Raw genomic sequence first — 72,089 nt, 5'->3', positions numbered from 1 at the left:
ATTTTTCATTGTTCTTTTTAATATGCTTAGGTTGTGAATTAAAAGCAAGAAATAATCTATTTTCCATTTTTCTTTTTAATATACTCAGGTTGCGAGTTTAAAAAAGATAAAATTTATATTTTCAAAAACTAATTTACTTACAACTCATAAGAATTAAACATTCACATTAATAACAAGTTAAAATCTTAATAAATTTGAATTTAAATAACAAAAACTACAAATTTAATTTGACTCCAAATCCTAAACCCTAAACCCTAAGCCCTAAACATGAAACCCAAACCCTCAAATCTTAAAACCTAACCCCAAATCTTGAACCCTAAACCCAAACCCCCAAAACTTGAACCCTAAACCCTAAACCCAAATCCCCAAACCCTAAACCCTAAACCCTAACCCTCGAACCTTAAAACCCCAAAACCCTAAACCCTAAACCCAAACCTTTAAACCCTAAATCCTAAACCCTAAACCCAAACCTCAAAACCCTAAACCCTAAACCCAAACCCCCAAACCCTATACCCTAACCCCCAAATCCTAAACCCTAATCCCTAAACCCTGAATCCCAAAACCTAAACCCTAAACCCTAGCCCCCAAATACTAACGCCCTAAACACTAACCCCAAACCCTAAACCATAAACCCCTAACCCCTAAACCTAAACCCTCATCCCCAAACCTTAAACCCAAACCCCCAAAGGCTTTTTTAATTCAAATTAATTTAACTTAAAACTAATAAGAATTTAAAATTCACAATCATAAGAAGTTTAAACTTTGATACAGTAAATTCTTATTAATTTGAAATCACAAATTTTGAAATATAAATAAATTCAATTTAACTTAAAGTTTATGAAAAAATAATGTAAATTTAAGAAAATAAGACTTAAAATTTTGAAATCACAAAATTTGAAATATAAATAAATTCAAATTAACTTAAAGTTTATGAAAAAATAACGTAAAATTAAGAAAATAAGTCTTAAAATTAAAATTTTAATATTTACATAGAAGAATATATTAATTCTCCCTAAAAAGAAATAAATTAAAGTAATAATAACGAATGTAAGTTAAACTACTTTTAAAATTTTAAAAAATGTAATAAAATTAAAATTATACTTTCTATATTCCAAAACAAATGCATTTTTGTAAACTATATTTCAGAAAATTTAATTGAGAAATTAAACAAGTAAATTGAAAATGGAAGTGAAACTCATTTTAAACTTTTTAAAAAAGGAAATTTTAAAATTCAAGTTTCCACAAGTTTTCCTTTTCGCACACGTTTGTCTTTTCATACTTTTCAAGTTTCCACACGTTTGTCTTTTCAAACACAAGGTTGTCTTTTATCACAAATTTTAAGTTTCCACACATTTATCTTTTCAAACACAAGGATTCATAGTTTAAAAAAAAGCGAGAAATTTGAAATTCAAGTTTCCACACATTTCTTTTTTCAAACACTAAGGTTTATAGTTTTGTTTGTTTAAGTTTCGACTAAATCACACACCAATCTCCTCTAATATGCCTCATTGATCGTAGCTCCCAAATTCTTCCATCAAAACATCTCTCCTTTATCTCTCCTTGATCATTGCCCACTCATTTCTCCTCCTCATTGGTAAGATTTTCTATCTCTGATCATACTTTCTCTTGTGCCCTCCCTCTCTAAATTTTCATCTCTCGTCCATCTCTCATCAATCTCTCTCATCTCCTCTCTTCTTCTTCTCTCTCTCTCTCATGCTAGTACGCTTCTCTCTTCTTCTTGTCTCTCTCTCTCTCACTCTAGTACGCTTCTCTCTCTCTCTCGTCTCTCCTCTCCCTCTCTTTTTCTCTTCTCTCTCTCTCTCTTTCCTCTCCTTTTTATTTCCTCTCCCCTCTAGTCTACGTTTCCTCTCATCTTTATTTACTCTCTCCCCTCCTCTTCATTTTCCCTCTCTCTCTCTCTCTCTCTCTCTCTCTCTCTCTCTCTCTCTCTCTCTTTCTCTCTCTCTCTCTCTCACTTGCGCGCTGCGCCTCTCTCTCTTCTCTCTCGCTCTCCTACTCTCTCCCACTCTATCTTTCTCTACTCTCTCTCCCATTCCCCTCTCTCTCTCTCTCTCTCGCGCTGTCGCGACAGCGCGCCCCTCTCTCTCCCTCCCACTCTCTCTCGCTCTCCTACTCTTTCTCTCCTCTCTCTCCCACTCCCTCTCTTGCAGTGCCCATGCCCCTCTCTCTCTCTCTCTCTCTCTCTCTCTCTCTCTCTCTCTCTCTCTCTCTCTCTCTCTCTCGTGCCCCTCTCTCCCTCCCTCTCTCTCCCTCCCCCCCCTCGCGCTGCGCCTCCCCCCCTCTCTCTCTTGTGCGCTGCCGTGGTAGTGCGCCCCTCTCTCCCTCCCCCTCTCTCTCTCCCTCCCCTCGTGCTGTGCCTCCCCCCCTCTCTCTCTCTCCCCACTCTCTCTCTCCCCCCCTCTCTCTCTCGTGTGTTGTTGTGTTAGCGCACCCCTCTCTCCCTCCCCACTCTCTCCCTCCTCCCCCTCGCGTTGTGCCTCCCCCCCCTCTCTCTCTCCCCACTCTCTCTCTCCCCCCTCTCTCTCTTGTGCTGTCACGGCAGTCGCAGTGCGCCCCTCTCTCCCTCCCCCTCTCTCTCTCTCCCCCCCTCGCGCTACACCTCCACCTCGCTCTCTCTCCCCACTGTCTCTCCCCCCTCTCTCTCTCGTGTGCTGTCGTGGCGGCACGCCCCTCTCCATCCCCCTCTCTCTCTTCCCCCCCTCGCACTGTGCCTCCCCCCCTCTCTCTCTCTCTCCCCACTCTCTCTCTCCTCCCCCTCTCTCTCTCGTGACGTGCACTGCCGTGGCAACGCCCCTCTCCCTCCCCTCTCTCCCTCCCCCCCCTCACGCTGCGCCTCCCCCCCTCTCTCTCTCTCCCCACTCTCTCTCTCCCCCCTCTCTCTCGCGTGCTACTGCGACAGCGCGGCAGCACCCCCTCTCTCTCTTCCCCCCCTCGCGATGTGCCTCCCCCTCTCTCTCTCTCTCCCCACTCTCTCTCTCCCCCCTCTCTCTCTCTCTCATTGCCGCGGCAGCGCGCCCCTCTCCCTCCCTCTCTCTCTCCCTCCCCACACTCTCTCTCCCCCCCCTCGTGTTGCGCCTCCCCCCCTCTCTCTCTCTCTCTCTCTCCCCCCTCTCTGTCACGTGCTGCTGTGACAGCGTGCCCCTCTCTCCCTCCCTCTCTCTCTCCCTCCCCCCCCTCGCGCTGTGCCTCCCCCCTCTCTCTCTCCCCCCTCTTTCCCTCCCCCCCTCGCGCTGCGCCTCCCCCCCTCTCTCTCTCTCTCTCCCCACTCTCTCTCTCTCCCCCCTCTCTCTCTCGCGCGCTGCCGTGGTAGCGCGACAGCGCGCCCCTCTCTCCCTCCCCTCTCTCTCTCCCCCTCGCGCTGCACCTCCCCCCCTCTCTCTCTCTCCCCACTCTCTCTCTCCCTCCCTCTCTCTCCCTCCCCCCCTCGTGCTGCGCCTCCCTCGCTCTCTCTCTCTCTCTCCCCACTCTCTCTCTCTCCTCCCTCTCTCTCCCTCCCCACTCTCTCTCTCCCCCCCCTCGCGCTTCACCTCCCCCCCTCTCTCTCTCTCTCCCCACTCTCTCTCTCCCCCCCTCTCTCTCTCGCGCACTGCCGGGCTCACTCTCTCCCTCCCCACTCTCTCTCTGTCTCTCCCCTTCGCGTTGCGCCTCCCCCCTCTCTCTCTCCCCCTCTCTCTCTCGCGGTCTCTCTCTCTCCCTCTTGGTACTCCTTTCTCTCTCTCTCCCCCTCCCTCTCTCGCGCTCTCTCTCCTTTCCCTCTCTCCCTTTCTCTCTCTCGCCTCTCTCTCCCTCTCGTCTCTCCCATCTCCCTCATCCCTCTACCGCTCTCTCTCCCTCTATCTCTCTCTCACATCTCTCTCCTCTCGTGCGGTCTCTCTCTCTCTCTCTCTGTCTCGCGAATCTCTCCCTCTCTCTCTCTCTCTCTCTCTCTCCCCTCTTGTGGCTCCTCTCTCTCTCTCTCCTCTCGCGCGGCCCTCCCCTCTCTCTCTCTTTTACCTCTCACTCTCTCTCTAAACATCTCTCCTCTTTCTTTCTCTCTCTCTTTGTCTAAAAGTCTCTCCTCTCTCTCCCTCTCTCTTTCTCCCTCTCTCTCTCTTTTGCTACCGAGGCAGCAAGACTCTCTCTCTCTTATAATCTCTCTCTAAAAGTCTTTCCTTCACTTTTCTCTCTCTCTATAATTAAATTTCAAAGAATACAAATTTAAAAAAAAGTACCTGGAAAAAAGTTGAGATCTATGCTTGTGCTTGCTTTTGCTCTTCCTCCTCTTTTTGCTTCTCCTCTTGCTCTTCCTTGTTGAAATGAGAGAAACAATGAGAGAAGGAGAGTATATATAAGAAAAACTAGGGTTTTAAGTGCTTCTCTCTCATTGGTCTTTTTATATCATTATCTCCTCTCCCATTGGCCTCTCCATTAGATTATCTTCTCTCCCTCTCCCACCCACTCCCATCCTCCCATCCCATTCCCAGTCCCACCTCTATCCTCCCACCCCACCTCCCCCATTCCCACTCCCTCTCCCACTCTCATGCCCACGCCCATTCTCCCACCTTCCCCATTCCCACTCCCATCCTCCCACCCCACCCCTCCCACTCCCACTCCCATCCTCCCACCCTCACCCCACCCCCACCTCCCCCATTCCCACTCCCTCTCCCACTCCCACTCCCATTCTCCCACCCACTCCCATCCTCCCACCTCCACCTCTCACTTCCACTCCCATCCTCCCACCCCCACCCCTCCCCCCCCCATTCCCAGTCCCATTCCCACTCCCACTCCCATTCTCCCACCCCTATCCTCCCACCCGACCCCTCCCACTCCCATCCTCCCACTCCCTCTCCCACTCCCACGCCCATTTTCCCACCCCCACCTCCCCCATTCCCACTCCCTCTCCCACTCCCATCCTCCCACATCACCCCTCCCACTCCCACCCCCACCTCCCCCATTCCCACTCCCTCTCCCACTCCCATCCTCCCACTCCCACTCCCCACCCTTCCCACTCCCACTCCCTACCCCTCCCACTCTCACCCCACCCCCACCTCCCCCATTCCCACTCCCTCTCCCACTCCCACCCCCATCTCCCCCATTCCCACTCCCTCTCCCACTCCCACTCCCATCCTCCCACCCCCACCCCCACCGCCCCCATTCCCACTCCCTCTCCCACTCTCCCTTTCTCCTACTACCACACTCCCACACTCCCTTTCTCCACACTCCCACTCTCCCTTTCTCCCACTACCACCTTCCCAACTCCCACTCAAACCACATTCCTACTATCAATTCCACTACTACTTATGAATTCTAATTAAAACTATTACTTAAATAAATGATATTACTGAAAACACTCATAGGATTTAAGGTTTAGGATTTGGTGGTTTGGGTTTAGGGTTTGGGCTTTGGTGAGTTAGGGTTTAGGGTTTGTGAGTTAGGATTCAGGGTTTGTGAGATAGGGTTAGGGTTTAGGGTTTGTGAGATAGGGTTTAGGGTTTGGTGGTTTGGATTTAGGGTTTGTTGGGGGGTAGGGTTTAAGGTTTGGGAGTTATGGTTTCGGGTTTAGGGTTTGAGGGTTAGGGTTTGGGGGTTACAATTTAAACTTATTATAAAAAAGAGGACTCAAGTAGAAATCCCCTACCTTCAGAAGGTAGGGTTTAAGGTTTGGGAGTTATGGTTTCGGGTTTAGGGTTTGAGGGTTAGGGTTTGGGGGTTACAATTTAAACTTATTATAAAAAAGAGGACTCAAGTAGAAATCCCCTACCTTCAGAAGGAAGATGGTTCCTATGCAATGTTAGACGAAGAGAACATGGAGATCATCTTTGGTCATTTTCAAGATATGCCTAGTATTGTGGACACAATTGATGGATAGGTTATGGAATCTAGGAATAGATGTCAGCAAGTAAGGCATACAATGGTGTCAAATCTAGATAGACTGCAGTTGGAAAATGACTTTTCCCTTCAAGAGCTCAAGAAGGTAGTTTTCCCCATGTCAGATGGCAAGACCCCAAGAGAGGATGGATTCCCTATAGAATTTTGAAAAACTTTATGGGACACTATAGGGCCTTCCTTATTGGAAGTGTGGCAAGAAAGCTCTAACTTGGGTTATCTTCCCCTTCACATGAATGTAAGTATCATTAAGCTTATCCCTAAGGTGACAGATCTGTGTTAAAAAATTGGAGACCTCTAACTATGCTCAATTGTCCCTATAAATTTTTTGCTAAAGGCCTTGCTCTTAGAATGAGGAACAAGATGGACAATTGGATTCTCCAGGAACAAAAAGGTTTCATTAAGGGCATGCATCTTTTGGAGCAATCATAAACCTCTGGGAGGGATGTACCCATGCCGACGATACTCATCAAGATGTTTGATTTATTAAAATTGAGTTTCACAAGGCACATGACAGGTTACATTGGGATTTTTTGCTCCAATCCCTTAAAGACCTAGGATTAGGTGAAAAATTCACTTCATTTGTAGCCTTTCTTCTCTCGAATGCCTTAGCTAGAGTTTGTGTTAATGGGGATATGAGTCAAACTTTTGAACTAAAAGAGATCTATAAGGCAAGGTTGTCCTTTGGCCCCTTTGCTCTTTGCCATTGCAGCAGATTCTTTTGGATGGCTTAATAAAAAATCAGGTCTCTAAGAACTCAATTATGGGAATTGAACTCCCTTCAAGTAATCATCCAGTCAACCAATAGTTTGCAGATGATACCAACTTAACCATTATGAACTCTGATAAGAGTGCATTCAAAATGCCATGGAATGTCTGGATCAATTCTTCCTTCACTCAAGGTCCAATATAAACCATACCAAAAAAGGGTATGCCTTACTCTCATGAAGGAAGCACGGGCACTTAGACCAGTTGTGCTGTAAACAAATTCAACATGGGAAAATTTTCAGATTTTTGGGAATTCCTATGGGCTTTAAAGTAAGTATGAAGGACAGATGGGAATGGTTTTTAAACAAGTTTAAAAACAAGTTGGATAGATTAAGAGGTTTCCATGAAAATTTGGTAGGTAGAAGGGTTGTTCTTAATCATTGTATCTACCCAATCTCTATATTATACCTCTCCTATTGGTGTCCCTCTAAATTGGGGTCAGCAAGATTTATTAGAATCTGCAAATATTTCCTTTGGGGTGGAGGTGACACTAGAAGGAGGATCTCAAAGGTCAGATGGTCCTATTGTACCATGCCCAAAAGTGAAGGGGGACCAGGAGTAGTCAATGTTCAGTTGGCTACTTTCAAGCTTGTTGCTACTTGGATTAAAAGAGAGTTCATCAGTCTGGCCAATATTGACCAAGAACTTGTCATGAGCAGACTACAACTTTGGAATGGTGTGTTACCTTGGAAAGGGGAAAGAATTTGAAATTACTCTAGAGAATTTAGTTAAGGTTGGAAACCCCACTTTCTTGCCCATACCCATCCCAACAGAAAGTATAGAAGAGGTAGTTGTGACTCTCAACACTAGATGGAAGCTTTCTGACAATAAGAAAAAGTGGAAAACAAGGTTATGGTGATTTGGGACAAAAATGTTCCAGAAAAAATGTCTACACTTCTATGGTTAATCCTTCACAAAGCTATGTGGAGTAACTACAAGAGTACGAGCATTGGTAAAGGGGATGGAATGTGCAACATGTCCTAGGACAAATAAGGATATCTTCCACCTTTTCATCACATGCCCTAGATCTAGGAAAGTGTGGAAGTTAGATCAAGATAGGAGAACCTGTTAATTGGAAGTCTCCACTTTTGGGAGACACACTAAAGATTCCTTATGCCTTGTGGATTATTATAAGAGAACATGCACTGTGGTTTATATGGATTGCCAGAAATGCCTTTCAGTTTAATGATGAATGCCTAATTGCTGAATAGCTATTCACAAATTGGTATGATAGAAATGCTCATTTCTTTACTATAATTGACTCCTCTCTGTTTTGGCCCCCAGCTCCATCTGGACCAAGATATTCATAACTATAATGATCAGCTTGCTCAGTTACAGATGGATGTTGAGTAACATCTTAGAGCTTTTGCTAGCTACACCAACTCCCCTAAGGATTGATAGACTTTGTCTATCCCTTATCTCTTTCCTATTAAGGAAGAGCCAGTTGACTGAACCTGTTCAGTTAAATTTGAGGAGCATCTCTGAGCCCATACTAGCTATACCAGTTCCTCACAAGCTCCCAGTAGGATTTGTAGACCTTCTCTATCCCTTCTCTCTCTCCTAGAAAAGAAGGACCAGTGGACTGAAGTGATTTGGTTGTACAGATCTTATCATTATAATATAAACATCAACGTTTTTTTGGTCCCAAAAAAAAAGGTTGACATTTTGTGTTGATGTGGAGAAGTATTGGCAATTGGCAATCTTAAGGGCTATGTTGATAATATACTTCATAGGATCGAGGTAATTAACTTGATATGTAAAGGCACCATTCAAAGTGCAATGGATAGTAGTTCACACTTACAAGTTCATAACATTATCACATGGGGTATAGCTTTCTTAAAATCACCTTTGCATAAATGTTTTTCCTTCAATGTGATGGAAGATCCAAAAAATGTATTACCACGATAATGAAGGATGAAAAAAGGACACTTGATCTAAGAATTCTAGATTACAAAGGCAAGGGGTTGGTGGAAAAGTGATGCACTAATAGGTATTGCTGATATTAGTGACATTAGCCATGAAGACTTTACTAGGATTGAGGATATAGTTGCCATTTGTGGGATAAGTGATGCATTAGTTTAGGGATTGATGATGAATTTAGTGGCATTGGCCATGACATTCTTATTGGGAGGATATACATGCTGTTTGTGGGATGAGCAATCACACTAACATGGATTGATGATATATTTAGTGACATTGGCCATGAAGTTCTTACTGGAATTGAGGATGTAGGTGTCATTTGTGGATAATAATAGTGATTGATGATATTAATGATAGTGTTCATGAAGTTCTTACTATAGTGGAGGGCATAGATGAAACATGAATCCCTGCTACACGTTCATAGATTTGTGGTATGAACCAAAAAATTTGAACATTTTTCCAAGAAAAGAACGATGAAACAACTTTATGAGGGTTGTTTGCCAAAGAAACATGAGTGACCTTCATTACCAATAGAGTAAGACTCCACTCCAATGCAACTCAAAATACTACAAACACAAGGGAGAAGAATAGGTTTCATACATATAAGAGGAGGAGTGGAAGCTCCAAGACTACTCATAGAGAGAGAATAAACTAGAGAGAGATGGACTCAAGAGTCTTCATAATAGAATATCTACAAGAGGGAGAGAAGGCTCATGGAAGAGGCTTGAAGAGACTAGAGCTACAATAACATGAGGCCTAATGGTGGAAGAGATGATGAACAAGGGAGAGGAGGGCTCCTTTTATAGAGATTTTGTCACCCTCCTTCACCCTCACCCATTTACAATTGCTGCCTATAGATTCCTTTCCCCATCAATCACATAAGCCTGTATGTAACCATCCATGTCCTTTTTGGCTACTCTTGCCATGTGTCCCATCAAAAGATGCTCAAGACTCTTAAAATATTGAGAAAGTCAAGAGTCTCCCCACATGGAGCCCATAGGGACCCTCCCTTTTCCATATGTCCACATCCTCCTTATTCCACATAGGAATTCTAGAAGGATTCCTCTTGACTCTACACTCCTCCACATGCCTTCCACATGCTTGGCATGTGATCTCTCTTATATTATTGTTGGAACACATGGACATGAGCCCACCTCTTTATATGACTCACTCTTCCTATTTTCAAAAAACCCCATAATATCCCATATACAAATAACTCTCGCCCCATACTAAGGTATTTATCATTCATAGACATGGTATTTACAGTGATCCATTCCACTCATCCTCTCAATCCCATACAATATCTTAGAAAATAGAAATAAGTGAGAGTTGCTAGGCTATCACTTGATACTCAAACTCTTATTAAACATAGAAGAAAACAATACCAATGCCAAATAAAAAATATCAATTTTTGGCATCACATCTTTCCCCCCCCAGCAGATCCTCTCTAGTGATGACAGAGAGGGTCTGCTGGCCCTCAAGGTGGTCGAGCATAGAAGAATTTAAGGTGATACTCATTGGTGCGTCCGGGTATCACCATGCCATCAACATCCTCAAGCCCATAGGTTCCATTCGTGAAATTCTTTTTAACTCGATATGGTCCCTCCCATCGGTCGATAAACTTTTTGTCTCGTCGCTTGTCCAAATGTCTATCAAATCTCATGACCAAATCTCCTTCTGCAATATCTTTCTTCTTGTGTAATTTGGTGTCAAAACAGGCCTTGCGCCTTTTTTGAGGAGCTTCCAAGTTTTGTAAGGCCTATAATCTGCATTCATCAAAGGCTTCTAGATGTACCAAGCATTGAGCATAGGCATCCTCCTGTCCTTCTATTCTTGCAACAATAGTGTGAAGACTATGTATCTCTAATTCAATGGGCAAAATGGCTTCTATTCCATACACTAGTTGGAATGGTGTAAACCCAATAGCTGGCTTGTGTGTGGTTCTATAAGCCCATAAAACTTCTGCCAAGTGCCTATCCCAATGCCTTTTCTTAGTGTCTACAAGCTTTTTCATTGAATTGCACAACAATCCATTTGTTTTCTCAGCTAAGCCATTACATTGGGGATACTATGGCATGGACATGCTATGATTTATCTTTAGCTTATGCACCACATCTTCAATTAGTTCATTTCTAAAAGAGGTTCCTCTATCAGTGAGAATTTCCAAAGGACAACCAAAGTGTGAACAAATTTGATAAAAGAGAAATTTTGCAACTATGCTTGCCTTGCTATTGATTGTGGCCTTGGCCTTTGCCCACCGAGTTGCATAATTTGTGGCCACCAATAAATAATGCTCGCCCTGAGATGAGTGAGGGAGTGGTCCCACAAAATCCCAACCCCCACCTCTCAAATGGCCCATATGCTAGAATAGGCTTCAAGGGCCCAGGAATCAACTGTTGCCTTCCAAACTTTTGGCATACTTTACAACTTCGACACCATTCATATACATCCTTATGGAGGCATGGCCAAAGGTAACATGCATTAAGAAATTCTCCTAGCTGTGCTCATTGAAGCAAAATGGGGAAAATTTTATTGTGAGCTTTTTAATGCAAGCTTTTTTGGAAATTTATCAAAGTTTGTGAGCTTTTTTAGAGTTCCATAAAAAAAGACCTACTAATCAAAAAATAACAAAGTAATTACTTATCCTGTATCTATGGATTTATCCTAGGAAATACCAAAGCAATTAGCAATTCTATGGACTAAAAAAGACAAAGCTATTAATCCAAGTAATTTATATTGCAAGTCAGTAATAAATGATATCATATATAAAAATGAGCCATCACAATACCAGCAAATATGTATTATGCATTCAAGTCTATGGATTGTTGCTAAGGCAACAAAGGTTTAATGAAACTTCAAGTAAGCATATGCCAATTTTCATGTAGTTCTATTATTTGAAAAGGCTAAAGCAATTAGTAAAATGTTCCACATTAAGAACATTGTGTTGACTCAACACAACAAATTTTGAGCAAAAAAAAGTGTCACATCAAAAAGTGGGCTATCATAACACCAACCAAGTTTATATTTTGCATTCAAGTCTATGGATTGATCCTAGGTCGACTAAGCACTGATGAAACATCCATAGTGGAAAGGGTTGGTTGATGAATAAGCATGTGTTGATTTGGATCCAATCCCAATACACGGATGAAGATGTAATAGATATGTTTGCATGCCAGGTAAGGTTTTTGACCCGACTCTCTTTTTTGAAAATCTGGACATGTACACATGGGTTCAGTCTTGATGTGCACATCGTAAGACATCCGAGCCTTGTCAGACCCTGTTGTTCTCAAATGGAAAATACTATGATGAAGAAGCTCCACTGTCATTTCTCCCATGACAACAGCGTGCATAGATTGAGCACTAGCTATTCTTTTTGCAGCCTCCTTAGATATGCCATGCCTCCATTTTGTGGTTCTTACCAATGTGTGTTGAGCTAAATTCCTTGGTATGGATGCCGACCCTCCATGTGCATCACAAAAATTAGTTGGCATCGGTGCTAATCCTTGAGGTACATTTGGTGTCCTCCAATTTACATGGGGTTGATCCACTATTTGCAGTCTAAATCCAGCCTTGATGAGATTGCCTATCTCCTCACTTGTGATGTTTGTTTCCACATCCACCTTCCACACAGATGGACGTTTAGGAACATGCATGATATTATGATCTAGTTGCCATGCATGAGTTATATCATCATTACAAAACCACATCCATTGTGCTTTTGGTCCTCCTAGCCCTGGATGCCACCGTTCAGAGTAGAAACAGGGTGCTACCACTCCTTGTGAACTGCTTTGTATATATCGATTACACTTAACCTTTCCATCTATGAATCCAAGACACTTCACTTTAGAGTTTTTGGAGGTCCTTCGAATTGCCCAAAAGGTACGATGGATAGGCACCTCAACAATAGAGAGGCCACTAGGAAGGCCTCCTTGTCTCATAGGTGGAGCCGTTGGGGCTTGTTCTCTTGTGGGCATGGTCTCATTCTGAGCTCCTTCAGCTTCCCCTACATTGCCATGTTTTTCCTATGATGTTTTCGTAGACTCCCCTTGAACTCCATCTTGCTCCATTGTGGAAGCCTCAACATCCACTGGTTGGGTATTACCTTGTGGTTTTATTGAATGCCAATCTCCACCTTCTGTCTCGAACCTAATTTTTCTCGGCCGCCCTCTTTGCTTACGATCTCTGGTCTCCATCACATATCCTGGCTTGTGTGAGGTGTTTTCTAAATGTATACTTGATGACTTGCTTCTCTTTCTTTGGACTGTTACCTTATCCCCATGTAATGGTCTTGGTTCTTCAAACATTGGTGTCCCTACAACTGTTTCATGCACCATTTGTGCAACTTGTGCTGGTGAAGGTGTACTCCTTGAGGCCACTCTTTGCATCAAGGCTTCCAAGTTAGGACCATCCCCAACATGCCTTCCAATCATATATGCATATTGTTTGGCACTTTGTAATAGGGCATTTGCCATGTCCGAGATGCAACCATCATATAATTGTATCTTTGTCTTAAACCCTTCTCCTGCTAGCCAACTACCATGCATGCTTTCAGCTAGATTTGACCTTGGAGTGTGTGCCTCCTCCAAGGAACTCTTTGTTACCTGTGGTAAAAAGGGAGGTAATTAGATTGGCTTATTACATTTATTTAGCTTACTACATTTATCTACAAAATACATACCGCGCTCATGAGATTCCCCCAATGGGCAATTCGCACATCCCACCAACTAAACCATATGTCCATTGAAGGAATGTCGGCCACACGGACGTGTCTCGCATGCCACCACTTCCGAATGAGCTTTGCTTGGTTGGTAGCTTCTTGCTTTGTCTTACATAATCTCCAATTCTCACACATGGTGATATGCTCGTTCCTCATATCCTCTTTGATGAATTTCCTTGTGTGCTTATGCAAGCTTTGTTCCCAATGGAAGAGACATGAGCACTCTCTCCCAACAATTATGTTGTTTGGACCCCCATTGAAAATAGTTCTCACAGCTATCCAATTTGCTCCAGCTTCATCAGACATGAAACCATGAAAATCTGCAGGGGGATACCCACATTCTTTCATTGTGGCATTCAACATCTCCCAAAATAGGATTTGGCTTGCAGCATCTTCATCTTTCATCTCACATGTGGCGATGGTCATTAATTCCTGCACACTGGTAGACAAAGCCAACATTATTAAATATTATACCACAACTCTCTTGATGATAGCAACATGGATACATAAGGATGGAGGGAAGTTATACCTAGGATCATAAACATGACATGCCATTGTACTCCACCCAATCACTCGATGGGTGTGATAAAATTGTACCCATGAATTCCTCAAATCACCATTTCCTCCTCTTCTCATGCGATTAACAAGATCCACACCAGATGCTGGACCATTGGTTGACATTTTAAAAACAAAACATTTTTCATCTGGCAAGCCTTGCCCTGGAAAACGACTTCCATGGAAGAATGAATACATAGACCTTTTCTTTAGTAAAAGAAGGCTATCATAACCTTCCCCAACAGGTAACCTTGCCTTCTTCTCTTGTGCAACAATCCGTTTGAACCTGTAACATCACAAGTCAACTATTTAGAAGGTCTTTATACCATTCTAAAGTTAAGTAAATTAAAAATCACTTAGCTACAAACAAACATACTGTTGATTCTCAACTAGTGGTACCAATTGCTCAAGAAAGTTGGTCAACTCTAGATCTCCGACACTTGCCCCTTCATTATTGTCTCCTCTCATCAATGATGAATTCAAGAGCTCCTTGGCAACACTCATTTGAGCTTTGTGTGGTCTAGCATTTTTATCCACCTTCAAAACATCTGCAACAAGCTTCTTTGTTTTCTCTATATACATCAAGGGTAGAGCTTGATATCTCAACATCAACTGTTGTGTATATTATGAATATAACCCCCACTATAGGTGTTACTATGCAATTACAAGTATCAATGCAATAAGCAGGCTTACGACAATAGTGACAAACAATCTTGTTCCTCTCCTCTTCAGTCAAGAGTCCAAGAGCAATCTTCTTTTGTAGGTAGCCTCTAAAAAAGGATGTGTTAAACTTCTTATTGTTTGCAAAATAAGGGCAAGTAATTCTATGGCATTCTAATGAGTCAACACAGTAGCTAAGCCTTACTGTACATGAGATAGCCATGTTGGTGGTTGATGGTTTAGTCCATATGTGGCCATCAAATTTTTGCTCCATGCCATTCATGCCATTGATGTTTCCAAAAGTTGGAGGAAATTCCAATAGCATACTTCCATTATATACCCTTGGTAATGCAGTGACTTGCTTCCTTTGCTTTATATTTGCAATCCGCATTTTGAGTATATTGGCTTGCTTGTTCTCCATGATCCAAGGTATGATGCTTTTGCTAATTTGACATTCATCTTTTGAATGGTCCTCATTTGAGCCTTCAAGGTCAATGTGTGAAGTCTGCATCATCTCAATGTCAACATCAGTCCTCGACTTATAAGAATTGTGGTACATACCAGGCTTCTCAATGGGATTTAACTCTTTAAGATCCACGTAAGGAGATGGTTGAGAGGTTTTCTTTCCTTCTTTGCCAAACTCTTCGGAGTAATAAACTCTACTAGCAACACAACGTGATGATGAACCAGGCTCTTCAAGATCACTAATAGTACTTGCTGCCATGATTGTATTGTGGATGAGAGCATACCTTTTTGTCAAGGAGGCATCCAGTATGTAATGCTCTTGACCATCAATATCCCACTCAGATGAAAACTTTACCTTCATTGTTGCTTCACCTTCAATGACTGCCTTAAGGCAGATGAGCTTGTGCGTATGGGGAAGAAGGCTTTGAAGGAAATGTTTACTAACAATCCTTCTTCCATCCTTGAGCGGGATAGAGTGTGATAGATTCACTCCTTCAATAAGCCATTCAATAGAGGCCTCTTCTGTAGCCATTTTGGATGACACAACAAAAGGTACCAAAGACAGAGGGAGCTCAGAGAAAGTGGTTATTAGAGGAGGTCAGAGAATACAGACAATCTTGAGAGCAAAGGGATGGTAATCCAACATGGCATTGAGAGCAGAGGGATGATAACCCAACACGGATCATGAAAATAAGAAGGGATGAAAGAGAGAAATGCAATGTGATGCAAAGCTAGAAGGCAACCAAAGAGACTTAGAAAGTAATGGTGGGAGAGAATGAAGAGGAGAAAATGACAAGAGAGTAGTATCAGGATGCGTGGTCACGAGAAAGCAGTGTAAATATTGAAAATGGATAGAGAATGGGTAGAGGATTGTGAAACAGGTGGTGTTTGAGCTAATTCCAATGTCAATGATGCCCTAACACCACAATGAGAAGTAGCCATGTGGCCGTCATTACAACCCATTGAGCTGGAATGATGGTGAGAAAGGTGGCGGCCGAGATTCTTTCACAAACTTGGATTATGCCAGGATGCCACAATCTTAAGCCTTAAAAGCCACATGCTATTATAGGGACGATTAATGATTGGAGAGAGATGAAGGAGAGACTCCTTCAAAACAACGTGGGCTATCTAGCATTCAAAACAACGTGGGCTATCTAGCAGGAAGACAGTGGGTACATCATCGATGCACGCTGGCCGATCGCACACTGATGACGCTTTGGAGACATCCTTGCTTGCGATGGTATCGAGGGAGCCACCGTTTTGTTTCATCATTGATAGCTTCAAGCCACACAGAGAACAAAGAAAGTAATTGCATTGTCGAATGGGTCTCTCACCTAGGATGATAGTAATTTCGGTAGATCAACTCCGCCATTTGGTTCTTGCTTTGCACTGATCTTCCCCTGTAACTTAAATAAAATATCCTGTTGAATACGGCCCGATTAACCGAGTCTACGATGATTAGAAAATGTAGGTGATTGCGAACCAAGGTACCCAAATCAATTTAACGATGAAGGGCAATTCAGTGATACGATGAGTATAATACGCAAGCACCACGGGGTCGACCTCTCTCCTCCCTCCTTCGTCCCCTCTCTCGGCTCTCTCCTCCCTCCTTCCACTCTCCTCCCTCCTTCCACTCTTGGCTCTCTCCTCCCTCCTTCCACTCTCGGCTCTCTCCTCCTTCCTTCCCATCCTATCGATATTAGCTCTCTCCTCCCTCTTTCCACTCTCCTCCTTCCTTCCCATCCTATCGATATTAGCTCTCCTCCCTCCTTCGTCCCCTCTCTTCGTCTCATCTCAAGAAGCTTTGTAAAGGCGTGGCTTAGGGAGTCGGCTCTTCTAAAGACTCACACGACTGCCAGAGCAACAGGTAAAGTGATTCGTATGACTTCTCTTAGCAACTTCATATGGCAGGTGTAGGTAAGTATAGAAGCTTCGTAAGCCTTCCCTTCCATAAGCTGGAAAGCAGAAAATGAAGCACTAGTAGCAAAGTCTTACAGATGATGCAGAGTTTTAGATTAGCTTCATGCCCAAGTTCAGGGAATCTATGAAACCAAAAAAAAGGGGGGGGCTCAGTAGCCCCCCAGAGTCTGCGCTAGCGCAGACTCTAGGGGGCTGCTGAGCCCCCCCTTTTTTTTCGGTCTCATAGAGTCTGGGGCTGCTGAAACCGGAAAAAAGGGGGGGGCTGCTGAGCCACCCCCATTTTTCCAGTCTCATAGAGTCTGGGGGCTGCTGAGCCCCCCCCTTTTTTCTGGTCTCATAGAGTCTGGGGGGCTACTGAGCCCCCCCCCTTTGCGAATATGCCGATGGGAAATTCGTTGGGAAATTCATAGATGGGAAATTTAGCTGGTGTTACCTCCTTTGCAAATATGCAGATGGGAAATTCGTTGTCCTTTACCTGGAACTCATGGTAATTTAGTTCTTGCTTTGCATCCATTCGTCGGTAATTTAGTTCTTGCTTTGCATCCATTCGACCCTCTTCCTCAGCTTTCGTTGTCCTTTACTTGGAACTCATGGTAGTATTTCAAACCTAGAACAGCATCTTGGAGTCATTGCAGTAATGAACTTGTGTATGTATATACAGCTATGTTGTTTATGGAGTTGGATTGCTAACGTATATTCTGTGATCAGCCCATGAACTTGGGCATACTTTCGTCCATTTGGAAAAACCATATGCTGTGTCCTTTCGTCCAAGGGAAAAAAAGGGGGGGGCTCAGCAGCCCCCATACTCTATGAAACCGAAAAAAAGGGGGGGGCTCAGCAGCCCCCCCTTTTTTTCTGCACTTGTTGTTTTGTCGCATCACTTGTTTTGACTGAAGCCTTGATGCTTGTGGGAGAGGAAGTAAATCCAAGAGTAGCGGTTGAAATCATAGACAAGGAGGAGACAACCAGCATGGGTCCACAAAGATCAAGTACAATCTCCTTCCAGGTAATGGTGTTGAGGTAGCCAGACATGATTAGAAAGGAGTAGAAGGCAGAGTACTGGCTGTCCAGGACCACACGAGACAAAAGTGTGATAGCCATATCTTTTGAGAGAGCTCTTTCCCAACGTGAAGTATATCTTGATGGAGGCCCTTCATTTTATTAATGTGTTCTCGCATAGATGACAAGGTAGCGGAATCGGAAAGACTGCGGTTGTAGCAGTTGCATTGGCTTGTTTTTTGTTAGAGGGCTTCAAGAACCGCTCTTCCTGATTCAAGGCCATAGGTACAAGCTCCTTCCAGGTAATGGTGTTGAGGCAGCCAGACATGATTAGAAAGGAGTAGAAGGCAGAGTGCTGGCTGTCCAAGACCACACGAGACAAAAGTGTGATAGCCATATCTTTTGAGGAGAGCTCTTTCCCAATGTGAAGTATATCTTGATGGAGGCCTTGCATTTTATTAATGTGTTCCCGCATAGATGACAAGGTAGCGGGATCGGAAAAACGGAGCTGGATCTTTACAGAAACATGCTTCATGGGGGGTCACTCGGGGACAATGAGTTTAGTTGGAGCTTTTCCGCTTCCTATTATTGAATTAGGATTAGCATTCATTTAAAGATATTGGTATCGAGAACTTCTTTCAAGGAATTGATATGTATCTCAATTGTCTTGAGGGTTTGCATTGCAATGTATCAAGGGTTACAAATTTCACTATCTTAAGGATTTGAATCATTTGTATATGCTTATGCATTTTATATTCTACTATCTTAAGGATTTGAAACATTTTGTATATACGGGTTTCATAGTAGTGAGCATTTTTATCCTGACAAGATGGCACCAAGGCAAAAGAAATCAACTACAAGAGGTAATTCTAAAACTTTTTGGTACTGATAACCTTGGCATATCTATGATGGATGTGAGCAATATATAACTCATCCTTGTTGGTTGTGATATGTATTCAAAGGAACTAAAACTTATGCATTGAGATCTGGACCATCAAGAAGATCTGTGAGTGAGGAGTGTACGTCTCGTACTCCACAAAATGATGCAAATAACCCACACATGGAGACACTTGCAAAAACTGAGGCTACTATCACTCGAGAAGAGTCATTGTCTCATCCCGTGATTAGTCTTGAGCAACAGGAGGTGCAAGAAGAGCCTCGAGGCCAAGGAGAGCAAGAGAGTGCAGAAAAGACAAAAGAAAAAGCTCCAACACATGTAAGAGTACTTGGGAAGGAGATTCAAATTGGACTTTTGCAAGATGTCCTTGATCAGTTTCGGATGCAAAGAAGAATTGAACCCCCTCTGATTCCTCTCTGTAGATTGGCTCTTAATGAGGCTATTCGAACATCAACGTCTGAGATTACTGTTTTGAGAGATAGTTTTGATTCTAGAGGCTATGCTATAAATAGTGCACCTTTTCTAGTATCCTTGCAACGGCCAGGAAGTGAATTTTTCTATGTTATGGCACTTGATCGTCAAGAATGGGGACCTATTTGGAATCAAATAAGTGAGGACTTCGACAACCAGCTAAGTAATGAGTGGCAAGACTTGAAGGGGAAGAAGTTCCTTGTTTGGGATGGAAATCATAGGTTGAAGGCATGGTTTTCTCGGATCAAAGACGGTACTCTTTTGATAAATCTATCATGCATAAGGAAATGTTCTATTATAGTTTGCATTGCACATGATTATGTCATGCTTACTTGTGTGAATTGATATGTTGTAGCTTATTCAATAATGCCAACTCGCCATATCCAAGTGAGATGCCAATTCATAGAGGTGCAGAAATCTCAAGAGGGAGAGCTACTTCTTGCCTTAAAATCAACCAATGAGTAAGATAACTTTTTATAATACTTTTATGTATAGCTAGTTTAACTTCTTCTCTTTAGAAACTAAGTCTATTGGTATTTATGTCTTTAACTTCTCCTCTTTAGAAAGTAATCCCCATGTGAATATATGTTGGTATTGCAGACTTGTTCGAGCGCATGTAGAGCATTCATATGGGCACGAGGTCTTCCTCTTTCAAAAATTTGGCATGGCAGATAAATCCTCACTTCTTGAGTTATTGAGTGAAGAGGATAAGAGATGGGTGGAAGTGGAGATGGCAATAGAAAGGAAGAATAGTAACCCATGGTACACAACACCAGCTATTGTCTTGGCACAACTTGTTTGGAAGGTATCTACGCGAACTATAAATATCCCTTTGCTCTATGAAAGGTGTCCCAAAAAGGATAATGTTTTAATTTCTTGTTTTCATGGAAGGTTGATTTTTCACGTGCAATCAAGAAAGCTACTCAAAATATTAATCAATCGAAGATGGAGTTTGGAGGAGTATACTAATAAATTTATTAAGGCTATTAAGAATGTGGAAGTCATCTTTCATGATCGAGCATACAATGTTTTGATTTCTTGTTTTCATGGAAGGATGATTTTTCATGTGCGATCAAGAAAGCTACTCAAAATCTTGATCAATCGAAGATGAGTCTGGAGGAGTATACTAATAAATTTAGTAAGGCTATTAAGAATGTGGAAGTCATCTTTCGTGATCGAGCATACAAGATGGTACCTGTTGCCAATCCCGCAAATGGTGATGGCTTCTTCGAGCTTCTATTTAGTTATGATTGGAATCAAAAGGGTGCCACGACTAAGGACAAAGTGCATATATTAGCCTCATTCAATCCCAATAGGTAATGTCAATTAATGTTTTTGCACAATCACTCCATAGTGATGCTAATATTTTTTTCCTTTGCCATGATATTAATAGGAAAAAAGAGCTTCTACAACAATTGATGATGGCACGTGGAAATGATCCAGTTGCATCTGCTAAGTATGGGGATGCTCAAAAGTTTCGACTACATGTGAAAAAGGAAACATATTGGCAATACTTGTTTGAGCGAGGGATTTCCATCATCAACAATTTGCGAAGCCATGATTTGGAATTGCCTGATGGGTTTGAGACATTTGCTCGAGAGCAAAGACGACTTCACCTCCAAGAAGCCTTCCCTATGCTTTGGAAGGATATGAAGTCTACTCTTGAAGCAGATAAGCAGCCGGAAATGCAAGAGTCATCCTTACGTTTGGTGTATAGGTGGTACAATAGCAACCCTCTCCTTTCTCTTAGGATTAATAAACTGTTTTACTCATATGTCTACATTCTTTCATACATAATAGGTGGATACGGTCTTTGCATGATACCAATTCATCTGCAAGGATGCCATATGAGGTCATGGCATGGACAAACATGGAGAAAGAGGGAAGCATGTATCCCTTATCTTGGAAAGATAAGGGCATAATGATTTGGAAGATTAATGTGTGTCCTTGGTGGTTGGATTACCCACTGGGAAAAGTACATCCCACTGAGAAAAATAGATGTGAAGGTAATACTCCAAAGTTCCTATTCCATAGGCATCTAGACCAATGTCTATATATGCGGGTATCTACCATATACTTAAGTTTGCAACATTTGCTGCTTAGTCTTTGAGAAGAACATGGAAGACAATATGGATGAGGATGAATTGGATGCAGAGAACCGTTATGTGGATATCACATTACGACCTAGATCAACGAACGGAGAGTCAGCTATCAAGAAAAGACCTGTGAGACCTCTACTCCTCATACTTATGTAATAGTTAACAACTAACACTAATGAAAATATAGTATAACCTAGAGTCTTGTCCTTTGTAATTCTTACAAGCAGGTTCTATCGGAGAATATAGAGTCCTCTAAGACTCAAGAGCTGAGAACAAAGAAACGACTCGATTTTCATGCTTCAAGAACCAGTTCCATTAATCAACAACCGAGTTTATCTAGTGAGTATCACTCCTCTCTTTCTTGATTATGATTTTTTGATTTTGCAGCCAAACTGAAGCTTTCGAGCTAGGATTTGATGCAGATGTAAAGTTGTTTGCATATATGGATGTAATTACAGAGGATCTCATTCAGTTGTCGAATGCACCAAAGCTGTAAGTGTTTCTTTTTTTAAGAAATGCGTACATTTAAGAATCTATTTTGGAATATAAGTCATTGATCTAGGGAGATTGAATTGTACATTTTAGGGTTGATGAATTTTTAAGAAAAGTGAAAGCACCAGGTCTGTCACACAATGGTAATTCTTGTGTCGAGGTGGTTTGCTTGGTATGGGCAGATTTTCCCACAAGTTTGGCAGTGGAACTCATAAGTAGTGCTACATGCCCAGAGTGGAATAGATTCTCCCTCAAGCTCTCTGCAAGGGTGGCAAAGTTTGCCAATGACTTCGTAGCAGACCAGGGGTGGTACGTGACTTGCTCTCTCCCAGAACATTGGGGCTATATATTTGCACATGCGAAGAAGGCCGAGTTCGAGCTCCATCGATCATATACAGTGCTTCTTGACTTTGGTTATTTACGTGATGATGGAGAGGAGGTACATTAAATCACCTAAATGTTTGTTTATATTGTTCTAATAAGCATGATTTGCTTGTATCTAACTTGAGGTGCCATCATCCATTAGGTTCGCAATCTACAAATGGGTATCTTCTGGCATGGAAAATCTGACCTCCCACACATGGATCGACAAGCAGGTGCAAATGTCTCTAATAAGCTTTTTTCAGCAAAGACATCAGTGCTACACGAGTGTGACCGTAAACATGTCACAAAAAGGACACAAGTTGCATCAACTTACTTACGAGGAGGGGCAGAAAGATCAGATTACTTGCACGAGTAAGATCCTATACAAGCACAGATTGAATTTATGGGGTATAATTGAAGTTCTTTCAAGGAAAACAAATATGGATTGTCAAACATCCTCTGATCCCTTTTAGTGCTTCTTGTAGGTGGATACTCAAAACATTCACAGACCCTGGTGATTGCATCATCGATGTCTTTGCAGGTTGCTTTGGGATGGCAAGGCTTTGTGAAGAGTTAGGTCGCCATTGTCTTTCCATAGAGAATGACAATGTTGTTGCTGACATGTGTCTGCGATCAAATCAGTACAGAATAGCATTTCCATAAACTATGTAGTATTGACAGTAATACTTGTGATCATCACTTTTGATGTTCTTGTTGAGGTTATCATGTAACACATACTATGTCCTTGCTCATGGTGGTTGTATGGCACAAGAGTGTCTTTATTGCTCTATGCTTTTTTCTCTTTTTTGGATCCATAGTCAAAGGTTACTGTGTGGGGAATGCCGGCGATCCATAGTCAGAGGTTACTGTGTGGGGAATGCCCTTGTCAATATGTATGCCCATTCCGTGAACCTAGATGATGCAAGGGCAGTGTTTGCAGAGATGCCACAATGGGTTCTGGTCTCCTAAGTGCGATGATTGCTGGTTGTGCTCAGAATGGGCATGGCAAGACATCCCTGCAACTGTTCAGGTGCACAGAGAATTTTATGAACTGACCTATTGGGATGTAGTGTCATGGGGTGCTTTGATTGCAGGATGCACTGAACATGTGCATGCTGTTCTTGCTCGAGCTTTTTGGGAAAATGCAACATAGTGGCATGAAGCTAGATTCTATTGTAGAGATTGTTTTTCCAAGTTTCGCATCCTTGAAACTTTTGCAGCCTTCCTATATGTCAAAACCTACCCTAACTTCATTTCAGCTTGAGTAAAAAGTCCATAACTTGGGTATAGACTATAGCTTTTACTTTTTGGACATGTCCACCCGACTGTATGTCAAAACCTCTTTTAATTTCATTTTAGCTTGAGTAAACAATCCATAACTTGGGTATAGACTCAATATATTTTTGAATCATTGTCTGGCTACTGAAAGCACTAATCATTGCTAGGGAGTGTTTAATCTCATTTCATGAATGTCCTACCTATGAGTCTGTATTTGTTCCTGCTTTCATATCACACATTTTTTGGAAGGAATGTTGATTTTCCATTGTGGCAATGTAACGATTTACAGGTGCCACAACTAATGTTTCATTGTCCTGGCTACTGAAAGCACTACAGCCTCAATATTGTTGAGGACTATTTAATCTCATTTCATTAATGTCTTGCATTTTAGATAAGCTTGGTTGAGCTATAGAACAATATGAAGCCTATGTGTTTAAATTAGATTTTTTGGCTTTTTTGGTAGCGTTGGCAGCGAGCAGCCGTTGCTGGTGTACATGTTTGTACTCTTTTTTTTAACCTGAAGTAGTTGCTCAGCATAACAGATGTAATTAACCATCAGGTTTTTTATTGGCAATCTATTTGCCCTAGTACTACGAAACCACAAGGGCATTAGGTTTTTCAAAGATTATGAGTACACATGCACTTGTACGGTTAATACTTTCAAGCAATTAGATTGGATTAAGTGTTTGTGGATGCTTATGCTTTTATGACATCCCTAGAAGAGGGTCGTGTGACCCATGCTACTATTGCTGGCAATGATGGGAGTCAGATGTTATTGTGGGGAATGCCCTCGTCCATATGTATTGCAAGTGCGTGAACCTAAATGATGCAAGGGCAGTGTTCACAGAGATGTCACAGTGGAATGTGGTCTCCTGGAGTGACATAAGTGCTGGTTGTGCTCAGAATGGGCATGGCAAGGCAGCCCTGCAACTGTTCAGTGGAATGCAGGTGAAAAAAAGTCCCTTGACCTCTTTATTTGTTGATAGTGCACTGTGTGGATGGGACTTCTCTTCATGTTGGTTTTCGATTTCTCCTCATCTCCTCCCAATCTAAGCCGTGATACCTTCATTTTGATTTCAAAGAAAGGTTTTTCCAAATTCCATGCACACATTATTGTACACACATAGTATTGCATGAGGATCCTTCCATTACTTCATAAGCCTTACTTTATGAAGTTGTCATGTCAGGTTCATTCATATCCATAAGCAAGGCCCTCTCTCTCTAGGTGACATCAGTAGATGTCGGCCTCTAACACCCCCTCTCAACTCCTGGATGGAATAGAGATGCTAGCAAGATGAGTGAATGAAAAGCTCACAATATTCATGAAAATTCAAAAAAAAGCTCGTCACAAAAAGCTCACAAAAAAATCACACCCAAGCAAAATGACCGGAGCATTCATGACACATTTCTAGGATTCTCCTAGTCTCCATGGGATGGACCAACCGACAAAGCATCTTATCTTTTCCCAATTTATAAAGAATGTCATCCAACAATAGTATAGGGACAAGCCTTCCTAACCAATTTGCTTCTGTTGTGGAGTTAACCCTTGATGAAACATGCCTTCTTCCACATATTGCTGAACATCTTGCAGTTCTAGCCATCCAGTGTCTACCAAAGAAACCACCCCCTGGTCTTGTACTACAATGGCTTGAGTAGCTAACTCATCTACCCTTTGATTTTCTTTTTTGTTTATATGAACAAACTTGCAAAAATCAAAATGACCATAGGAATGGAACTTTTCTTCTTTTTCTTCTTTGGCACTCTTGTACTTGCAAGTTTCCCCATTCTTTCTGTAGTTTTGGAGACAAAGCAAGTAATTGACCAAAGGTGATATGAGCTTCCTTTTCTTTAAGGTCAGATAATAAGTCATAGCTTCCAATGCCACGTCCTAAAGGAAAGTTTGACTAGCTAATTCTCCTTCTAGATGCCTTCTTTTTCTTACTATGGCATTCCTCTTCCTGATGTTCCTCATCTACTTCTTCCTTGATTTCTTCTTCTTATTTTGCTTTACCATGCCCCCGTTTAGCCCCATCATTACCTCTCTTTCCTCATCCCCTGAAGAAGCTTCTAACAAGGATACTTGTTTTTCTTCTTTCTTTCTCAATCTAGGACACTCAGGGCAATAGTGACCTTTTTCATTACATTCATAGCAAGTGACCCCACTCTTATCTCGAGGCCTATCCTTACTCTTTGGTGCTCTAGGTTGTCATGCATTAACCAAATGCAATTTCAAATCAGCAAACTCTGCCATCAATTGGGAGATATTATGATCTAACTCAAAGGACTTTGGTACCTGAGAAGTGCCCATTACCTCCACCTTAGAAGTTGAAGCTATTGAAGACACAAAAGAGGATTCGATCTTTAGAGAAGCTTCTTTCTTGGTTGCAATGTGAAAAGCCTCCACGTATGTTGTTGGATCTTTACTCATTACTTTCGAGCGAAGTTAAGGCTCTAAAGCCATAACAAATTTGCTCATCTTTAAGTGCTCCATCCCTACGACACTTTGAGGGGCCAATGATGCACATGCCATAGCTCACAAAGCTGCCCTTTCATACTTTGTCCATAAAGTTTCATATCGGATTGCCAATGTAGAGACCATCTCACCATCTCCTTGATAAAACCGATCCAACTGCAATATCAAAGCATTTGGTAACTCCACTGCCCCAAATCTCTTCTTCATTGTAGCAACCACTTGGTCCTAGTCCTCCTTGGTAGAGTCTGCCGACAAGGCCTCATGCCAACTCAAGGCTACACCTTCAAGAAAATCAGGAAAAATCTCTGCCTGATCCTTCATGGACCATCCAGAAAGTCGGCATCCTCGAACAAAATCCTGAAGATAAGACTTTGGGTCTGACTTCGGGTCTACATGAGTGCAATTCTCCCACTCCCAATGACTATGGGGAGAAAGGAAGCATTGGAATTCTTCAACCTTGTGGGAAGAATGGAACTAATGTCATCCTCCATAACCTTATAGAGAGAATGGCATTAGTCACCATTCTCTCTAAGTTATGGAGAATACCAATAATGTCTTTCTCCCTATAAGACACCACTAGCATTCTCCATGATCTTATAGAGAGAATTGCACTAATTCCATTCTCCCCATACTCTTACTACGAGAAATAAACTAGTACTATTCCCTAAGAGGAGAATAGCACTAGTGCCAATATCCTACTCCTAATGAGGCTATAGAGAAAGGCACTATCTACATTCATAGGGAGAATGGCACTAGTGCTACTATTCCCTAAAGGAGAATAGCACTAGTGCCATTATCCCACTTCCAATGAGGATATATAGAAAGGCACTATCTACATTCTCCAACCACATAGGGAGAATGACACTAGTGCTACTCTCCATAATCTTATGGGGGGAATTGTAGTAGTTATATTCTCCCCAAGTTATGGAGAATGGCAATAGTGACTTTATCCCTATAAGGCACCATCAGCATTCTCCACGATCTTATAAAGAGAATGATAGTAGTGCCATTCTTCCCATAACCTTATAGATATAATGTCTTCTCTCTATGATGTGATAGAGAATGTTATCACTATTGGCACACTCCATAACATTATAGGCAGAATGGTAGAAATGCAATTTCCTCAAGAGGAAAATGGTAGTACTTTATGGTCAGTCTTGATTTTCTTTGTTTTCATAGTTGGACTATGTTGAAGAGATTCTAAAAAATGGAACTATTTACATTACCCTCAAATTCATAGGAATCAATGATCCATGGAAGGAGATGGAGATATCAAGTGCAAAGGAAAACATAGCATAAAAAATGGGGATAATTAATGATGAAATGGAGACAACAAGGATAGAGAAAAACATACGACCAAGACTGGGGACAATTGAAAGCAACCTTATTAATCCTACATGATTGAAAGATGTACATAAGGATATGACATGGGAAACAAGAATAAAACCTATAAATTTTTGTTGCAAACATGTACAAAAGCATAGCAATCGGCAACTTGGAGGAGTCAGGGGCTAGCAACCATAAGGAAAGTCTGCATCTACATCCACATCAAACATCTTTGGATAGGCCAACAATGACTATGATAGTAGAATTGAATGGCTTGCCATTGAGTCATTTCTTATTCTAGTCACCACTACACCCATCCCTTATGAATGGCCATAATAGTTATATGGTTATCCATCATAGGTGAATTGAGGTTTTGATTTTTTGTCTAGAAAGGTTTAATGTAGTTCTTTGGTCAATTGCAATGGAGCATAATGTCATTGAGATGGTAGAAAGCTACATGAATATGCAAAGGAGAGCCTCCCTTTGTCTGTGACATGGGCTCAATGGGGATGCTACACTTATCTCAAGAGGAGGATAAATAGGCCCGACAAGGTTGGTGTTGAAGCATTGCTGAAATCATTAGCAAAAATCTCAAAGGCATTTGGATGTGATCTAGAAGGACAATCCTTCTTAATGACTCTCCATACAAGGCTTGCATCAATCCTCCAATCGAATTGCATATTTCCTTCTACGTTTAATGTACAAGACAAGGAGGATAATAGTCTACTAGAAGAGTTGATGCCTTACTTGATGGGACTCAATGAAGCTAATGATGTGCATAACCTAATTGAGACTAATTGATATGGACAATTGGCTATAGTGAAGGGACGTAAAGATTTAAATCTTGTTTAAGAAGTTCTTGATGAATGGAGTGAGGCAAATCATCAATGGTCAAGAATGGAATACAACACAAGAAATATTCCTCTTGCAGGCCAACTAAGAGAGAGGACTATAGGTGGATAATGCAAAATCAGATGGTACATCTCTTGTACCAAGACAATGGTGGATGTGGCCAGGTGCTTATACTCAATACATCACATACTAGACTTTTAAGGAATGCTCCACCCCTCTCTACAATGAATGCTATGCAAGCTTCTAAATTGGCTACACACCTAGGGTACAAGGGTACCTATATCAAGGAACACATTGCTAAGGCCTATATAGATCCGCTATGGAACGCATATTTTCCACGAAGACACAAGTGTCAACTTTTTCTTTTTTTAAATCTCAAGTTACTATGATGGTTATTTGGATCTTTGAGCTTATCTTTTGTCATGTAGAGATATATATGATTGAATCATGCTTGAGTAGGTACATAGTAGAATGTGATTAGCTTGGAATGCTAAAGTTTCCTATTACTATCAATAAGGTGTTTCAAATCAAAAGAGTGGCTTTTGAGGTGCATGAGTAGACTATTGCAAGTGCTAGCCTAGGCTTATTTGTGCACGATTCCCTCAAGAGAGGGACTACCATTTTCCATTATGGAGGTGACTAGTACTTATAGGGAGATTGGAAAAATTCTTTCCAATCTCCCTATAAGTACTAGTCACTTCTACCATCTTGCCTTGGAGCTCTGTTCTCTACCATTCTCCTATCCTCAGCCTCTCTTGCACTTTTTGTTCCTTCTTCCATCTTGCCTTGAAGTTCTTCTCTCATTACCATTATCTTATTCTAGGCCTTACTTGCACACTTTTGGTCATTCCTCCTTCCATCTCCCCTTAACTCTACACTTGAAGGATATGGTGCACATTGTCGGTGATGTTTGGTATGGAAATGTGGCTGGGTTTATGAACAGCAATAGAAATATAAATGCAAAACAAAATAGTTGTTATGTATTTTCTCCTGATATTCCATCATGGTCTGATTCCTCATTAAAAAAACATATCGCAAAATATGGGCACATTTGTGTCGAAGCCATAAATGATATATGTGTAGGGGAGGAGCTACTTGCAGAATATGAGTTTTGATAAAGATGTTGTATTCCTTTATAGATTCATTACTAATCAAAATTATTACTTTCTCACCAATTGTGTAGTTTGGTGACTAGTTGTTGCCACTACATAGTGTTTGATGTACCTTTGTAGTGAGCAATCCAAAATTACTCATTTCAAAAAAGTTGTTTGGTTTTCAACAAAAATTCTTATTTTTTACCTTTGCATTGAGCGATTCACATAAAATGTAAATTTGTCCTTTTATGAAATGAATCATGTTACTCTAAATATTTGATAGTGCATGTCATTAATACTTGATTTTACATCAACTACAAATCTTACATTCCTCCACCTATAGATGTCTCATGCTCATTCTTGGAAAAGTTTAGGATTTTCTACAATGTGATTGCAAATTCATGGTTATCAATTATAATTTTGAAATTTTTAAATGGTGTGTATGAGTAGCACTAAGGGTTATGGCTTAATGGCAAATCCTTATGGGATATTCCACTTGGCTTTGGAGATATTGAAATGCAAGTCTTGCCAATGTAAAGGATATCAAGGTGTTTATAAACACCGCTAAGGTTCATGAGATGAGGCTCACTCAATCCAAAGCTCTTGAAGTGCAAGCCTTGATAATAAACACCACGAAGATTCATGAGACGAGTCTCGTTCAACCAAACGTAAATAATTTACCAAATTCATCTATCCTCGTGAGGAAAGTAGATATTGCAAAATATTGGCAGATCATATATGTGTAGGAGAGGAGCTAGTTTTTAGACTATGAGTTTTGATGAAAGACATTATACTTCTTTATACACTCATTACTTTCTGACCAAGGTTGGATAACATCTGGACAAGATCAAGGTAGTCATACATTTTTCATAGCCTCTTGGGAAGAATAGATCTTCAATGAATTGTTAAGTTTTCATGGAAAAACTTAGTTCTATGTCTTTGTAGTGCACAATCCATTAAAATCATATTTTTCTCAATGCGATGAAGGTTTATTCAATTTAGTATTAAGACTTGGAAGTTGTATCTACCCTCGAGGGGGTCACTATGTATAAACCCTCTATACCACGTGCGTTCAATGCATATTTCTAAAATCCCTTATTTGTATAAAATTTTCATTAATAAAATGTACCCCTTTTCTATACAAATCTGTAAATTTTTTCCAAAACTATTTTAAATAGTCCCTTATGTATATTTATTTCTGTAAATTTTAGAAATAAAAAATATCCTTTTGTTGAACTCATGTGATAGGGTTACATATGATGAGTGACCCCCCTGAGTATCTACCATAGGACTTTTGCATACCAACTATAAACCTTGCATTCACCCTCCTAATCATTTGAATTCACACATTTATCCTCACTCAATCAAGTTAAGTCTCAATATAAAACTAAATGAAAATTTTAAAGCTAATATTACATTAAGGTTTTTATGAACACCACCAAGGATGATGCGCTGATTCTCACTCAAATAAATTCAGAGGTTGATACTTTTGTGAATGATAATGTAGTTTATTTATTCATATTCTATTTATTGAATGATAACATACTCAATATTGTTACGAGAATTGGAATCATCCCATTATTTTTTGATCTTTCAGTATTTAGTCTAGCATTTTGTCACACAACTGATGTAGTGTGTGCTCACTTTTTGTATGAGTGTGTAGTAGTGTGTGCACCACTTATGCGATGAGTGTGTTGTAGCAAAGTATTTGCACCACTTAAGTGATGAATGATGGTGTGTGTAGCAGTGTGTGCACCATCTATACACATAGCTAGATATATGGCTACGCCCTTATGAATGTGTAGCAATGAGTGCACGGTATGTGTAGCAATGAGTGCACCAACCATATGATTTTATGCATGTGTAGTAGTGTGTGCACCATGCAATGGTATGTGTCATGTGTGTGCACCATCCATTGATGATTTGTTTAATTTTGCATCGCTTAAATGCCAAAATATTGAATAATATTGGTGATTGATTCCAAAGTTTCTTATGCTTGAAATATTTGCATTATTTATGGATGTTGTGAATTTAGGGGAAGAGTAACTAATTGAGCGATGGCTATTGGTGGCAAGTATGATTCGCCATATTTTTGTGCAGGTAAGGTGCAACCAATGATGCGGGGAATACACAAGGCTTACTTTCAAAAGCCTAGTTTTTGAAATTACAAATGCTCATGTATATATTATAAATTTTGAAATTACAAATGCTCATTCACATACTTTAATTTTTGGAACGTTAGAGGCTTAGCCTAAGCATATTAACTAAACTGAGAAAAGCAAACTCTATTTCTAGAAAAGGCAAGATATTTTGGAAAGTGTGTCTATGGCTTATCTCCAGTTCGTACATGGAGGAGATGTACATGAGCTTGTATCAACTGTTGCTCAAATTTATTGAATTAATCAAATACATAGGAAGTGGAAGACGAGCACCACTCCTATGGGGGGAGATTGCACCCAACGTGCTTGCTATCTTTTCCATTTGTGAGTTTTGAAAGATCATGCATGTTTTTGTGTCATCTGCTATCTTTTCCAATCATGCATGTTTTTGTGTCAGCTGTTGCTCAAAATTATTGAATCAATCAAATACATAGGAAGTGGAAGATGAGCACCACTCCTATGAGGGAGATTGCACCTAATGCACTTGCTATCTTTTTTGTTTGTGAGTTTTGAAAGATCATGCATGTTTTTGTGTATAGTTTTCGTTGTATTTTCAATGATTTGCAAGTTCCACAAGCGAATCTTGTTCTAATGGTATCAAAGCAAAGGCTTCATTGATCTATAGCATGGGAAGTGCACGGGCCTACAAGAAAATCTGTGAACAATGAAAATGTGAAAGAAAGCAGCATAAGAACGAGGGGAAAAATTTTGCCAACCAAAATAGAAGAAGGCGCACTCAAATTTGCAGACAGAGAAGGTGTGAAAGAAAAGTCGTGCAGAAGTGGGATTTTTTTTTTTGCCAAAAAGAAGAGAAGACTATGCCGATCACCCAAAGCTCCACCAAAGCATGTGATCAAGGCGGTAGCCAAGGCATAGTCCTTAGCATACCTTTCATCGAAGGCATCATTGGTGCCGTGAGGGAGACTTTTGAGATTGCTCTCAAAACTTCCCGAGAGGTCACCCATCTTGGTATTGTTCTAGCCCAAGCACGCTTAACAATTATAACTATCCACTAGGTCCAGTCACTTTGTTGTTCTATATTCCATAGTTTCTGGGCATAAAGATATCTTTCAAGGGAAAACCTACAAGCAAGGGAGGATTTTAGAAGTGGTCAAGAGGGTGTTTACAAGCACAAGACACAAACTACAAGTGCTATTAGATATGAGCCTGGCTTTTTACTTTGCAATGTGGATGCACTTCTTGGAACTGTGTGAGTCGGAGAGGCCAGAAAGATACTATACTCAACAAATGGGTCAATGTTTGCTTGGGTGTAGCTAATCGCAGTACTATTTTTGGGGCCATTTTGGGGCTATGACGTGATGCACTTCTGGGTGACCGGGCTGGTTTAGGACAATCACATTAAGTCTAGGCCAGCCTAGTAAACTATCCCAAAGCTCAATCACATTAAGTCTAGGCCAGCCTAGTAAACTATCACAAACAACCACCGGGCTGGTTTAGGCAACCACTGACCTGTGTTGTATCAAGAAATGAAACAAGTAAATTATCCCAAAGCTCAATCACAAGCAACCACCGGGATGGTTTAGGCAACCACTGACCTGCATTGTATCAAGCATGTGTATGATGTGCCCATCAAACATCTTGTATCGTCCTTATTATTTGCAAAAAATCTCGAGAGATGCACAAAGAGTGGAAGCAATGCCTGATGATCCAGATCCGAGTAGTCTATGGGATTTAATAGAACACAAGAAAAGGAGAGAAAGCCTAAATTTCTTTGCTTTGATGGCAATGATCGAATGCATGCATCTGCAACAACTACTTCCTACTGTTGCTCTGCAAGGAGTCTTCTGTTCCTTGTGCCATGACCAAGCTTTTTAGTTTTTCTATCTCACAGCCTCTGTTTGCTTCTCTTATAAGCCATGGCAAGTTGCATGTTGCCATGGCAATGATCAATGAAAGACAAAAATGCCAAACCAAAACAGAGAGAAGCTAGCTGGTGAGGCAAGCAAAGAATAGAAGATAACTTACCCGAAAGAAGACAATGGCAAACCAAAGTCTGCGCAAGGTCACGTCGAGGTATGTGTAGGTTGTAGGGCATTTGTAGGGCAGGGACAGGTTGTAGGTACTTAAATCTTCCAAGATTTGATGGGCAGGAGGTGTGAAAATTCAAAATTTGCGGGGATAGCAAAATTTCAGCCGTCGGTCTTCCCCCCCTCTGCCGATGATAGACGTCAGCAGAAATGGATATCCCAAACAAGTGCAATGTGGCCTAAAATGCTTGAAAACACAAATAAGCCAAAGGGCACACTGTCAGGTTTTGTCCTATGTATTATTAAATGCAATGACCTTTGGCATGCTTATGAGCCATACAGAAAGCAAGTGCATGGAAAAAGAAGCAATTCAAAATTGTAAATAGTGTTGGATTTATTAAAATATCTTTTCACATGCACAAATTGCACTTTTTCAACTCCTTCCATTTTAGGGTGAATCTAAATACCAATACCAACAACTATCAATGTTTTAAGACCACCACACACTAGTCCCAATAGTTTGAATTCCAAAATTTCAATCCGTTTTGGTTTTCAACAAATCAAAAAAAAGTTATGAAGCGTGCCCTCAAATGGGTATGCATCACTTTAGCATAGCATTGGAGGCCCATTAACCCATGCATAATGACCTCATGTAGGTGTGTCCTTGGGTTGAGGAGAAGCTCATGTAGTGTACTTTATAATTAATGATTGCTTGGTTGCATGTATGTATAGAACAAAATTCTGATGTTTTTGAATAAATTGCTATATCCTATAGTCTTCAGGATGCATGCTTCACATGCAACATAGCACTTGTAATGCTTTAACAGTCTCATTCCAAATCCTTATTCCATAATTTTTTGCTCTCACGTTCAAGTTGGAATGTGTACTACAACTTGAAGACAAAGTTTGCCGAATTCTATTGAGCAATGCATAAGTTTGTTGGAATACTGAAAGGAAAGCAAAGAGTGGACACAAACTCAGAATACTTGCGTTACTTGCTTGCTTGTAGAATGAAGAAGAGTGAGGTCCTTAAGTAGGCACCTCATACATGCTCACTGACATCACTGATGACTTCAGAGCTCCACAATCATCTCCTCAATCTGCTCCTAGATTCTCTCAATCATCCTATGTGGCTCTCCACCACCTAACTGTGCTTGTGGGCACCTAACTGTGCCTCTAGCACTCACACATAGAAACATAAGGTGTGCCTGAGGCATACACCTTGAGATATCCCAACAAACCCCCCCTCAAGGAAATGCCTCAGGCTATGTCAAGGATACATCTAGTCTCATAGTTTCTCATGCCATCTCATGGTGGTCAAGGATAAATATATGGCTAGGTTCTCATGCTAGCAAGGGTTCCCTTGGGTGTAAGGTAAACAAAAAGGGATACAAAAAGACCTTCCAATGGTTATCTCCCCTGCATGTACATGCACAAAATGTCTGCAGGAGGTACCATGGAACAAAACATACACATGGCCTACATCATAAGGTGATCAGAGGTGTTTACAAAACACACAAAACACAATAGTTTATTTGCATTCATTTTGGAGGACTATCCAGGCTGAGTACCTTGACATAAAAAGAGAGATCTGGAGCATACATAGAGATGTTTTAAAATGCATAATCTTCAAAGGATGCCTCATCTTGTGGAGGCAAAATATCCATGTCAAGGCAAGGTCTTACCACATGGGCAGTGTCTAGTGCCTTATAAGATGGTACTATGATAGAACAAATTTCAAACAATGATGCTTCTTCTTACATGCTTCATAGAGGTGGCTAAAATGAATGCTTTCCAATCAAAACCAGGTCTAGTAATTCAAAACAAAACTGAAGCCACACTTGTACTAAAGTTATTGAAAGCTTCAAAAAACCAGAAATGCTAGAGTAGCATTTTATGTAGCATCATCTTCAAAAACTTGTCCAAAACTGTCAAAACTGAAAAGCTGAACTTGGAGGGCTTGTAGCTCACTCTTCAAAGCAAAAGAAAGGGGGCTTTCTAAGGCAAAAGAAAGCTGGTATACCACAGTAGAACCTCTGGGAAGAAGAGGCGAAAAAACGTGTCAGGTTGCCTTCTCCTTCTTCAACAAAGTCGACTGGTTTTTCTCTGTTTTCTCCTTCAATATGCAGCCATTGCTGCTCAGATTTCAGCACAAGGTACCCAAGGTATGGAGAAGCTTGCCCTGAAAGGAATTAGAGAAAGAAGGAGCAGGCACAGAGAAAATGCAGCAAGAAGAATCGACGAAAATCGTACAATGGCGACTAGCAGAGGTTGAAATTCTTCAATTCCTTGCAGCCCAAAATTTGCCCCAACAAGATGGATCTCCAGCTGGAAGGGCGTGGGAAATGGGTGAGAACCGGAGGAGAACAAGCTCAAGCAAATTTTTGGAAGAAGAGGGAGAGATGGTGAAGAAGAAGAAGAGGAAGAAGATGATGATGTGGCAGAAATGGGCTCAAGGAGGATCAAATGGCTCTGATACCATGTTGGAATACTGAAAGGAAAGCAAAGAGTGGACACAAACTCAGAATACTTGCGTTGCTTGCTTGCTTGTAGAATGAAGAAGAGTAAGGTCCTTAAGTAGGCACCTCATACATGCTCACTGACATCACTGATGACTTCAGAGCTCCACAATCATCTCCTCAATCTGCTCCTAGATTCTCTCAATCATCCTATGTGGCTCTCCACCACCTAACTGTGCTTGTGGGCACCTAACTGTGCCTCTAGCACTCACACATAGAAACATAAGGTGTGCCTGAGGCATACACCTTGAGATATCCCAACAAAGTTATGGGTCATGCAAGATACCTATATATAGAAAAGTCTCTGAACCTCACAAAAAATGGCTACACCCAAGCAAACAATGACCCAAATAGCCACTTTCAAAGCTTGGGAGCTGAATCGAGATAAGTCGTGTCTATGTGTATTTCCTTTCATAGTGATTTTTCTTGCTTGCACCATGCCAAATTCTAACTAAGTAGGGAAGGCATATTCTATCATAAATAGGTCATCCTAAAGGCCTACATCATGTCAAGGATGTGGGAAATGATCACTCTACTAGATAGAGAGAAGTCCAACACTAGAGACACTTACTAAGGAAGAGTGGCAAGCACTCTATCAACATGAGAAGTGACATCGCCAAGCGACTAAAGATGAACTATCACAAGTGACGTCAACTTGGAAGCCATCTATATCTACTGCGGACAAGGAACCTATGATTACATCAAATTCATTGAAGGCATGGAAACATGTGCAGGACCTTGAGTACATGCACAATATGGGCAACACACACAAAGACAATGAAAGGCATGCAAATCGAGTACTGAAGGAGCTGACTAAAGTCATAAAAAAGCATAGGAAAGATGAAGATGATGAAAGTGACAATAGCGAACCGTCGAACACCACCATTAATGAGAGTGGAAGAAGCAGGACAAGACATCAAAGAAAGAAGAAGCATCATGCGAAGAATTCATTGTAGAAACACCACCACACTACCCCTTCACATGAGTCTAGTTATGGCATAGAATATGTGGGGAAGGCCATCGTGAAAACACTCAAGCTTCATGATAAAAGAAGTAAGGTAAGGTCAATCGCAAAACTTTTACTTTTCCAAAGTATGATAGTAAAAAAGATGGACATGCTCTACTTTCTTAGATTAGTTCCTTCAACTAATACTTTTTGAGGGAACAATACTAAGAAATGGAGAAAGTGAAACTCACTGTTTCAACATGACAAGCAATGTGCAATAATGGTGGAGTGTACATGCAAAAAGCACACACATTCTGAAGACATGGGAAGCGTTTAAAGACAAAATTAGGAAGCGCTTCCTACCTACACAGTTTGAAGAGGATACTTGTAGGCAATGGCAAAGAATGAGGCAATTGGACAATGAAAGCATGGATGCATACACTCATAAATATCTTTCACCCTAGTTCAATTACAGACCATTGAAAAAGTACCATGGAAGGAGCAATGCTGTACCTTTATTGAGGGTTTGTGCCCTACTATTCATGCTTATGTGTGCATGCTTCGACCATCTACAAATGATGCTATGGATTTGGCATTAGAATTAGAAAGGAAACAAATAAGAAGCTTTGCTACTCACACTCCTTGAGCAAAGAAACATACTTTGTTCTTCAAGAAGGAGGGATGCAAGAGATGGTAAGTCTAATTGGAAGCTTGCTAAATCATATATAAATTGAAGAACTGGTGTACTTGTCAAGTGTTATAGTTACGAGGAGAAGGGGCATTATTATTTTGAATGTTTGAAGAACCCACTTGCTACACACAAGCCAGGTACTAAGGGAAAGAATGCTACCAACCTGCTACCAAGGATGAACCAATGGCCATACTAACACTAATGGCCAATGCAACTTTGCATGAGTCAACTACATCAATGATATTGCTGCAGGATCCCAAAATGAATCTTTCAAGCAAGAGGGCAGAGCTGAGGAGGAAACCCTTGACATTGACTACATTCCCTCAGGTAAGTGCTCTTCAGGTAAAGTGCATCTCTTTTTCGCACTTCTTTGTTATGCACGATTGCATCATATGCAGAAAATAATGTAATGTTTTGTTTGATGATGGAAGCACCCACGATTTCATTTTGCACCATTTAGTTGATGAACTAGGTCTTCCATCCATTAAAACAAAATACAAAGTCAAATCAGCTTTTCAAGGATCACATTACAATTGTTTGCAAATAGTGAAGGATCTTGAGGTGATTATAGGGCCATTAGTCAAGAGGCGTGATTTCTTAGTTGCTCCTTTGTGCGAGCAAGATCTAATTGTTGGGATGCCTTGGCACTATGATCAAAATGCCAAACCTGATTATTTTGAATGCACTATTACTGCGACTCAAGACACTGAGACCATGAGTTTGGAATGTGACAAGAGCCTTGCCTCTTGTCCTTTATTGTCACATACCCAAGCTAAAAGAGCTTTGCACAAACATGACAAAACATATCTTGTTATGGACAATAAAGTCACAGGCTAAAAAACCTAAGCAAGAGCCTCTTGATCCTTTTCTAGCTACCTATGCTGATTGTTTTATGGAAGACTTACCCCGTGCCCTTCCTCAGTCTAGACTTGAGGACCATAAGATTGATCTTATCCTAGGTAATGCTCTGCCATGAAAGGAACCATATAGACATATCCTATCGAGAAGACATTCAATCCCAAATAGAAGACCTTTTGGCTCGACGCTTGATTCGACCTAGTAATTCCCCATTCGGGGCACCTGTTCTTCTTGTCAAGAAGAAAAATGGGACTTTTTAGACGTGCATTGATTATCGTGCCTTGAATAAAATAACATTGAAGAAATGATACCTCATTCTGAGAGTCAACATCCTTCTTGACAAGTTGAAAGGAGCCACAATATTTAGCAAAATCGATCTTGAGTCAAGGTATCATCAAGTAAGAGTGACCGATGTGATAATTAGGACCCAAACTGATCATTACAAATTCCTTGTTATGCCTTTTGGGCTGACTAATGCACTTGCCACATTTAGTCAGATGATAAACCGTATTTGCGTACCCTATTAGGACATTTGGTAGTTTTCTTCAATGATATTATGGTTTATAGCAAGAGTTGAGAGGAACATGAGAAACACTTGGATCTCCTTTTCTCCCTCTTACCCGCCGGTGAGAATCAACTCTATTCCAAACTAGAGAAAAGTTCATTTCAAATTTGAAACTGAATATCTTGGTCACATCATTTCAACTAAAGGTATTTGCATAGATCCCAAGAAAGTAGAGGCAATAGTGAATTGGCCATAGCCTAAAGACATTCATGAGTTATGATCTTTTCTAGGTCTACGTAGTTTTTACCAAATATTTGTCAAGAATTTTGCACACAAGGCACATCCATTGACTAAACTTCTACATAAGACTTGTGCTTTCTATTGGGAAGAAAAACACACTTTAGCCTTCCAGCGACTTAAAGAGGCAATGTCCCAAACACTAGTATTGACCATGCCAGACTTCATGAGACCTTTCTTTGTCATGGTCGCTGACATTAGTGGGCAGGGTTTTAGGACTATGATTATGCAAGATAACCTTCGGATTGCCTTTGAGTCACATAAGTTGAAACTAGTGGAGCTTGACTATTCCACATATGATAAAGACTTAGCCCTTGGAGTCCATGCCCTTAAACTTTGGAAGCACTATCTTATGTGTTCTGAAGTACTTATTAAAACTGATCACCAAAGTCTTAGACATCTCCTTACTCAACCGGTGATCTCTAATAAACACATTAAATGGGATGCCTTTATTGACCATTTTAAATCAATGATCCAATACCAACTAGGCAAAGACAATGTAGTTGCTGATGCACTGAGCCAATGACCTAGCTTATATAATATCTCAGTCATCGAGGGAGACCCTTTTGAGCCTATGAAGGATGCCTATGCCACTAATCAAGACTTTTCAAAAATTTGGCATAAAATTAAGCATGCCAATGGTACCCTATGGACTCATATTCCATTCAAGCTGACTACCTTTTCTATAAAAAGCGCTTGTGTATCACTGCATCATTTCATCATTTGGTACTAGAAGAGGTGCATTGACCACCCTACATGGGGCATAGAGGAACTTGGTGCAAGATACTCCAAAGAAGATACTATGTTTCTCTATGCCCCGCTTTATCACCTAAAAGTGCCATTTTCCATCGAAGGCACGTAGCTTTGGCGAGCGAACTATAAATTTTCCCCCACAACCCTCGAGACACAATGCATTGCCAAAAGGAATGTCTCAAAAGTGACGTGATAGAATGAGTAGAGAGGCGAGAAAGGCTTCAAGTTGCATAGCCTATCCCTACTTAAAGGTTTTTTGGCCTGCCCTCTGGGTAGCCTTAGCAACGTTTACAATTCTGCAAAGCAAAAATTAGGGATTTTAACTTTTTTTTAAGGTCCATTTTTCCTATTGGACAAAGTGGCTTCTCTCTTCAATGCATACTTTAAAGTCTTTTTCTGACACTTCTACCTCCAATTTTGGCTTTGGCCCCTCCAATTTTAACTCCTCTCTGCCAGTGCCACCGTCTCCTCCAAACTCCACCATCTTCTTTGCTTGCAATTCACCATAGCCACAAAGTTTCAATTGCTTCCATGTGGAGGAGGAGGAGAGATAAGAGCTGCTGATGCTCTCCATGTGTAATCGCAAAATTGAAGAGCACATGTCGACCGCCAGGAGCGGCTTCACAAGGCCTTCTGTGAGCTTGAGAGCAAGAATAATTCTCTCAACAAGATCATCGGGAATTGGAAAGACGTTGATGAGTATCTCAAGGAGATCGAGAAGAGTCTGCGCAGGACTCTGAAAGAGTACAATGCCAAGGAGAAGGCCTTCGAGGCCAAGATAAGCGAGGCCCAAGCTGCTCTTGAGAAGAGAGACGTGTAGGTCTCTATAAGGGAGTAGGCTTCGCTAGCTCGCATGCAGGAGCAGAAGGATGCTGCCATAGCTGCGATTCTTGAGCAGAAGCAGAAGTGGTCGAAAGAGCGACAACGGTTACATGCTGATACCAAGAAAGAACAGAGTGCCCAGGCAACGAACGGCTTCATGTTGCAGCCTATGGACGTAGATGTCAAGGCCGCTACAAGAGACAACGGCAATTCAGACCTCGATTTCGCACTCAGTGGGCTTCTTCATAAGGGAACCAGTGTGAGACATCAGGCTTGGAGACGTTTCCGCCCATTTGGTACAATTTCGAGTTGAAGTTGGAGTCATACACAGATGCTGTGTTCTTACAAGGGAAGCCTCTAGAGCATATAGTGCAAATTCCAAATGAGCGGTGTGCAGCATAATCCAAATTTGTGAAGAGAGCGAGAGAGACAACAAGGTGAACGACGTTCAAGTGGCCTACCTTGAATGGATGCGAGAGAAAGAGAGAGGACTTTGATGGGTAGCAAGGAGAAGAGGGTGGAGAGAGAGAGAGAGAGGCTTGCCTTGAAATAGAAAGAGAGAGAAAAGGGTGGAGATCACATGCCCTCAATCAATCATAAAAAACACCTGCTTTGAATGGATGAGCACTACGGAAAAGAGGGTGGGGAGGGAGAGAGAGAGAGAGAGAGAGAGGACTTGGATGGGTAGCTAGGAGAAGAGGGCATGGAGAGAGAGAGAGAGAGAGAGAGAGAGAGAGAGAGAGAGGCTTGCCTTGAAATCAAAAGAGGGAGGAATAGGTGGAGATCACATGCCCTCAATCAATCATAAAAAACAAAAACCAGGCACTTGGACCAATAAACAATTCTCGAATAAAAACATAAACAAATTTTGAATTTTGCCCATCTCCAAGATGAAGCCTTCACTAAGGCCTACACAGGGTAGGTTAAAAAAGCTTTTAATATCAAGGGGAGATCTACATGAGAGAGAGCTTTCAATCTACATCAAACCCACCTACACATCCGCATGGCACACAGTGAGGCCATCCCACTAACCAAGAAGTTTGTCCTAGGTGGTATACAAGTTGGCACACTAGAGAGATATGGGGGAGGGGCTGTAAAGTATGCACGAGAGATCAAGAAAGAATTGGCATACTCTAATACAAGACCCCACTCGAATATAGGAGAGAGAGACTAAGACAGAGAGAGAGAGTAGAGAGATAGAGATCTCGGGTCCCCACTTCAGATTGGAATAATGTATTCATATCTTGAGACATGTGGGCTTGAAGACAGCATGCACTGACATGTTACATGAGTGCAAGACTTGCCAGGGAGAACCATGTGGATGAGTGTGGGTCAGCCATGGATCCAAGACGGATAAAAAAACTATTTAATATAACCATGTTGGGTAGTTGGTAAGCTATAAGGCCAAAAAGAAGAATCAACTATTAAAAACTTATGGTAAGTCGGTAAGAACAAAGGGAAAGTACAAATCTTTGACAGTAATAGCTAGTACTTTACAAAGCTACATCTTTTGTTTTATCATGGAGCCCCTTACTTTTGCTTTTTGGGACTGTTCCTTCCTTTGTCTTCACATTGTCCTCATGCATCATGTGAACATATAGAGTTTTCATATTTGTATGCCTAGTGTGGCATAGGCAAGACTTTTCATATAGGTATGATTGAGTGTAGCAAGGGCGAAACTTCCATTTAGAATTTTCATATGGAAATACCCTTGATTCTTGTCATCCTTGTTTAACTCTATGGTGTTGAAGGGGCAAATGTATATTTGTGGTTACTTGGGCTTTAAACCCGTTCTCTCACGATTGCTAAGGTATATGCAAACCCAAAGATTGATTGGATCCTATTTTAACCCACTTTCACCCAATATTTCTTGGTTTCTTTTTTCAACTTTCTTAGGAAATTTCTTCCCATTGTAATTGCCAAGATAAAAATACCTTCATAGGGCTTGAAGATCTTGTGGTCATGTGGTCTTGCAAAGGCCTTCCTCTCATCATCTCTGATGTGTGCACACACCTATGTGCCGATAGACTAGTTAGCCCACTAGAAGCCAATCATTCATGGATAATATCTTGCCATGGTGTGCACCTGTAGTGCCACCCAAACCATTCGAGGCACCAACAACTGATTACCCCTTAAGTTTCACACAATTAGGGAATGGTGAAATTTAACTTTGGGAAAAATGTTGGACCTTAGTTAGGATAAGAAGGAAGGAACCTCCCCAAGTAAGCAGTTGAGTAAGGAGAACTCCAAGGCATGTGCCTGAATTTGAATTCTATTGACGGCCATGGTGAGTTGGCACTAGTAGGCCATAAGGAATCACATTATTTTTCTTTTGAGCCTTTTAATGGGAAGATTAGGAAGCCACCCTGTAGAAGTCCTTGATTCCATTTTTGATAATCTTGAATCTAAGCTAAAAGATGTCAAAGAGAAAGCAGAGATATATATGGATGCTGTGTGATATTCTGGTATGAGAGAATGTTGTTCAGCATTATTGTTGTTGTTTTGATTGATGCGCAAAATATTGACACTCTTTATTTTGTCTATTGGTTGTTCTCGAATGAAGGAATGGTATGAGAGAATGTTGTTCAGCATTATTGTTGTTGTTTTGATTGATGTGCAAAATATTGACACTCTTTATTTTGTCTATTGGTTGTTCTCGAATGAAGGAAATGAGCTACTCAGATAGTAGAAATACAAAGCAATGTATTAGCATAAGTATAGCCTTTTAGTAGGTACAATTGTGAACTAGATTACAATGTAAACACCTAGCTCTGTAATGGTGATGTGAGTAGAAAACTCTTCATAGGAATACTAAATGCATGGATATAATGAGAAACTACTATATTTTGTTAACATTGCCATGTCTCCACTCTAAGTCCCTTTTTGCAAAAGGTGAGTTTTCTTTCAAACAATGGGAAACAAGGCATTGATCACTAACCGCATGACATCCACTCAGACAATTTCATTAAGTTGTGCAAGTCTACACTATTGTGGACTCCTCTCAAGGGGTCCAACTATTGTGTGTTGTGCATGATCCATGTGGAGTCGGTTGGCTGGTCGCATGAACACGAGGTGGCCACTTAAACCTCATTGGACCATGCATGTGCCTAATCCTCAACCAATACATGAAGTACAGTTGGACGTCTCTTGGCTAAGAACAAGCACCTTTTGGAGGGTTATGAGATCAAAGGCAAAAATCGACTTCTCTACGTTGTTGTGTTGCTCAGTATATCTAGCATGAAGGCAATAAGCTTTGTCTCTTTATCAAGGCCACGAGCCAGAGAGCCGTGAGCTGGATAGCGTGTCTAAGAGTCGCAGCTGCATAGGATCCGTAGTAGATTCTTCTCTTCATACTTGTAAACGCCAACAAACCCCGTAGGATTGAGGCTCACATTATCAGAATAATAGAAGGTGTTCTTTTTGTATGAATTGCAAACTATCTATGTATTCATTCTATTAGGCTTAGTAATTGAATTTTGCCTTCAGTGGTATCAAAGCGGGTTTGATCGCCTATCTGTTTGATTGGAGGATTTAGTTTTTTCTGCATGCATGTCGAAGAGATCCATTACAAGAGCAACAGTTGCACCTCTTGTGTTCCACAAGATATTAGAAGACCTAGAAGAAAACAGTGTCAACGAGGAAGAATTTGTCTAGACGTGTTGGCCGAGGCATGCTTTCAAGATTGTATGGGTGTTCTACCACAAATCAATGGATTCAAAGAAGACAAAGAGTGAGGGATCCAATTGTGAGATTTACTGGATGGAATTTTGTGAGCTGGCAGTTGTCCACTAAATTTGGTTCATCCACCAAGGGCTATGGGGTATTGTTTTTGATACTGACAAAGAACCCACAACTAGAGAAGCTGAGAAGCGTGCATGGAGGAAAGAAAATGAAAAGGCTATTGGCTTGATGGGAAGAGCATTAGGTGAAGACTATTTCTATCACCTAGATGTCACGAAAAGTGTAGCAAAGAACTGGACAATGCTTGAAGCTCTATTCAGTGTAAAAATGCATGATTCCAAAGCCAACCTGAAGTAGCAACTTTACAACTTGTGCATGAACGACAATGAAGATCTGGCCATGTTCCTTATGCAAGCATTGTTGAAATAGCTGCCCGACGAGCTTGGATCCAAGGTTGAAGAAGATGATCAAAAAGCCATATTACTGAAAAGCTTGCCCTCTCGATATTATGAGACTGCTCGCATTCTAAGGCTAGATGACGAGGCAGATTTTATAGATTGTGTGGGATTGCTTCTGAGTGAGGAGAAACGGGAAGAGAATCTTTTTGGTGACACTGTCTACCTTGCAAAGGATAACCAAAAGACAAGTGCATGTTCGTGTTACTATTATGGCAAGCCAGGCCACATCGAAAGGTTTTGTACTAAAAAACAGAAGGACATGATGGAGAAGAGAGAGAAGAATAAGGTTTGTGTTGCAAAAGGATCTTCCACCAAGGGAGATGGCGGGATTGGTCTCCGATGACTTACCGGACCTGGACTGGACGTTCTGATTTTTTTGATATCTTTGATGCTTGAAGGAGGTTGTGATTGAGCTACGATGCTCAGCAGTGTTCCGTGTCATCTATGAAGTTGTTCGTTACATGAATGGTGTTTTTTTTGGCATCGCAATTGTGACTACGATGTCACAAGTTCTATAGGGATAGTGAACTACGATGTTCATCATCTCTTTATGTTTTTTTTTTCCTTGTTCAGATTTAGGAGGGTATGTTAGGGACTCCTCTCAAGGGGTCCAACTATTGTGTGTTGTGCATGATCCGTGTGGAATCGGCTAGCTAGTTGCATGAACACGAGGTGGCCACTTGAACCTCATTGGACCATGCATGTGCCTAATGCTCAGTCAATACATGGAGTACACTTGGATGTCTCTTGGTTGACAGCAAGCACCTTCTGGAGGGATACAAGATCAAAGGCGGCAACTGACTTCTCTACATTGCTGTGTTTTTTTAGTATATCTAGCATGAAGGCGATTGGCTAAAATCTTTTAGTGGAAATATTTGAGAAAACGTATATGTAATAATTTCCATATTTGAGAAAAAATATATAATTAATAATTTCTACATTACCCCTTCAATGTAGAGTAAAATGGGGGGTTTATATACTGCTATGTACTAACACTTACAAGGTCTAGCACCACCTGCTACAAGGGCCTCATTGCATGCCCGCTTAATGATCCATGTTCGATAGTGAAGTTATGATGGTGATGATGATGATGATGATGATGATGATGATGTTACCACATGGAATATTCTGTGACAAACTCACTAGTTGACTTGTTCAGTTAAGCTTGATGTTCTATATTGGATGCATGGATACCATTTCTCTTCTACATCAAATCTATATTTCTCTTTAATATTGCATACTGATGTATGGAAAGAGTAACTCATTGCTTTAAACATGAGCCTTAAAATTACAAACACCATTGATCTATGTTTTTCAAAGGCCACCGACATTGATAAGGTTGGCATTTTTACCACGCTAACCAAATGGGCAATATCGATGGTAATATTGGTGGTCTATTAAATAATCTCAATCACTAGTAGAGTGAATATTGATTATACTGTATTAAAAATCCTAGCATTGTTTAGCTTTCTATATTAAAAATGGCTACATTGTAATATAATGTTTCTTGCTAATATTGGGGTCTGCTCGGGCACATTTAGTAAGAATTATCGAGAACTTATGCACTTCTCAAAAGTATTTTAGTTTTGCTTCATTGTTGGCATGGAAAAAGACTCAAATCTAGAATCTTAGAGTCTCAGTCTTAGAGCTACAATGTATTCAAGCATGTTTTAAAAATTGCTCTATTGAATTAGGGGTCATTAGTTCTTATGTTTGTTAATAGGGTTAGGTGTCACCTGACAAATATTTATAAAATTTTGAAGATATTGCCCATAATTTGTCTCAATTTAGGGTGAGATCCATCCCAAAGGCACCAAAGGTGAAGGGCCTTTGTCTAGGAGGCCTTATGTGAATTATTACTAAAGATATTGTAAACATGGTGTGAAGATTGCCTTATAGAGGATCTAAGGTGATGGTCTCTAGCATGGTATAATGTGCACATCATCAGTGTGTGTTTGTGTGCATGTGCATGTGTGTCTGTGTGTGTGCACGCGTGTGCGTTTGCTTGCCTCCCACAGCTCAATTAATTTGTCTCACTCTCCACTATCCACAGCCAATTAACTCATGCTATTCCTAATTGATTTTTTCTCTCGCCACATCGCTCTACCCACACTTCACAGCCTCCCCCTCACCTCTCTCTAGAGCTCTCTCTCTCTCTCTCTCTCTCTCTTGTCTTCTTCCCTCTTCCCCCCCTCCCCATCATGTACACGCTGAAAGTGGCAGACACCATGCTTCTAGATTTTTTAGGGTCTTCTCAATATGTGCGCTTTATCTCGAAACCTTCTCGATGTGTGAATTCGTCATTGTTTGTCTATGTTAATTGGGCATTACATGCTCCCACTTTCGCAACTAATTGAGGATTTTATTTTTGGGAACATTAGGAGCCCCTACATATGTACACACACACACATCTGTATACACATATATACATACATAAATTTTTATTTATTTATTTATTTATAATTAGGGCCTTCTCAATTTGTGCACCTTTATTTCAAGCCTTCTCGATGCATTAATTGGTCGCCATTTGCCTATGTTAATTGAGCGTCACATTTATCCACTTTTGCAACTAATTAATGATTTTATTTTTGGGATTCATCGAGCATTGTATCCTCACACATTCGCAACTAATTAATGATTTTATTTTTGGGAACGTTAGGGGCCCCTACACATACACACAATCATAATGGTCCCATAATACGGGATTGAAGGTTCTCTCATGCACACTCCTACACACACATACACTTATCATGGTCTCATAATATGGGGCTCTCATGCACACGAGAGTGCCAAAGAACTATTATGAGAGTTTGCGACTAGGAGTATAATGAGATTGCATAAGGGAAATGCTAGGGGGAGATGATTCTTCTAAGCTCTTATGATGATGGGCGTGATATTAAGCATTCCGGTGCTCAAGCGATGATTTCTTGAACCTCTACTTGCCAGTTGTCACATGAGGGCATTTCGTAATGATTAGGGGGAGGAGGCTTGTCATTTTCGTGTGCGAAATCTTGACCAAAATTCGTTAACGAATCCCGCGTGTTTGAAAAACCTAACGATGAAGGGCACAATTAGTAGTTGTGGGTCGTATCAAAACATTTTTCGTTACACGCCAGCTGACGAGCCTTATCGTCAAATCCGCGCAACGAGAGCCATCCCGTCAGCTCACAACCAAGCACATTTTACGCCTCGCGTTGCTCCTTCCACAGGAGACACTGGCACGACGCTAGGCCAGGAAGTATGCAACGCCCTTCATTGCATCCTCGAGACAGCAATGCAAGACAAACAACCCAATTATATAAGTGCTCTCTTGAGACAGAACTGGAAAAAAAACCCAAAACCGGTTTCCTTCGTAAAACGCATCAACGACTACTCGTGATCAGACACAGTAGACATTTACATAAAAATGTCACAGCCATAACTGTGCACAAGACACCTCACAGAATACAATTCTCACAGCTAGCCAAACGCCTTCTTAATTGCCTCTACTTGGTCGGCTGTGAGTGCGAATGTCTTTTCTAGAACAACGTCAGGGATTCGAGGAGTGGAAGCGAAAAGAGCACTGGCAACAAGAGAAAGTCCAGGATTTTGACTGTTAAGACTGGAAAAAGAAAGACACGGAACGCCACCCACACTGAGCTGGTAGTGGATGAGACCGCGCGGAAACACGAAAAGATCTCCAGCGTAAAGCGTCTTGCTGAAGAGATTCCACTAGTGTCGATAAAGCCCGCCAACTGAGCCCCGGTGATGACATGGACCACCTCCGACGCTCGTGGGTGGACATGAGGAGGAACAAATCCGTCTTTCGCGAAGTCAATTCGGATTAGAGATAAGCCTTGAGTGTTAAGGGCAGGAAAGGTAGCACCGAAAGCAGCAGCGATGGCAATGCCAAGAGGGTTGGAGACGTTTCCGCCCATACGGAACAATTCCGACTTGAAGTCGGAATCAAAGACAGAAGCTGTGCTCTTACAAGGGAAGCCATTGGGGAGCATAGAGGGGAGGAGGTATCAGCGACACAGTAGTCAAGGAGGGGATCAGGGTCTGCAGCAAGAAGGGTGGAAGAGAAGGACCAGATGAGGAAGGCAATGCAGATGCAGGTAGAGAGAAGAACCATAGCTAGCACAGCACAGACACCTAGCAGATCAAGGGTGGTAGAAGACTGAACTAGAAAGCTGGCAGCTTGAAGCATATATTCGAGGATTCGAAATGAGCGGTGTGCAGCCCAACTCCAAATTTGTGGCTTTTAATATCGAAGGGAGATCCATATGTGAGAGAGAGCTTTCAATTAGGGTGTTTACACACTATGGGCGCCCAAGCCCGCCCAAAGTTCATTGAATGCATCTCCACCGTGGGCGGGCAATGGGCAGGCAATCTTGCTCGTCCATGAACCTTGGGCATGCCCACAGTGGGCCGTGTGTAAACACCCTTATATGGAGGGACGATCTATGTGACACACATCAAGCCCACTCGTCATCCACACAGAGAGTATCCAACAAGTCTATCCTATGTAGCATACAGGTTGGCACATTAGAGAAAGGATTGGCATAGTCTAATAGAAGACCCCACTCCAATGTAGGGGAGAGAGAGAGAGAGAGAGAGAGAGAGAGAGAGAGAGAGAGAGGGTATGACTTCGGATTGGAATAATGTATTACAACTTGCATCCTCATATCTTGAAACTTTTAGACTTGAAGACACCATGCACTGACATGTTACATGAGTGCAAGACTCGTCAGGGAGAACCATCTGGATGCATGTTGGATCCAAGAGAGATCCAAGATGGATAAACAATTATTCAATATGATGTTGCATAGTTGGTAAGCTATAAGGCCAAAAAGAATAAACTAGTTAAAGCTTTGTTTTGAATTGGTAATTTGGTAAGAATAAAGGGAAAGGACAAATCTTTGAGTGCAATAGCTAGTACTTTATCATGAAACTCCTTTACTTTTTGCTTATTTGGACTCTTCCTTCCTTTGTCTTCACATTGTTCCTCATGCGCCATGTGAACGTATATACTTTTCATATTGGTATGCAAGAGTGTGGCATGGGTAAGGCTTTTCATATTGGTATGATTGAGTGTAGCATTTGCAAAACTTTGATTTAAAATTTTCATATGGAAACACCCTTGGTTCTTGTCATCCTTGTTTAACTCTATGGGGTGGAAGAAGCAAATGGCATGTTTGTCGTCATTTGGGGTTTACAAGTTGTTCTCCCATGATTGCTAAGGTATATGCAAACCCAAAGATTGATTGGATCCTGTCAATCTATTTTTACCCAATATTTATTAGCTTTTTTTTTAAACTTTCTTGGGAAATTGCTTCCCATTGTAATTGCCAAGAAAAAAAATTTTCCATAGGTCTTGAAGGTCTTGTGGTCATGTGCTCATTGAGCAAACGCCTTCCTCCCATCTCCTCCTATGTGTGTGCACACCCATGTACTGATAGACATGGTTAGCCCACTTGAAGCCAATCATGGATAATATCTTGCCATCATGTGAACCTAGTGCCACACAAACCATTTAAGGCACCAAGAATTGATTACCTCCTAAGTTTCACACAATTAGGGAATGGTGAAATTCACCTTTGTTGGACCTGAGTTAGGACAAGAAGGAAGCTCTTTCTCCAAGTTGATGTACAACATTTTTTGCCTCAGCTTGTACATCACCTTCTCCGTATGCATGAGATGCATGTGGGGAAGGTCCAAAATTCACTATTTTCCAAGTTTATATACAACATGTTTTCCTTAAGTCAATTTGCCTACATCACATTCTCCAAAAACAACTACAACTGATGTTGTAGTGCTTGAAATTTGTTTTCCTTCACCTCCACGTCAATCTACAAAAGAACAGGAAATAACATTAGTTGTGGATCTACAAAACATAAGGGCTACTTTTTTATACAAACTAGTAGTAACTTGAAGCATGGTAGCTTCAATGTCCTTGTCTAAGTGAAGATCTTTGATCTCAGAAGTAGCAATCAAGGATCAATTGCTCCCAACTCAAATATTTAGAATTAAGAAGGCCTTCCATGGTAAGGCCATATTCTCTATTGAATTTTTCCATGGTATGATAGAATTTCAGTTGCTTTGGATAAACCACGTTGGGAAGTTTCTGTCTGCCTGCATACATGCAACCTGAGAAATTAGCAAAGGGGAAATTTTAAATATGGGGATGGAGAGAGAGAGAGAGAGAGAGAGAGAGAGAGAGAGAGAGAGAGAGAGAGAGAGAGAGAGAGAGAGAGAGAGAGAGTAAGTATCAAAGCCTCCTGTAGAGCTCCTTGCCTTTCTTGAAGAAGATTGAATGAATGTCTACAAAGGCCAGCTCTTGATGTAGTTTGATTTCACCTATTTTCATCATGGTGAAGAGCCAAAATCAGCTCTTTAGGCTCTTTATCCTTCACACCTAATTTCACCCTTTTGTGTGTTGATAAAGAGCGAGAGTTAGCTCTTTGAGGTTCTTTGATTCCCTCATCATAACCACTAAAGTCTCAAACCAACAGCAATAGCAGCAGGGAAGGCAACACAAATCGATCAAGGACCAACTTTATAATGACATTTTCTTCTCCTTTGACAACCCTACTACAATCCTAAACTTTGCTTTTCGACATCTCAAAGTAGATGGAGCAAGGCCCCCCTTCTTGAGCAACAACTCCCTCTAGCGCAAATTGGACAGATGTTTAGGAAACACTCAAAATTTGTGAATCCCTCACCTACAGCTCATAGACAGAGTATAAATACCTTAGGGAGAAGGCGATGGATAAAGTGGGTCTTGTGGAGGATCGGTTCATGGAATTCTTCGTATAGGACCCACAACATCTTCAAGCAATGTTAGGAGACCCTTGCGGAGGTGGCAGCCAAATACTCTCAAGCTTGACAAACTATCAAATAGCTCACTCAGAGCTTTAGCTCGAGAAGGCCAAGGTAGCCAATCTCCAAGAAGTTGAAGTTTTGGAAGCAGCCAAGTACCAACAGCCTAAAGAGATGAAAACCAAGAGCCAGTGGGAGGAAGAACACAATAGAGTCGTAGAGTCCTCTATTGACGTTTGAGCATGCATGAGCTAGAACCATAGTGGAAGGACCTTTCACTTTCACATCAATATTTTAAAATTCAGCTCTCTATAATACCACTTAGACCTCACTTACCCCCTCCCACCCATCTATATATTAGATGTCATGTGCCGACATTCTGTCCATGCCAACCCAATTTTTTCCATGGCCTTATTCAGTGGAGACTTACAATTTTTAGAGTACTTAAACATCCTCTAGCTCCCTCTTCACCCTGTAATCCTTAATTTTTAGAGTTGGTGTAGGTGTCTCTAAGAATTCTCTCTTTTTCTCGCTGATACATCAAATTATCTAAGCCTGACAACCTTCCGATGTGGGCTTCCAGTCCACATTTCGTGGCCAAGGGCCTTGGGTGGCTATGAGAATGCAGTCATGAGGAAGTGAAAAGGACCCAAAGCTATCTTTGAATAATGATATTACTCAATATCACCCTTCTGGCATTCTTGTCCTGTACAATAAAATTTTGGAATCCATGTAGTGCATGCTCAAGAAAACTAGTTTTGTGGATTGCTAAGTACTTATGGAGCATTGTTAAAAGACTCGTTACACATAGGTTCATATGCTAGCTAGCATTTCAGCATGCTAACTAGCACTATACTATGCTAACTAGCTTTGGAATATGCTAACTAGATCTAGAATATGCTAAATACCTATGGAGTGTGCTAACTAGCTTTTCATTTTACTAAGTAACTGTCTTATATGGTAGCTAGTACTTTGGTAAAAGGTATGCCACCTAGCACTTGTGTATGATGATTAGACTTATGATCATGAATAGTAATTATAGGTAAGTATAATTGTTGTTTAGGTATGCTTACAAATTATCTATTTGTCGATGGTCAATCCATCCCTGACATTGTTTCTTTATGGACAATTATGTCAAAATAGAGCAATGTTACAGCATCATTGCAAGCTCAAAAGCATGGAAAGGGAGGGAGTGTAGAAGGTAAATTGCCTACTGAAGACCATACTAGGGAGGACAAGAGAAGCCAGCCTTAATTGGATATAAAATGATCCTAAATTAGAGAGAGAGAGAGAGAGAGAGAAATTAATTATTTAGTTCATATTTGGGTGCTTTTGAACAATGAAATATATGAGAGAGGAAATATGAGCATCTGATCCTTTCATTACAAGCTGATTTGTTTTGATGAGTAGGATGAACTAAGCCTAAAGAGTGAACTGTCTTAATTCATCTCAAAGTCATGCACTAATCCAAAGAGAAATTCAATAGTAATAGCTAAGGAGGAAACCACTTGGTAAACATTAGCGAGCCTATGGGTTTGAAGCATTAAATTAAGTTTGGGGATCCTAGACACCATGCAGCAAGGGTGCACATGATGGATATATAAGTGAATTAAAAAGAGGCAACTAGTTTTTGCTTGTCATAGGGGCACACCAATTCTCAACATAGAGCATTCCATGAGATTCAAATGACATTCATGTCCACCTTTTCCAATGAGTTATAATTCAAATGACATTCCTATCATCTTTTCCAATTAGTGATACTTTAACCAAAAAGTACACAAGCCAAATTTTGGTTTAGAGTGCCCCAATCTAGTGACTTCGAATAGAGGCAGGTTCCGACAATTTCAGACAATTGTAAAATCAGGTAACATTTTGGATCGCTTTGATTGGAATTGATTCTTCTTGGATTATGGGTGTGAAAATTCAAATGCAAAAGGGTACCCAAGGTAGTTGAATCTACAATACACGACTTCAAGCATGGCTCAAATTGGAGCACCCCTACAAGCAAAGTAGTTTTGTTCAATCAGTAGTAGATGCTAGCATCTAGTTCAAAGACCCACCATTGCTAGAATAAGTAATTCAAATCGCTACTCCAAATGCCAAACATGGAAGGTCTACGGTGAGTCCATGAGCCAAATTGGTAGTAGATCCAGGTTTAAGGGTAGTTGTTGAAATTGTTGCCTTGGTCCAGTGGCAGGCTAATTGCATGTTACAGTTTGACCCTCTCTAAATCAAATGGGTAGAGCAAAAAGAGCATCCACTCAACAAACAAGAAAAGGAGGGCAGTGAAGACCTTGAGCTTATTGAGCCATACGAATCAAAACTAGAAGATCCAAAAAGTACATCAAAAGAAGTTATCATACTTTGCCTAATAGCCTGAGAGAGGTGATTCTTCATGAGCAAGGGATGCTCAAAACACCACCCGAGACATTCCTAGTACCAAGACCAAATCTGAGACCACAAGAAACACCAAATTGGATGTTGCAACATACCCTGTCAAGAACACCACCAGTCATAGCGGTACATCCTCAAGTTGCCAACCTAAAGTGTAAGTTCATTGAAATTTAGGCTAAAGACAAGGAAGATATAGACCATGTTATGTTGCTTAATTTGCATTTAGAATGTAGGAAGTTTTGACACCATGTTTGAAGATGCAGAGGAACTGTAGTAATTTGTAGGAACACTCATCGGAAACACAATGAGACGGTTCACCTTGTATGGCATCCTACATTTCCATAATTACAACAAACTAAAGGCATCATTCTTGGCACGTTTTAGGAAGGATAAGACTCCTAATTATGTCAAGAAGAACATTCGGAAGCTGATGCAAAAAAAGCTTTCATTTGAGGACTACGTGCAGCGTTTTTGCAACTTGAATGCAAGATTAGATGCAGCCAAAAGGCCGACCAACAAAATGTTGGTAGAGAACTTTTATAAAGGGTTGAAATCCAAGATGTGGATTGTTGTTCTAGCATAGACCTACTTGTAGGTGCAAATGGGTTCAACTCCCTAATAGAATCAGCCAAGAGGACTGAAAGAAGAATTGGGACAACCAAAAGAAAAAGAAGAAAGTGGGGATGGATTTCGAGGAAGATTTCCAATCTTGTTTGAAGGAACAGATAGTAAGTCTGACAGAGAGTCTAATTACAATAGTGAGGAATCCAATAGCGATTCAAATGGAAAAGATTAAAAAAACGAACAAAACAAGAAGAAGAAAATAGCTAAGAAGTCCAAGAGAAAAAAAAGGGAGAAATTGAATTCAAAAAAGGCTTCCACATCATTTAAAGTTAAGAATATCATGGACTAAAACTTGCAAAGCTTGGGAGTGTAATGTTTTAGCCACAGTTGTGGAATTTTTCAAGGGAACCATCCAACTAAAGTATGCTAGTATAATGCCAATGCACATCTGAATCAAGCCCAACTGGTGCAAGTGACTCTGACAACAAGAGTAAACTAGATCGCCATTGGTGCAAATATAGCAAAAGCTACACAATAACAACAACAACAATGACAAAGGAACTAGGGCCAGTAAACAAAATGGAACTAGCAAGGAAATTGGAATCAGCAGTGAAATGCTTGAGAACCGAATTCCAAAGGTTGTTGTTATTGTCTCGGTATAGATTACCATCGACCCAAACCAAATCGCTTGCTATCGGTGAGGCATCACCTAAAGAAGGGCATTCCTGTTGTGTGGTATGGCAACAACCAACAAAGACGAGGCCAGCCACCATAGAGAATAGCAACCTCTGCAGGCCAATGTAGTTCGTAATGTAGAAGTTGCCTGGTACATCTGAAATAAGGTCAATGTATCACAAGGCAAATAGATACATTCAAATAGAGGACTGATCAGGATGCATTCAATAGAAGACATTCCAGTCTACTCAAGAAAATGTGATGTTCTAGTCGTCACTCGATCTAAGGATCCACTTCATGAGAGAAAGCCCTAGAGAAGAAAGAATCAAAGGATAAGTAGCTAAGCTGGAAGGATCACGAAGAAAACATTCAAAAGAAAGACATTCCACTCTACCAGATGCTCCATTTTTTAAAATAGAGGCTATTAGAGGGATTGAATAGTATGATTAGATGCTACAATTTTTTATGGATGGGATATTTGGAGGGAATGTCAAAAGGTTAGAGGCTATTTCACAAATGGAAACTAGATTTTTTTAATATGTTCAAACTAGTTTCTAGATACACAAGGAACAATATATTTTGGTAGCTACAAACTATTGCACCAAATGGGTGTAGGAATAGTTCCTCAAGGACAATCTTGTAGCATAGTAATACTCCTTTACCAAAATATTATCACCCATTTTGGATGTCCAATAAAACTGGTATCAGATTAGGAGGTCATTTCCTAAATAAATCAATTAAAAAACTGACTGTTGTACTCATGATTGTACATAAGAAAGCATCAACTTTTCATTCGCAGTGGGTGAAAAGCACCAATGAGATAATGAAGTGGTTTTGAAACTTACTATGTTTGGAAATAGAAAAGACTGGAATACTAAGTTGTATTCAGCATTGTGGATGTTCCAAATGGCATTTTAAAGTAAATATAAATATGACACCATTCAAACTGGTATATGTACTGGAAGCACTGTTATGAACGCAATTCATTTCCACGTCTTTGGATTTCAATAGAGTAGCGCACTTCAAAGGAGTCGATAGAGTTCTAGTGTAACTAGCTAGCCCAACTCGAACAAGATTGAATAAAAAGCAAATATACAGCATTGATAATCTAGAAATACAAAAAGAAACAAAAAATCAATGTTTAAGAAGGTGACTTGGTTTTGATGTTTAATTAATACCATATTAGATAATTCAAGAAAATTCCAATTCCTAGAATGGCAATTTTGGGAGAAATTATAGCCTTTCTCCATTAAAAACAAGAGAAATAAGTAAGATATGTTACATTCTCATTTATAAATATATGAATATCTACAATGAGAATCGCTCGCAGAACCTACAAATCATAAAAAACACAACGAAAACTATACACAAAAACATGCACGATCTTTCAAAACTCACAAATGAAAAAGATAACAAGCACAATGCAATCTCCCCCCATAGAAGTGGTGCTTATCTTCCACTTCCTATGTATTTGATTGATTCAATAATTTTGAGCAACATCTGATACAAGCTCATGTACATCTCCTCCATGCACGAAGTGGAGATAAGCCACACACACACTTTCCAAAATAGCTTGCCTTTTTTAGAAATAGATTTTGCTTTTCCTAGTTTAGTTAATATGCTTAGGCTAAGCCTCTAATGTTCCAAAAATTAAAATATGTACATGAGACTTTGTAATTTCAAAAACTAGGCTTTTCGAAGTAAGCCTTGTTTATTCCCTACATCATTGGTTGCACTTACAGGCACAAAAATATGGCAAATTGTTCTTGCCCCCAATAGCCATTTCCCGCTTAGTTACTCTTTCCCTGAATTCACAACATCCATACAAAATGCAACTATTTCCAACATAAGAAACCTTGGAATCAATCATCAATATTATTCAATATTTTGGCATTTAAGCGATGCAAAATCAACAAATCATAGATGGATGGTGCACACATGTGACACATACCATTGTATGGTGCACACACTACTATGCATGCATAAAATCATACAGATGGTGCACACACTACTACACATACCATCATCACATAAGTGGTGCACACAGTGCTACACACTCATAAAGTTGTAGCCATATATCCAATGATGCATACAAATGGGGCACACACTTCTACACATATCGTTGCTCGTCACATAAGTGGTGCACACACTGCTACACACTCATACAAATAGTGAGCACACACTACATCAGCTGCGTGACAAAATGCTAGATCTCACAACTAAATACTAAAAGATTTAAAAATAATGGGATAATCCCAATTCTCGTAACATCCCTCTTGCTTGATATCGCAATTTTCCTCAATTGTGTGATAGAAAGTTAGTCAACAAATCAAGATACTGGCAAAAATATCTTGTGGGCATCCACTTGGCTTCCTCTACAGGGTGGCTCTTGAATGTAAGAAGATAAATGGGATATGAATTTCCACATCTTATCTCAGTGATTTGTGTATCAATGATACAGTCTAGCTCTAATAACTGGATCTCTCCTTGAAGCAAAGGTGCCTCCTCTACAATAAGTCAAATCGGTGGGGTTCCACAAAAAGGTTTCAAGGGATGCACATGAAAAGAATTATGAATTTTCCAATGTGGCAGTATTTTCAACTGATAGGCATTGTCATTGATATGCTCTAAAATTTTAAAGAGACCATAGGATTTAGGGGCAAAGTTTACAATAGGATGTGTCTCAATACTCTTAAGTCCACACTTTTCAATTCGTAACATCACTAGGTCACCTTTTTTAAATATAACAATTTTTCTCCCCTTGTTTGCACGTTTAGTATATATATCTTGAGCGTGCTTGACGTTCTTACGAACAGTTGTCAAAATTGTAGAGAATTCCTTAATGAATCAGTCAGTAGCCTCTACTTAATGCTTAAGATGGGTCAACGGAGTAGGAATAGTCTTGCCATAGACAACTTGAAATGGTGATTCACATGTAGCAAAGTGCTTAGTATTGTTAAAGGCAAACTATAAAATGTGTAAATATTTGTCTCATTTGCCTGGCTAACTGGATACATAAGCATGCATCATGTCACAAATAGTATTTTGTGTGACTTTAGTTTGACCATTGGACTCTAGATGAAAAGCAATGGAGAAGTCTAACTTTGTACCAAGATTATCAAAAAGTGTTGTCCAGAAGTTACCATAGAATTTATTGTCTCGATCTGGCACGATTACTTTCGAAAGGCCGAGGTGAACAAAGATATGCTTGATGAACAAATGAGCAGCTTGAACTCGTATCAAAGTCTTTTTGCATGGAATAAAATAAGCTTATTTGCTAAATCTATCTATGATAGTCCAAATCATATCAAAACATGTGAGCTAGTTGTAGAAAATCTAGAAATGAAATCCATAGATATTTGTTCCCATGGACCTTCAGGAATCGGTAAAGGCATAAACAAACCTTGATATTTGCCCTTATAGCTCTTGACTTTCTAGCAAATAAGGTTTTTTGCTATCTAAGGCTACCATCAAATTTCTTTCGCATCCTTAAGGTAAACATTATAGATGTGGATTATTTTAGTCATCAGAATTTGGTTCTACAGCCTCCGGTGTTAGCCCTTAGAGGACTCATGTAATTACAACTTCTCTAGCTGACATTCTTTTTTGTATCAATTAATATTTTTTTTCTTTTTCCTACAAAAAAAAAAGTACTAGACAAAAACCTCCCTTTAGTGTCTTTTGCACTAGTTAAAATCATTAAAAATCGGCAAAAGTTGTGCCAAGGTTATTTACAAGGGCTACATTTTAAGGCAAAATATTATTTAACAGTATTAGAAATATTTACCTTGAAAAACTCAGCTAGAAATAAAATCATCTATTCTATTCCTTAAGGACACTAATCCCAGAAATGATAGCATGGAGCTTCGCGGGAGGTCGGGCATCAAAACGAGGTTCGTGGGAGGTTCAGCACCATGTCGTGAGAGAAGCGAAGGTTTGGGGGAGGAGGAGGGAGCTTCAAGGAGAGAGGACATGGCAGCTACACATGCCCCACGTGGCGCTGTCGCAGGCGAACCAGAGGCGGGCGAGCGAGCATTGTGCCATGTGGCATTGTCGACCAGCAGAGCAGGGAACAGAGGCACCATGTTCCAGACAGGGGAGCAGATGCAAGGGCCACGTCACACAACCACAGTTGGCAGCATGGGCCTTAGAGGCACATAGGTGATGTGGCATGTGCGGAATGCTAGAACCATCAAGATGGTTCACACCTCAAAATGCCACATGGCACTACGAGGGATCGCAAGGAATAGTCGACCAAATGCAGTGCAATAGGCAGAAGCCACGTGGAACAATGAGCAGATTGACACAGCCAGAGGGATTGAGGTGGTAGCCGCAGTGACAAGCAGACTCGTATCTTGCACACGAACAGACTGATGTGGTGGCCAGCGGCAATGGAGAACTACCATGTGGCAGTAGAGAGAGAGAGAGAGAGAGAGAGGAGGGACAGGTGTACATGCTGCCACATCGCAACCATAGGAGCGTCGAGTAGGGGGGTCCCAATCCTGTGCCTCCTAGCCTTGCATGCCTCCTCATTCAACCAAAAGAGCCAGCTAGGATGATTGAAGAGAGGCTCACCACATATTATATCCAAGTGTATTAGAACACCACTTTTGCTTATGGGATTTGTATCCCCTAAATGCCATGTGTCGTCTACACGTATCATGGACCCTTAGCCCCCTTTTTATTTCAATATCCACACATACTTTCTTTAGCCACCACGAGGGGGTTGGACCACGCTAAGGCTTCTAAGGCATATTTCCAACAAGAAGGATAAGAGATAAGAGGGAGAGGGAGAGAGAGAGAGAGGACTGACACACACACACACACACACACACACACACACACATAAAGAGAGAGAGAGAGAGAGAGAGAGAGAGAGAGAGAGAGAGAGAGAGAGAGGGGGGAGAGAGAGAGAAGAGAGAGGAGAGAGAGAGAGAGAGAGAGAGAGAGAGAGATTGAAAAACACTTTTCCCAACTAAAAGCAATGCTAAAGATCCAATTTGAAATGTCTTAAAAAAGCATTTATATATTGAGATTTATTTTAACTTTTATTTCTTTAAATTAAAGGCACCCTCAAATCCCAACCTTGAGACCCAGCGGAGTAGGTCTCTTACCCTTCCTAGGCAAGTTAGGTTACTCGTCTTTAGAATACCGGTTAACTTTGCCAAGGGATTTTTAAAATTAGTATTATATAATATAATATGTACTATAAAAGACATATAATAAGTTAATGCTAGATAGTTGTAATTTTGATTCATAGTCATAGATCCAAGTTACTTATAGACATAGATCAAGCCTCAAGGCTAACGTCTCTATGAGAATAGGGTTATGTCTAGCAACAAAACATTCAAGCCTCAACTTTCAAGAAGCCAGAATTATTGGCCCTCAAACTTGAAAGTCGACTTTAAACTTTGTAGTACGTACTCTAGTAGCTAGTGTCCAATCTTCAGAGTTCAGATTCCATACATAATACACACTGCACATTGCACACTAGTGACTATAGAGTCTAATCTCTTGGAAGTTGGAATTTGGGTCACGACTCACAACTCCCATCTCCAGGTTTACGAATTGCACAACTTTGATGCTTGAAAGTTCTTGAAAGTTGTTCACTTCAAACTTCAACCTTCAATCGAATCTCGAAGGCTTGACTCTAGTCTAATCCTAATTCTCGATTCCCAAGTAATTACTCCAAGTATTTTAAGATTTAGGGCATCGAGCTTTAGCCTTGAATCATAATGTCTTTTAGCAACACACTTTCTTTGTAAGAGGCATGCTCTAGCCTTTGATTGCTTGAGCGCTCTCCAGCTCTCCAGAGTGTTTAGCCTGTTGCTTGCAAGCTAATTTGGTCTCTCAAACTCTAGAGGATAGCTTCTATTAGCGTTCATCTTGTGACTTTAAACTACGTTCTAACTTCTAACATCTAGAGATGTGTAATGTGCATTGCATTGTGAATCGCGATGTCTTTTCCCTATGCAGTTTCCTTATACGAGGCGTGCTATGGAGTTTGAGGCTTGAGCGCTCTCTAGCATGTTTAGGATGCTCGCTTGCAAGCTTTGGTCTCTCAGAGCATAGTTTCTATCTACGGCTCAGCTTGCATCTAACCTCTCCTTTGAAGTATGAACTTCGTATTTTGTAATACGTTTTTATTTTCCACTGTTTCAGGTCCCATGCTATATGTAATGAGAAATTGTAAACACCAGTCTGGTGTGGATACACAAATAGCTTTCTTGGTGTGGACTCTGGAGATGACTCGGCATCTTCACTATGACAGTGCCGATTTCCAAAAACATACGTTTCATGTGCATATTGCATAGGGGATCGCTATGATAGTGCATTTTTCAAATAACTAGTTAGAGGAAGGAGGAGTTTAGAGAAGCAACTTCTCAAAGGGATTGGATTGAGGAGACAAGCATAAACCTACAAACAAGGAGAAAGAGGAGGAAGAGAAATACCAAAAAGAGAAGAGGTGAGTCTTCTTTCTTTCACCAAATCTTGTTTTTTGTCCTTAACCTCTGAAAATCAAGCATGAAAACTAGCACATAGCCTTAGCAATACAAGGAGAAACATGCTTGAACACTCACAAAACAAAATCTCACAAAAAATGAACCTACATTGCTTAAAGAGACTCACCTTCTTGAAAAACTTTTTTTCATACAAGTAGAGAGGGAGAAGGGTGGAGAGGGAGCACAAGTGTTAGGAGAGGAAATGAAAGAAAGCATATGCTTATGCTCATGAATGAGCAAATGAGCATAAAAGAAAAAGAGAGAAAGCATAAGCTTGTGCTTATGCATGAGCATATGAGCATATGCTCATGCATAAGCATAAGCATAGGCAAATACATATGCTTATGAAAAGAGATTAAAAGAGGGGAAAGAGGGCGGGAAAGAGAGAGGAAAAGAGGAAAAGAGAATGAAAGAGAGGAAAAAGAAGAGGAGAAAAGAGCATAAACATAAGAGAAGGAAGAGGGGAAAAGAGATTGAAAGAGGGGAAAAAGAAGAGGGGAAAAGAAGAGAAGGAAGAGGGGAAAAGAGGGAAAGAAGAGGGAATAAGAGAGGGTTCGTACACCCATCATTATGCAGGCCAATGTAAATAACAAAAATAACAAAAGGAAAAAAGAGGAAGCACTTTCTTACCTGGAATAGTCTGGCTCGGTGTTTTGTGGACTGGCCCTACAAAAGAGAGGAAACATACCATTTTTCAAATAACTAGTTAGAGGAAGGAGGAGATTATAGAAGCAACTTCTCAAAGGGATTGGATTGAGGAGACAAGCATGTGGGGGTTAAAGGTCACTGTGCCTTTACCCTGGTTATGTACAATACTCAAACACATATATAAATGAATGAAAAAGAAGATTAGGGTGGTTCTGCACCCACCAAAACTTTTGTGGCTCTCTGTCTCTCTCTCTCCTTCTTCCGTTCTTGCTTCCGTTGAGAGCACTCTCAACTGGTATCAGAGCCTGGGTGATCTAGCTGAGCATGCGTGAATGCTTGGAAGCTCAATAGCTCTATGGAAGGAAGGAGAAGCTCTGTGGGAAGCTTTGTGGGTGACTTTACTTGCATCCGAGTGTGCAGAGACCTTGGAGGAACCTTTGGAAAAGTCACTTTGGCTTTGCGAAGTGGTTTTGAGAGCCTGTTAAGAGTTTTGAAAGAAAAAGTCGTTTTTTGAGCTTTTCCCTGTTCCGTTCGATGACAGAGACTCCGTATTGACTTATAGAGGCAACTATTGCTTGCTTTTGGTGTCCACATTACTTCAGGAGCTTGGAAACACCTTCATTCTTGAATCTGGGATCATTTTATTGGATTTCTGACTCACTGTGTCAGTTTTTGCATTTTTTGCCCGGGTGTTAGAACTCAAGTTTGGAGCAACCATTTGCAAATCTATCAGTTCCGGTGGACTCAGGAGGTCCTAAAACTTCTATGTTGCTCATCATTTGCACTCCGGTGGAGTTTACAAACAGCTCTATTTCCAAAAACGTTTTTCAATCCGTGTGTTGGACCCAGTGATTGAGACTACGGTTGTTTCCAAAACCGTCTGTCCCATTGCGTTCCGGATGCCCAAAAACCCCTACCTATTAGTTCTTGCATGATTTGGTGGAGGATTTTCAAAGTTATAGATCTCTGTGTATTCGATTTCGTCTCTCTATCATGCATTTTTCATTTTGAGGTTTTGAAACCTTAGAGGTATGCCACATGACAGTGGAAAGACAGGTTGTGTGCATCTTGGAAATGACTATGCATGTGACATAGTGGGAGCAGGTGACATAAAGTTTTCTTTTGCAAATGGGTCTGCATTTGTTGTTTTGAAACATGTGAGACATGTGCCTAAGCTGACCAAGAGTCTTATTTCAGTGGGTCAGTTAGATGATGCTAGTTATCACACCACTTTTGGCTTTCAGAGTTGGAAAATTCAGAAGGGCTCTATGCTTTTGGCCAGGGGTGCCAAGTGTGGGACTTTGTATCCCTTACATGTATCAGGGGTATTTGATCATGTTGTTGCAATAACCGAGCAGCCAAGCACTTCTTTGTGGCATTGCATGTTGGGGAACATGAGCCAGAATGGAATGAAACTCTTATGCCGTTTGGATTATGTACCGCGGACAAATGTTCTAATAACTTTGTTTTTATTTACAAAAAGTTTTACTTAGAATGTCTTTTGAGAGACATGAACTCGTTTCCCAAAACGTACGCACTGCCTTGGTTTCTCAAAAGGATTTAATCTCAAAACACAAGATTTTTTGCAAGTCTTTTGGGTTTTTTTGCAATCTAAGTAGCCCCTTTCTTTGTGCTGCTTGGAAGTTTCCCAAGATTTATTGCAACTGCTTGTGAGACTACTTTGACAAATGTCTCTAAATGGCTAAGCTACTGCTTCAAAGCCATGTTGCCTAGTGTCCATGAACTTTGGAGGGACTTATTAAAGGAGGCAAATGTCCCTTCGCACTCAAGTTCGATTTTAAATGACTCTATAGGAATGATTCCTATTGTAAAAAAATTTAATTCCTCTTGCAACATTCAAGAAAAAGAGTCTCCTATTCTCCTTCAAACCTATGATTTTACTACGCTTTATACAAAGATCAAGTTGGAAGCTCTGAAGTTTAGAGTCAAAAAGCTAGTGGTTAAAGTTTTCAAGCTGAGATTTGACAAAGATGGATGCAAAGTGCTAAAAGTTGAGAAAACAACTTTATTTTTTTTCTTTTTGTGGCTAAATAATAGAGATCATGACAAAGGTAGTAAGTGTGAAGATGTTTGGTCTTGGATAGATGTTCTTTTAGATAATGCAGTTGCTACAACAGTCTACATAATGAACAGGACTCCCACTGCAGCAATACATGGCATGATGCTAGAGGAGAGGTATACTAGTAGGAAACCAGATATTCATCAATGAAGCAGCGATAGTATCCTGCTAGATTGACAAATGAGCGTACCTGACGTTTGGTTGTTGGTGAGGCAAGCTTGAGGATAGCTTCTACCTTCTCAGGGTCAGGCTTGATGCCCTCAGATGAGACAATATGGACTCCCAATAACCTCCCTTGAGTGGCTCCAATGGTGCATTTATCAGGGTTGAGGCTGCCATTTGCATCATTGACCCTTTGGAAGGCCAACCTAACCTTCATGACGTGCTCCTTACGTGCCAAGAATATATAGAAATCATCTAAAAACACCTCCAAGAAAACCCCCAAATAAGGAGCAAACACCATCTACATAAATATTTGAAAGGTAGCAGGAGCATTGGTGAGGCCAAATGGCATTACTTTGAATGCAAATGTCCCCCAAGGTGTGGCAAATGTGGTTTTAAGCACATCCTCCTCAGCAATTTTGATTTGATAAAACCCGGAGTAACCATCATAGAAAGTATACATCTCATGACCACTTACCTTCTCAAGAATGAGGTCTTGAAAGGGAAGAGGATGATGGTCCCTCTTGGTGGCTGCATTAAGTTTCTTATAGTCGATGCAGACCCGCCATTTGTTGTTTTTCTTTGGGGTGACTACCACTGGTGAAACCCATTCAATATTGTGAACCGGAACAACAAACCCAGCTTCTACAAGTTTCTACAACTCTGAGCATAAAGCATCGGTCTGTAGGGGCCCTAATCTCCGATACTTCTGAGCCACAGGCTCACAGGCTTAGGATCAAAGGCTTCAGCTCTATCTTGTATTCTATGGTAGTCACATGGTGAAGGTGGTGGTAACTAGTTGTGAAGAGGTCAAGGAAATCTTTGAACATTTCTAGGAACTCATCTTTCTCACTCGGAGTGAGGTTAGGGGAAATCATAGATTCAAGCTGTTGAGGACTAGCTGTTACCTTTTCTATAGGTGGCGGGGTCGGAGACACCCCCATCATGTAAACTTCCTCCTCTGAGATCTCCTCCCCCCCATCTGATTCTTCCATTGATTCAGACACCGAGGATGAGAGAGTATCACTGTCTTGCTCGTCTTATTCTTTTGGTTCAGTGGCACCTAGTTGCACCAGGATCTTCTCCTTAGAAGCACCAAAAGACATGTGTCCTGTCTTCCAATAGCCGACTGCATCACTCTTTCTCAACCATGGCCTCCCAACTATGGCTGGGTAACTTCTACCTGTATCTTCGATGTCCACTACATAGAAATTGACGGTGGTGGTCAACCCATTGACAGTGATGGGCAAATCCTCAATGACTCCTAGGGTGGTGAGTCGTCGACCATCTGCTACCTTGATTTGAGTGGAGGAACGCCTTGTGCATTTCAAATTCATTTTCTTCATGATTTGGGGCACCATGATATTACATGTAGGTCCCCCATCAACACACACTTTTGACATGGCAATTATCTATGATGACATCTATTGTATGTGGGTGCCGATCAATTTCTTCAGAGATAGAAGAGACCTCTCATACCTTTCGCTTTTTCTTGCTCCTCCTTGTTGAGAGCCCTTGCTGTAGTTCATGTCTCACCTTAGGGCTTAATGCTATTAGTTGAGGGAGCGTGATGCTCAAAGACCGATGAGCAAGGTCCTGAACGACCGAATAGTCCTCTTGCCCCGAGCCGATGGGAAAATCCTAGGGGACCACTTACTCCTGCAAGATTTTTAGTCTTCTCTATTGGTGGTTCTGCCATCTCAGCATCTGAGGGCTCTGAGAAGGACACCTTCTTCCTGGGGCGGCGCGGTCCATGGTTTGGAGAGGGGTCCAAGGTGGTACGACTTCTTTTCTCGAGGTCAAGGATCTCTATGTCAGAATCCTCAGTGCCTGATTCACTTAGAAGATTCACCCTTGGAATATTAGGACATTCCGTGCGATAATGACCCTTCTGATGGCGCTCGTAGCACACAACATTGGCACATTCTCTTGGAGGGCGATTGGCTTGATTTCTGATGCCCACCATCTCAAGCCGAAGATCTCATTTAGGGCCTTGGCTAGGTCATTGACTCTAGGTTCTTTAGCAGGAGGGGGTGGGGGAGTAGGAAGGAGGGGGGCTCGTGGGTGAGGCTCGGGAAATCTTCCTGGCGGAGGTTGAGGATATACTCCTTGTTGAGGGTAAGCATCTAAGCGAGGAACATACATTTGAGGTGGAGGCGGTGGATACATCCCTAATGAGGGGTGGGGGTATGCCCCTGAGTTAGACCCCCCAGGTTGTTGTTGCAAGAATTGAGGGGGTTGCAGAGGGACAATCATCTTCTTTGAAGCAGGGTCAGACTGAACTTTATCAAAGTTTTGAGCAATCTCATGTGATAGCACCATAGTTTTTGGATTCTCCCATTTTAGTTTGAGGTGGAATTTATCACTTGCTCCTGCTACAAGGTAGCCCAGCACATGCTGAGTCATTCTAGTTTGAAATCCGGCATTGTCCTCCTGCCTGGCAATTAAACGGGGTCCAAGAGCACGGCCGCTCGATCCACATATCGATGCACCGTCTCACCTTCTGATTGCTTCAAGTTTGCCACCTACAGGTACACATTCTCCGACTCCTCTTCTTTGCCAAAATATTCAATCATCGCTGCTGTTAACCTTGTCCAGCTTTGGAGAACATCGTTGGCCTGCTTCGCATACCACACTTGAGCCAAACGCTCTCGAAATGTGGGAAGAACCAACAACCATCTATCTTTAGTAAGAAAGTTGAGAGAAACACGACGGCACTTGAAGGCCACAAGATACTCATTTGGATTTTCTTCAACCCGTCCACTATACATGGGAATGTCTGAGAGTGCTCTCAACGGAAGCAAGAACGGAAGAAGGAGAGAGAGAGAGAGAGAGAGACAGAGAGCCACACAAGTTTTGGTGGGTGCAGAACCACCCTAATCTTCTTTTTTCATTCATTTATATATGTGTTTGTACATAACTGGGGTTAAGGCACAGTGACCTTTAACCCCCACAACCTCCCACTTAAAGGACAATGTGCCTTTAAGGGAGAACAACCAGTGAGCATACTATCCAATGCCCATCAATACACGACAATACTCAAACCGCTGACTAGGTAGACTCTTCGTCAGCATATCTGCAGGGTTATCATCTGTATGAACCTTGACAAGCTCTATGCGCTTGTCCTCAAGTACCTCCCTGATGAAATGGTACCTGACCTCAATGTGTTTGGTCTTTGCATGAAAGACCGGATTCCGTGCTAGCTGAATGGCACTCATGGAATCACTATGCAATGTCGGTACACCTGTATGAATCCCCAAATCTCCCACTAGCCGATCAAGCCATATAGCCTCCTTGCAACCCTCTGTGGCTGCAACATACTCAGCCTCTGTGGTAGACAAAGCAACGCACTTCTGTGCGCGAGACATCCACGACACTGCACCACCTGCAAAGGTGAACACATAACCAGAAGTGGATCTCCTACTATCCACATGCCCTGCATAGTCTGAATCTGTGTACCCAAGTACACGCATGTCTCCTTTACCAAAGCAAATGCACATCTCCTTGGTACCCTTCATGTACCTCATGATGCACTTAACTGCCTCCCAATGCCTCTTTCCTGGATTAGCCATATACCGGCTAACAACTCCCACTGCAAATGCAATGTCTGGTCTAGTAGCTATCATAGCATACATAAGACTCCCAACCGCTGATGCATAAGGAACCTTGGCCATCATGGCCCTTTCCTCATCTGATTTGGGACTATCTGTATGACTCAGTTTCACATATGGAGGCAATGGAGTACTCAATGCCTTCCCCCCCTCCATATTGAAACGCTGTAATACTTTTGTAACATAATTTTTTTGTGAAAGCCAAAGGAGTTTCCTACTCCGATCACGCGTGATGCGCATACCAAGAATATGACCTGCAAGTCCCAAATCCTTCATATCAAAGGCCTCATGCAACTTGGCCTTTAATGCATCTAGCTCATAAGTATTCTTGCTAGCCAATAGCATATCATCCACATATAGTGCCAAGATTATCAGGCTATTATCCTTAGCCCTTTTAGTGTAGAGGCAGTGATCAATTTCACTCCTTCTAAAACCCTGGGACCGAATGAAAGCATCAAACTTCTGATACCATTCTCTAGGCGCTTGCTTAAGACCATAGAGACTCTTCTTTAGCTTGCAAACTAAATGCTCTTTGCCCTTTTCTTCAAAGCCTTCCGGCTGCACCATGTAAATTTCCTCATGCAAATCCCCATGCAAGAAAGCTGTCTTGACATCCATTTGCATAAGCTCCATATCCTCTACTGCCACTAGTCCAAGGATGCATCTAAGTGTGGTCATCTTCACAACTGGAGAGAATATCTCATCAAAGTCCACACCTTTCTCTTGCTTGAACCCTTTAGCAACCAAACGGGCCTTGTATCTAGGCACATCATCACCTGTGACCTTCATTTTGTAGACCCATTTACATGGCAATGCTTTCTTTCCATGTGGCAAAGAAACCAAGTCCCAAGTCTTATTCTTCATAAGTGAACTCATCTCTGATTGCATAGCATACTCCCACTTGCGTTGATCCTCACGCATCATAGCCTCTCTATAGCAAGAAGGCTCCCCGCAATCAGTAAGCATCACATAGTCTACCCCTGGAACAAACCTATCAGGCGGTCTAGACACTCTAGATGATCTTCTCAAGGGCATTTCAGCTTGCTGTCCCACTTGCATATCAGCCACATTTGGCTCATCATTTCCACCAATAGATGATCCATCATCTACCCTTGATTGTATACCTGTGGGAGTACTTGGTTGTACCATTTCTTGCACATTTGGTGCATGGACAGCTTGCTGTCTATCAACATAGGCAGGTGGATTCACATCCTGGAAAGTGATTCTCCTCATTTCCACATCCCTCATGGGTGCCTTATGCATCTTCTTCTCATTGAAGACCACATCATGGCTGCGTATGATCTTCTTTGCTTCTGGATCCCAGAGACGATAGCCCATCTCTCCACTTTCACCATAACCCAGAAAGATGCATTTCCTAGACTTAGGATCTAGCTTCTTTCGAAGCTCTTTTGGCACATGTGCATATGCCTCACACCCAAATATACGCAAATGAGAGTAAGAGGGCTTCTTGCCACTCCATGCCTCTTCAGGAATACCACCATCCAAACTCTTACTAGGTGATCTATTGATCACATGCACTGTAGTCTTCATTGCCTCAGCCCAAAAACCACCAGAAAGACTTGCATTGGAAAGCATGCATTGCAACCTTTCTTGAATGGTACGATTCATCTTTTCTGCAACTGGATTTTGCTCTAGAGTACGAGGGGATGTGAGCTCCCTCTTAATCCCACGTGTATCACAGAAATGCTGAAAGTCATGAGAGAGATACTCTCCACCATTATCAGTCCGTAGGCATTAAGCGTTCTACCTGACTGATTCTCAACCAAGGCCAGCCATTTCTGAAATACGTGGAACACATCACTCTTTCGAGCTATAGCATAAGCCCACACTTTCCTAGTTGCATCATCAATGAATGTCACATAGTATTCAGCCCCGCCTAATGACGTGTAGGCATGGGACCACATACGTCTGAATGCACCAAATCAAGCATTTCAAACTCTTTCTTTCCCCTTCTTTTATGGGCTGATTTAGTCTGCTTCCCATAGAGACAATGCTCACAAAATTCAAAATCAGAGAAACTCAAATGCGGTACATAACCCAAACGGCATAAGAGTTTCATTCCATTCTGGCTCATGTGCCCCAACCTGCAATGCCACAAAGAAGTGCTCGGCTGCTCGGTTATTGCAACAACATGATCAAATACCCCTGATACATGTAAGGGATACAAAGTCCCACACTTGGCACCCCTATCCAAAAGCATAGAGCCCTTTTGAATTTTCCAACTTTGAAAGCCAAAAGTGGTGTGAAAACCAGCATCATCTAGCTGACCCACTGAAATAAGACTCTTGGTCAGCTTAGGCACATGTCTCACATGTTTCAAAACAAATGCAGACCCATTTGCAAAAGAAAACTTTATGTCACCTGCTCCCACTATGTCACATGCATAGTCATTTCCAAGATGCACACAACCTGTCTTTCCACTATCATAAGTGGAGAACCATTCCCTATGGGGAGTAACATGGAATGAAGCACCAGAATCCAAAATCCAATCTTGGGAATATGCATCATCTGAAGTGGTAAGCAACTCTGCAGATAAACTAGACATGAAGAGAACATCATTGTCACTATCACGTGTGACTGCATTGATCTCCTCGATCTTCACTTTTCCTTTGTCCTCCCTTGGACTCTCTTCCTTTTGATTTGCATCCCAATTTGCATTCTTTTTCTTATCCTTTTTCTCTCTTTTCAGCTTGTAGCAATCCTTTTTCATATGGCCCTTCTTGCCACAATGGTAACACTCAATGTTCCATGCCCTTGATTTGCTACGAGACTTCCCTCTTTCTTGGGACTTCCCCCTGAACTGTGATCTGCCCCTTTGCACATTTAAAGCTGCATCCTGCTTGTTGCCATCCATAGACTTCCGTCTAATCTCCTCGGCCAACAAGCTACCCACAACATCATCAAATTTCAGTACTCCACCAGGTGCAGAGTTACTGACAGCTGTACGGAAGGTATCCCACGAGGATGGCAATGAACATAAGAGAAATATTGCCTTAGTCTCCGCATCAAAATTCATCTTCTGAGCCTGAAGCTGGCTGAAAATAATATTGAATTCATTCAAGTGAGAAGCAATGGAGACCCCTTCCTTCATTTGCAGCTCAAACAACCTCTTCATGAGGTAAACTTTATTAGAGGCAGTTTCCTTCTCATAAGTGGCACACAGTTTCTTCCACAAATCTTCCGTAGTTTGCTCATTCACTACTGTGAAATAAACTGACTCTGCAAGATGAAGTCTAATAGTAGACTTTGCTAATGCATCCAACTCATTCCAATCATCCTCAGACATATCCGCAGGCTTAGCTTCAATACCTGCCAAGGGTTTAATCTGCTTCTTTTGAATAAGCACATCCCTTATTTGTTCTTTCCACAAAGAAAAGTTTGTCCCATCAAACTTTTTAATGCTGAAAAACTCCTTTTCAGGCATGGAAGAGGATGCCATGATGCAAATAAAGCAAAATCCCAAATGCTAGTGCCTGCAAGAGAGAATCACACCAAATACCAGGTGCACCCAAATGTGTATGCCACAATAGAGTGAAATATCACCAAAACTCAAAACTCAAAGCATCTGAAGATGCATCTGACTCATGTGCATATACTATGCATCCATATGAGCAAATCTGGCCCAAAAGAAAATGCCAATAAGTGCCAAATGAGTCAAGCATAAACACTGTCCACTGGCATATGCATCAATAATGTCTCATCCAAGAGAGCATAGCA

At 41.2% G+C, this 72,089-nt stretch overlaps 2 protein-coding genes and 1 pseudogene across 2 annotated transcripts; 1 reads left to right on the top strand and 2 right to left on the bottom strand.

Annotated features, from left to right (window-relative positions):
• Positions 1-13,237: 13,237 nt before the first annotated feature.
• On the bottom strand, positions 13,238-14,044 carry LOC147885101 (uncharacterized). Its single transcript, XM_087397269.1, has 2 exons — positions 13,821-14,044; positions 13,238-13,730 (listed from the first exon to the last, which is right to left on the bottom strand). Exons 1-2 carry the CDS (start codon positions 14,042-14,044, stop codon positions 13,238-13,240), a joined length of 717 nt encoding a protein of 238 aa, XP_087253395.1.
• Positions 14,045-19,169: 5,125 nt separating this feature from the next.
• Positions 19,170-20,697, top strand: LOC147885100 (uncharacterized). Its single transcript, XM_087397268.1, has 4 exons — positions 19,170-19,512; positions 19,615-19,720; positions 19,860-20,064; positions 20,653-20,697. The coding sequence occupies exons 1-4, from the start codon at positions 19,170-19,172 to the stop codon at positions 20,695-20,697; spliced, it is 699 nt and encodes a 232-aa protein (XP_087253394.1).
• A 27,527-nt stretch (positions 20,698-48,224) lies between these two features.
• On the bottom strand, positions 48,225-49,147 carry LOC147885099 (germin-like protein 1-1; annotated as a pseudogene).
• Between the last annotated feature and the right edge of the window lie 22,942 nt (positions 49,148-72,089).

This window comes from Dipteris shenzhenensis, chromosome 26, assembly GCF_047967505.1.
Source record: "Dipteris shenzhenensis isolate YYH24624 ecotype China chromosome 26, Dip_SZ_1.0, whole genome shotgun sequence".
Classification (NCBI taxonomy): Eukaryota; Viridiplantae; Streptophyta; class Polypodiopsida; order Gleicheniales; family Dipteridaceae; genus Dipteris; species Dipteris shenzhenensis.
The sequence above is the reverse complement of the archived record's forward strand: the minus strand, read 5'-3'. Positions and strand labels throughout refer to the sequence as shown.

What these genes read in the sequence shown, in the direction of transcription:
- LOC147885101 (XM_087397269.1), bottom strand. Translation starts at nt 14,044, where the DNA reads ATGTATTCATTCTTCCATGGAAGTCGTTTTCCAGGGCAAGGCTTGCCA. An exon ending in TGTCATGTTTATGATCCTAG is followed by an intron (nt 13,731 to 13,820) that starts GTATAACTTCCC and finishes TTTGTCTACCAG; the next exon opens with TGTGCAGGAATTAATGACCA.
- LOC147885100 (XM_087397268.1), top strand. Translation starts at nt 19,170, where the DNA reads ATGCAAAGAAGAATTGAACCCCCTCTGATTCCTCTCTGTAGATTGGCT. An exon ending in GCCTTAAAATCAACCAATGA is followed by an intron (nt 19,721 to 19,859) that starts GTAAGATAACTT and finishes TTGGTATTGCAG; the next exon opens with ACTTGTTCGAGCGCATGTAG. An exon ending in TGGCACAACTTGTTTGGAAG is followed by an intron (nt 20,065 to 20,652) that starts GTATCTACGCGA and finishes TGATATTAATAG; the next exon opens with GAAAAAAGAGCTTCTACAAC.